General features: G+C 45.5%; 3 protein-coding genes and 1 non-coding gene across 4 annotated transcripts; 1 reads left to right on the top strand and 3 right to left on the bottom strand.

Moving 5' to 3' along the window:
• Positions 1 to 311: 311 nt before the first annotated feature.
• Positions 312 to 383, bottom strand: trnar-ccu (transfer RNA arginine (anticodon CCU)). The gene has a single exon. It is a non-coding gene; the product is annotated as a tRNA-Arg (tRNA).
• Positions 384 to 44,008: 43,625 nt separating this feature from the next.
• On the bottom strand, positions 44,009 to 56,469 carry LOC137361702 (histone H2B-like). The gene is made up of 3 exons (XM_068026404.1): positions 56,447 to 56,469; positions 55,765 to 56,008; positions 44,009 to 44,296 (listed from the first exon to the last, which is right to left on the bottom strand). The coding sequence occupies exons 1-3, from the start codon at positions 56,467 to 56,469 to the stop codon at positions 44,009 to 44,011; spliced, it is 555 nt and encodes a 184-aa protein (XP_067882505.1).
• On the top strand, positions 56,468 to 57,828 carry LOC137361701 (histone H2B 1/2-like). Its single transcript, XM_068026403.1, has 2 exons — positions 56,468 to 56,527; positions 57,469 to 57,828. The coding sequence occupies exons 1-2, from the start codon at positions 56,468 to 56,470 to the stop codon at positions 57,826 to 57,828; spliced, it is 420 nt and encodes a 139-aa protein (XP_067882504.1).
• Positions 57,829 to 58,701: 873 nt separating this feature from the next.
• LOC137361700 (histone H2B-like) lies at positions 58,702 to 62,193 on the bottom strand (the record flags this gene model as incomplete). The annotated part of the gene is made up of 2 exons (XM_068026402.1): positions 62,185 to 62,193; positions 58,702 to 59,019 (listed from the first exon to the last, which is right to left on the bottom strand). Coding segments are annotated over exons 1-2 (327 nt in total), but the record flags the coding sequence as incomplete, so codon positions are not given.
• Positions 62,194 to 71,768: the final 9,575 nt, after the last annotated feature.

Here is a 71,768-nt window from a genome sequence, read left to right as displayed (position 1 = left end):
CAACTGAACTAAGCGGCCTATAGAAAGAGCCAGGTATGGGTTTGAGCCGCATGCTGGGCGGTTTGGGTTTTATTTCTCACACTGGATGACAGAGCGATTGTACAAACAATGGACACATCACATCCCTGAAACATTGTTCTGATATAAAACAGTGTGAAATAAGAACTGAGCATGGAAATGGGACGGAACCAGAAATCAGGACTTTAATCTGTTAAAGTTGATCTTGAAATTCTACTATGCACGAACATTCCAAGAGAATGAACTCTCTTCTGAAATAAAATCCAGGAACTTGAGCTGCTGTAAAACATAACTGAGCCTGACGTGATTTGAACACACAACCTTCTGATCAGGAGTCAGACGCGCTACCGTTGCGCCACAAGCTCACAGGTAAAGCGCGCTCTTCCATTCCTGGCAGATTTACTTCTTGTTTAGACTCAGTGATTGAAATTAATTCAATCCTCATCTGACCTCCGCTCTGCAAAGGCCTGCTCCCCGACCTGAACCCGACGGGACCCGACGTGTCGGGTTCGGGTCGTGTCGGATCGCTCGTCCGGGTCTGGCTTTTGGGCTCGGGTCAGGTCGGGCCAGGTTCGAGTATTACATTTAACTCTGCTGGGAAGTTGAGTTTAATAAGTGTCAAAAGTTGAAAAGCTAACCTAAGCTGGGAGTCCGGGTCATCAAGGAGGGAAACTCTGAGTCTGCTCAGTGAGCAAGGGAGCATCTCGATGATGTCATTGCGCACATGCTGCAGCTTCCTGCAGATTCGGAATAGGGAGGTAGGTAAAGTGAACATTCTGGTGGTCGGGTGAGGCTCGGGTTAGTTTGGGCGTGGGAATAAATGGAGATACTCGGGCGGGGTCGGGCTCGGGTCCAATGTGGTTCTGTTGGGTTCGGGTCGGGTTTTTTTTTCCTGACCTGAGCAGGCCTTTCCCGCTCTGTCAGTTCAGTGCCTTATTTAAACTATTACTTGGAGTTCTGCTATACTGGGTCTCGGCTGTTTAAGTGTTTCCCAGACCCACTACTCTGATTAATCAGACATTTTGCTGCTAACTGCTGCTGCTACAATTGAAATGTAAAAAAGGATTTCCAGTGACCTGCAACCAATGGGCAAATACATTTCAGAAAGTTAAAGCTCATTCACCAATCCACAAATGTGCCTTTCTGCTTATATTTATAAACAACTCCTTCTCTCCACTATGAGAACTATACAATCACGACAGTTATTTGAAAGTTAGTATAAGATGTTCCAGTTCATCAATTTTAAAACTGCAGCAGGTATTTTCCAGAAAACTTCTCTGTTGGAACCTCAGTCCCATTTAGATTGAAAGTGGACAATTAATGTATTCACTTGTTCATTGTGGACAGGTATCTGACTTCGAATAAATCTCATTAACTTTCAATGAGGTGGCAGTATTTCTGTGCTCCCATTTTACACAGTCTGTCCTGTTCATGCACCATGTTTTTATTCTCCTCTCCCATTCTCCACAGGATACAGATTACAAGCATCATCAATCTAGCTGTTGAAAAGCATTGGAAGAATCTGGTCACACAGGTATTGAAACATTCATTTTCTGCCATTTTTCAAGTTGGTTGCTTTAAACACAGTACGATGAGCAATCATCTTGAAAAGAGATTCTCTTCAATATCCAATACAAATTGAATTACAAACCTGACAGACAAACACAGGAGAACAAGTGACTAGTGAACACAAACCTCATGGTGCTCATTTTCATATTTATTGCAGTCATCCGACAAAACAAGTGAAAGAATATTCCAGTGAAATGATTTGGAAAGTAGGTGTGACTTTTGTTGGTGCCTTTCTTTGCTCTGTTGGTGAAACTTTCTTGCACCTGACTCCTGTTCATGTCTCTGTTTCCTCTATTGAATGAGGAAGGAGGTATTTGATCAGAAATCAACTGGATTGTGTACCTTTGAGAGGGGATTTCTGCACCATCAGGGCTGGAAACAGGAGTGAGTGAAAGACAATGTGTTGAGTTTGATTTTGTACAGAGGGAGAGCAAATCTAACAGGACTGTGAGATATTGGCCTGGATTTTACAGCCCCAATAGCGGTGAACTCTGAGACTTTCACTGCTATTGAGATTCTGAACAGCACTGCAACTGCCGGTACATGCACACACTAACACCAGCATCTGGAAGTTGTCGTGGTGAGAAATGTGCTTCGAAGGAGCCTCTGATCATAATCGCACCAGCCCACTCTTTAAAGTGACAGGGACCAGCAGTTCAGCAATTTGGGCTCATTGCTCACAATGTACCCTGATTTTTACCTGGGTTGGATTAAAGCCGGTACGAACAGGCTCAGGGCTGCTCGGGAAGGACTTTTCTGTTGACACAACAGCTCCACTATTCCAGGAAGACACCAGCAGCAGCAGTGGTCAACTTTCAGAAAGGAGTTCGGACATTTTAAATGTTGTATTTTATTTCTTAATTGGATGTAAGTTTTTAGCATGGCCTCAGCAGAGTTCTTAAATTTACATCAGACTTTTTATTAAAAAGATTGAAGTGCTTTTAAAAGATCTCCAAATGCATATGACTTTTTATCAAGATTTACTTGGCTTCTTTGTAAAGACTCTTGAGCAAGATTGAAGTGACTTTTAAAAACTACATCTTATCCTTTAAAATCCTGCTTACATGTAGATGACATTGGAAGATGGCTTCAGAATAACTTAGACTATCTTTCTAACAGGGACTGCAACAGCTTAAGACCTACTTTTCTGCAAAAGCTGGTGAATTACCTTCCGGGAGCGGAGAGGAGCGGAGCAGACCTTTATGGACCGATATGAGGAGAACATTGAGAGCAGAGCCTATAAATCCAATCGGAGGATCGAGGCCCAGTCTCTTATCTTCCAGGAGCGGGGTGGAGCTCTTCCAGTGTGCTGGAGTTTTGAAAAAAAGAAGCCAACTGTGACGTCAGAGGAGAGCTGCAAGTTGATTGGTTGGTGAGGCACTGCTGTTCGTGTTGTTCAATATCTTGAAGAAAAGGGCAAAGTTTTTTAGTTGAAAATAAAACCTCTGGTGATAAGTTGAGTACTACTAATGTGTTTTTTTAATTCAGTGTTGCTTATGAAGGACTTTAGATTGTAGTGGGTAGAAGAAGGCCCCTAGTGTCATTAGTATTTTTTAATTAAGGGAGTAACTAATTAATCTAAGGGTAAGTCATAGCAGGAGAACTCAGCCCCATGATATGCTCCTCCTGCGCTATGTGGGGATTCAGGAACCCTCCCAGTCTCCATGACGACCATGTGTGCAGGAAGTGTATCCAGCTGCAGCTGCTGGCTACTCGCATTATGGAGCTGGAGCTGCGGGTGGATTCACTGTGGAGCGTCCGCGAAGCTGAAGACGTCATGGATAGCATGTTTAGTGAGGTGGTCGCACCGCAGGTAATGGATGCACAGGCAGAAAAGGGATGGGTGACCACCAGATGGAATAGTAGGAGCAGGCAGGTAGTGCAGGAGTACCTTGTGGCCATCCCCCTCTCAAACAGATACACTGCTTTGGTTACTGTTGGGGGGAAGACCTCCCAGGGGAAAAGAGCAACAGCGCGGTCCGTGGCACCACGGAGGGCTCTGCTGCACAGCAGGGGAGGAAAAGGAGTGGAAGAGCTATTGTGATAGGGGATTCTATCATAAGGGGTGCAGATAGGCGTTTCTGTGGCCTCAAACGTGACTCCAGGATGGTATGTTGCCTCCCTAATACTAGGGTCAAGGATGTTTCAGAGCAGCTGCAGGACATTCTGAAAGGGGAGGCTGAGCAGCCAGAGATCGTGGTCCACATTGGTACGAACGACATAGGCTGGAAGAGAGATGAAGCTCTGCAAAGTGAATATAGGCAGTTTGGCAGAAGGTTAAAAAGCAGGACCTCTCGAGTTGTAATCTCAGGATTACTCCCTGTGACATGTGCTAGTGCGGGTAGGAATAGGAGGATTAGGCAAATGAATGCGTTGCTGAAGACTGGCGAAGGCGGGAGGGCTTCAGGTACTTGGATCATTGGGATCTCTTCTGGTGCAGAGGTGACCTGTACAAGAGGGATGGGTTGCATCTGAACTGGAAGGGGACCAATATCCTTGGAGGGAGATTCTATAGTAATACACGGGAGGGTTTAAGCTAGTCTTGCAGCGGGGGTGGGACCCAAAGTATTAGTTTCTCCAATGAGATAGTTGAGGCAAATGGAGAGGTTAAAGCAAGCAAGTCCAGTAGGCAGGCCAGGCAGGAGCAGGGAGCGTGGAAGGTCTGGTAGGCTAAACTGCATTTACTTTAATGCAAATATCCTTCCAGGTAAGGCAGATGAACTCAGAGCATGGATCGGTACATGGGATTGTGATATTGTAGCTATTACGGAAACGTGGTTGAGGGATGGGCAGGACTGGCAGCTCAATGTTCCGGGGTACCAATCCTTCCAGCGTGACAGAGGTGGAGGTTAGAGAGGAGGGGGAGTTGCACGATTGATTAGGGAGGATATCAGTACTGAGAGGGGATATCCCGGGGTGAATGTCCAGTGAGGCCATACTGGTAGAACTGAGAAATAAGAAAGGGGTGATCACTTTGATGGGATTATACTATAGGCCCCCCAATAGTCAGAGGGAAGTGGAGGAGCATATATGTAGGGAAATCACAGATAGGTGTAGGAATTATAGGGTTGTAATAGTAGGTGATTTTAACTTCCCTAATATTGACTGGGACTGCCTTAGTGCTGAGGGATCACATGGGGAAGAATTTGTTAAGTGTGTCCAGGATAGTTTTCTGAAGCTGTATGCGGATGGCCCTACTAGAGAAGGGGCTACACTCGACCTCCTCTTAGGAAATGAGGATGGGCAGGTGGTTGATGTGTCAGTGGGGGAGCACTTTGGGACCCGTGACCATATCTCTATTAGCTTCAAGATAGTTATGAAAAAGGAAAGGACTGGTCCTCAGGTTGAAGTCCTAAATTGGGGGAACGTCAATTTCCATGGCATCAGACAGGAACTCTCAAAAGTTGAATGGGAGAGGCTGTTTACAGGTCAAGGGACGTCTGGCAAGTGGGAGGCTTTTAAAAGTGAGATAGGAAGAGTTCAGGGCCAGCATGTTCCTGTTAGATGGAAGGGCAAGTCTGGCAAGTTGAGGGAACCTTGGCTGACGAGGGATTTTGAGGGTCTGGTCAGGACAAAGAAGGAGGCATACGTCAGGTATAGGCAGCTGGGATCGAGCGAGTCCCTCGAGAAGTATAGGGGATGTAGGAGTACACTTAAGAAGGAAATTAGGAGGGCGAAAAGGGGCCATGAGATTTCCCTGGCAGATAAAGGAGAATCCTAAAAGATTCTATACGTATATTAAGAGTAAAAGGGTAGCTAGGGAGAGAGTAGGTCCCCTTAAGGATCAGTGTGGCAATCTATGTGTGAAGCCACGCGAAATGGGCGATGTCTTAAATGAATATTTCTCGTCTGTATTTACGGTGGAGAAGGTCATGGAAGCTAGTGAGTTCAAGGGAGGGAACAGCGATATCCTGCAGCATATCAACATTACAAAGGAGGAGGTGTTGGAGGTTTTGAAGCGCATTAAGGTGGATAAATCCCCAGGGCCTGATCTGATGTATCCGAGGATGCTATGGGAAGCAAGGGAGGAGATTGCTGGGGCACTGGCAGAGATTTTTGTATCATCGTTAGCCACGGGTGAGGTACCGGAAGACTGGAGGATAGCTAATTTGTTAATTCATAAATTAAATAACAAATCATGTCGCCTCTTTCTCTTCTAAACTCTGGCGGAGACAAGCCTAGCTTGTCCAATCTTTCCTCGTAAGACAGCCCACCCATTCCATGTATTAGTCCAGTAAACTTTCTCTGTGCTACCTCCAATGCATTTACATCCTTCCGCAAATAAGGAGACCAGTACTGTACTCAGTACTGCAGAAGAGGTCTCACCAATGTCCTGTATAGCTGAAGCATAACCTCCCTACTATTGTATTCAATTCCCATGGTGATAAATGATAACATTCTATTAGCTTTCCTAATTACGTGCTGGACCTGCATACTAACCTTTTGCAATTTATGCCCTCGGACACCCAGATCCCTCTGCATCTCAGAGCTCTGCAATCTCTCACCATTTAGATAATATGCTTTTTTATTTTTCCTGCCACAGTGGCCAATTTCCGACTTTCCCACATTATACACCATTTGCCAGGTCTTTGCCCAATCACTTAACCTATCTATATCCCTTTGTAGCCCCCTTATGTCCTTTTCACAACTTACATTCCTACCTATCTTTGTGATCAGCAAATTTAGCAACAATACCTTCAGTCCCTTCATCTCCGTCATTTATATAAATTGTAAAAAGTTGAGGCCCCAGCACAGATCCCTGTGGCACACCACTCGTTACTTCTTGCCAACCAGAAAATGACCCATTTATGCTGACTCTCTGTTTCCTGTCAGCTAGCCAATCTTCTATCCATGCCAATATGTTACCCCCGACACCATGAGCTTTTATTTTCTGCAATAACCTTTGATATGGCACCTTCTCCTTCCGGAAATCGAACTACAATGCATCCATTGGTTCCCCTTTATCCACAGCACATGTAACTCCCTCAAAGAACTCCAATAAATTGGTTAAACATGATTTCCCTTTCAAAAAACCATGTTGACTCTGCCTGATTACCTTAATTTTATCTAAATGCCCTGCTATAACATCCTCTGTAATAGCTCCAAACATTTTCCCTAAGACAAATGTTAAGCTAACTGGCCTGTCGTTTCCTGCTTTCTGTCTCCCTCCCTTTTTGAATAAATGAGTTACATTCACTCTTTTCCAATCTAACGGAACCTTCCCGAATCTAGGGAATTTTGGAATATTAAAACCAGCGCATCAACTATCTCACTAGCCAATTCAGGACCTGGCGACTTGTCAACCCGCAGCTCCAACAATTTGTTTAGTACCACTTCCCTGGTGATTGTAATTTTCCTGAGTTCCTCCCTCCCTTCAATTTCCTGATATACGGCTAATACTGGGATGTTATTTGTATCCTCAATAGTGAAGACCGATGCCAAGTATCTGTTCAATTCATCTGCCATCTCTTAATTATCCATTATTAATTCCCCAGGACCAACAGTCGCTTTGTTAACTCTTTTCTTTTTAAAATATCTATCGAAACTCTTACTAGTTGTCTTGAAATTTCTTGCGAGCTTTCTCTCATACTCTAATTTTACCTTCCTTATCAATCTTTTAGTAATTCTTTGCTGTTTTTTTATATTCTGTCCAATCTTCTGACCTGCCTCCCACCTTTGCACAATTATAGGCTTTTTCTTTAAGTTTGGTAGTTTCTTTAACTGTTTTCGTGAACCATGGATGGTTGAGTCCCACCTTTGGAACTTTTCTTTCTCGTTGAAATGTATCTATTCTGTGTATTCTGAAATATCCCCTGAAATGTCTGCCACTGCATCTCTATTGACTTATCCCTTAACCTAATTTGCCAGTTCACTTTAGCTAGCTCTGCTTTCATGACCTTATAATTGCCCTTATTTAAATTTAAAATACTAGTCTGGGACCCACTCTCCTCTCCCTCAAACGGAATGTAAAATTCAATCATATTATAATTGCTACTACCTAGGGGCACCTGAACTATGAGGTCATTAATTAATCCTATCTCGTTGCACAATGCCAGGTCTAGTATAGCCTGCTCTCTGGTTGGCTCCAGAATGTATTGTTCCAAGAAATTATCCCAAAAACATTCTATGTACTCCTCATCCAGGCTGCCTCTGCCCATCTGAATTTTCCAGTCTATATGTAGATTAAAATCCCCCATAATTATCACAGTACCTTTCTGACAAGCTGCCACTATTTCTTCCTTGATATCCCATCCGACAGTGTGGTTAATGTTAGGTGGCCTGGACACCACTCCCACAAGTGACTTCGTGCATTTTTGATTTCTCATCTCTACACAAACTGCTTCTGCATCCTGATCTCCAGAACTCAGGTCATCCCTCTCTCTTGCGCTAATACCATCATTAATTAACAGAGCTACCCCGCCACCTTTTCCTAGCTACCTGCCCTTCCAAAATGCCATGTCACCTCCAATATTCACATCCCAATCGATGTCGCCCTGCAGCCATGTCTCTGTAATGACTATCAGATCGTACTTATTTATTCTATTTGTGCTCCCAGTTCATCTGTTTTGTTTCGAATGCTCCATGCATTCAGATACAGAACATTTAGTTTTGTCCTTTTATTATTTTCGTCACCTCTAGCCTTATCTGTCGATTTACTCTTAGATTTGTACAATCTGTCCCTTCCTGTCCCAGTCTGTTTATCATTTCCCATATTTATACCTTTCTCTCTTGCCTTGTCTCTCCTCCTTGATTCACCATATCTTCCCAAATTTGATCCCTTGCCCCCACTATTCAGTTTAAAACCGTCTCTACGTCCCTCGTTATGTGGCTTACTGGAACACCGGCACCAGCACGGTTCAGATGTAGACCGTCCCAACGGTACAGCCACCTCTTTCCCCAGTACTGGTGCCAATGCCCCACGAACCAGAACCCACTACTACCACACCAGTCTTTCAGCCGCAAATTACTTTCTCTAATCTTATTTGTCCTCTGCCAATTTGCACTTGGCTCAGGTAATAATCCAGAGATGATTAACTTTGAGGTTCTGCTTCTTAATATGGAGCCTAGTTCCTCATACTGACTTAGCAGAACGTCTATCCTTGTCCTGCCTATGTCGTTGGTACCGACATGGACCACGCTGACTGGATCCTCCCCCTCCCATTGTATGTTTCACTCCAGCCCTGAGCAGATGTCCTGAATCCTGGCACCGGCAGGCAACACAGCCGTCTGGACTCTTGCTTTTGCTGCAGAGAACAGAGTCAATCCACCTTACTATACTGTCCCCTACTACCACTACATTCCTTTTTTCTCCCTCTTTGAGCCGCAAACACTTACTGCAGATGTGTTTGCCCTGGATCACACTGGCATCCAGGAGCTCCCACATGCTGCAGCTGTGACACATCACCTGTCCTGTCATCCTTAACGTGTTTCAATTAACTACTTAAATATTTTATTCAATTATTCATTTTATTGCTTATTTTATTAAACTTACTACTAGTTTGTTTACTATTTTAAGCGTTAGGTCCAAAATGGACTTTAATCACTGACCAGATGCGCATCAAGCAGGTCGGTTCTTCCAAACCAATCAACTACCTGCTTGCCTGTGATGTCACAGCTTACCAGATCCTCAACAAACAGCTCCTTCCACTGCACCGAAGAAAGAACCAAATCCTGTATACTCACCCCAGCGGCTCTCTGTTTCCCTGCTCTCACTCTCCATTGTGAGGTCACTCCTCGATTTTTTTCCCCCTGCTCTGCTCCTGCCGTTCTCCTCTCTCTCTCGCTCTGTCTCCGAGTTTGTGCTTTTGGCGCATTTGTTCATTTGTTGTTCCGATGTGCTCCTCTGTTTCTGATCCAAAATCTGACTCCGGTGGGACTTAAACCCACAATCTTTAAATATCTTCATCGTCATTAATTAGAAGTCCAACACGCTATCCATTCTGCCACATAGCCTCGCGCATTTTTATCAACATCACTAAGGCCTTTGATCTTGTCAGCAGAGACGGCCTCTTCAAACTGCGATGGAACATGGGCTGCCCTCCTGACCTCTTGGGCATCATCTCTTCTTTCCACGAGAACATGCACAGTTCCATCAGTTACAATGGAGCAACATCAGACGCTTTCAAGATAAGCAGGGCTGCACGCTGGCGCCAACTCTCTTTGGAACAGAGGAACATAGGAGTTAGCTATTCAGCCCGTCGAGCCTGCTGTGTCATTCAATTCGATCATGGCTGATCACCGACCTCAAAGCTCCTTTCCCATGCTCTCCCCATATCCCTTGATGTCATGAGTATCAAGATTTCTATCAATTTCTGTCTTGAACATGCTCAATGATTGAACTGCCGCAGCCCTCTGGGGCACAGTATTCCAATGATTCACCACCGTCTGAGTGAAGAAATTCCACCCATCTCAGTTTTAAATGGCCTACTCCTTATTCTGAGATGATGTCCTTTGGTTTTAGACTCACCAACCAGGGCAAACATCCTGTCTACATCCACACTGTCACGCCCTGTAAGAATTTTGTCAGTTTCAATCAGATCACCTCTCATTCTTCGAAACGTTAAGGAATACAGGCCCAGTTTCCTCAGAAGACAATCCCACCATCCCAGGGATTAGTCTGGTGACATGAAAACAAGAAATGCTGGAACCACTCAGCAGGTCTGGCAGCATCTGTGAAAAGAGAAGCAGAGTAAACGTTTCAGGTCAGTGACCCTTCTTCGGAACTGACATACATTAGAAAAGTCACAGGTGATAAGCAAGTGAGGTGGGGGTGGGTCAAGAGATAACAAAGGAGAAGGTGTAGATTCGACAAGGCCACATAGCTGACCAAAAGGTCACGCCGCAAAGGCAAACAATATGTTAATGGTGTGTTGAAAGACAAAGCATTAGTACAGATTAGGTATTAACGGGCTGAATATTGAGCAGCAGAAAGTACAAACCTGAAAAAAAAACACTAGGTAAGCAAACTGAACAAACTGAGATGAAATGAAATAAATGCAAAAAAAAGATTAGTCTGTTGACCCTCTGTTTCACCCCCTCTATTGCAAGTGTATCCTTCATCAGATGAGGGGACTAAACTGTACACAATACTCCAGTGCGGATTCACCAAGGCTCTATACAATTGCAGCAAGACATCTTTACTCCTGTACTCATGACCCCTCGTGTGGGTACAACATACCATTTGCCTTCCTAATTGATTGCTGCACCTGCACAAGAGCTTTTAGTGTCTCAAGAACAAGGACACCCAGGTCCCTTTGGACATCGACACTTCCCAACCTCTCACCATTTAAGAAATACTCTGTCTTTCTGTTTATTCTACCAAAGTGGATAACTTAACACTTATTCACATTATATTCCATGTTCTTGCCCATTCACTTAGCCTCTCCAGGTCCCCTGGAAGCCTCTCTGCATCCTCCTCACAACTCACACTTCACCGAGCTTTGTGTCATCTGCAAACTTGGAAATATTACATTTAATCCCCACATCCAAATCATTTATATAGGTTGTTAACAGCTGTGGCTCCAACACTGATCCTTGCAGTACCCCAATAGTAACAGCCTGCCATCCTGAGAAGGACCCGTTATCCCTGCTCTCTGTTTTCGGTCTGTTAACCAATTCTCAATCCATATCAGTATATTATCCCCAAGCCTATGTGCTCTAATTTTGTTTACTCACCTCCTGTGTGGGACCTTACCAAAGGAAAATACAAATACCACATTTCCACTGGTTCTCCTTTATCTGTTCCATAGGTAACATCCTCAAAAAACTCAAAAGGTTTTTCAAACCTGTTTTCCTTTTCATAAATCTATGTTGACTCTGCCCAATCATATCATCATTTTCGAACTGTCCAGTTATCACATCCTTTATAATTGGCATATTCTTCTCCATGCTGCTATTGTACACTTTCAATGACTCAGATGGGGGTGTGCACCTGCACATCAGAGCTGACGACAAGCCGTTCAACTTGGCAAGACTGTGCGCCAAGACCAAAGTGGGTAAATTCCTAGTCTGTGAGTTGCTGTTTGCTGATGATGCTGTGCTGACATCCCATAATGAAGTTCAGTCACAGCAGCTTGTAGATCGGTTCTCCCTGGCCTGCAAAGAGTTTGGACTGACGATCAGCATCAGGAAGATGAAAGTTATGGGCCAGGACGTAGAGACTCCACTTTCCATCAACATCGATAACCTCACTTTGGAGGTTGTCAACAGCTTCACATACCTTCAATCAACAATCACCAGCAATCTGTTCCTTGATGCTGAAATCAGCACCAGGATTGCCAATGCTGCAGCTGTCATGTCAAAGTTGGGAAGACAAGTGTGAACCGACAGCAAATTGACCGAAAATACAAAGCTCCACGTGTACCAGGCTTGTGTTCTCAGCACCCTCATTTAGAGTAGAGAAGCATCAACAACTTATACAAGCCAAAAGAAACGGCTGAACAGCTTCCACCTCCACTGCCTCAAATGGATACTGGGCATCTTCTGGCAGGACAGAGTGTCGAATGCGGAAGTACACCAGCGTGCAGGGATCCACAGCATGTTTGCCCTCTTGAGTCAGCGGTGACTCTGTTGATTGGGCCAAATGGATGACGGTCACATTGCCAAATACATGCTCGATGGTGAGCTTGCTATCAGCACGAGACCAACAGGTCAGGGAAAAAAATCAAGTCCTTTGGAGCGGTTTGAGTTAATTCAGGAGAGTGGGCATGGATTTATAAATGGGAGTTCATGCTTGACGAATCTAACTGTATTTGTTGATAAACTATCTGAGAATGCTGATGAAGGGAATGCAGTGGATGTTGTTTATATGGATGTTACGAAAGCATTTTATAAAGTACCACATAAAAGGGTTGTCAACAAAATTGAGGTTCATGGATTAGGTGGGTCAGTGTCCATTTGAATAGTAAATTGTTTGAAAGACTGAAAACAGCGAGTCATATTCAATGGTTCTTGGTCAGACCGGAGGATCGTCGACAGTGGTGTTCCCCAAGGGTCAGTGCGAGAACAACTGCTTTTTTTGCGAAAGGTAAGTGACTTGGATCTTGGAATACAGAGTAGAATCTCAAAATATGCCGATGACAAGAAACTTGGAGGAGTGGCAAACAGTGAGGATGATATGAACTGCCTGCAACAGGACAGTGATAGGCTCGCAGAATGGGCAGACAGGTGGCAGATGGAATTTAATAGTGACAAGTGTGAGGTGATACATTTTGGCAGAAGAAACAGGGAGAGGCAATATATACTTAATGGCACAGTTCTAAAGAGTGTACTGGAATAGAGGGACTTGGGGTTCATGTGCATCAATCTTTGAAGGTGGCAAGACATATTGCGAGAGTGGTTCGCAAAGCATATGGGATCTTGGGCTTTATAAATAGAGGCGTTGAGTGCAAAAGCAGGGAAGTTATGCTGAACCATTATAACACTCTGGTTAGGCCCCAATTGGAGTGTTGCTTCCAGTTCTGCTCAGCAGACTTTAGAAAGATTGTGAGGGTCCTTGAGAGGATGCAGAAGCGATATACCAGAATGGATCCAGGGATGGGGGATTTTAGTTACAAGGTTAGGTTGGAAAAGCGAGGATTATTCTGCCTATATCAAAGCAGATTGAGTGGAGAATTGATAGAGGTGCATAACACCTCTGGAGAACAGGCCATCCTGGACTGGGTATTGTGTAATGAGAAAGGATTAGTTAACAATCTTGTTGTGTGGGGTCCCTTGGGGAAGTGCGCCCATAATATGATAAAATTCTTCATTAAGATGGAGAGTGAGAGAGTTGATTCCGAGACTTGTGTCCTGAATCTAAACAAAGGAAACTATGAAGGTATGAGGCGGGATTTGGCTATGATAGATTGGGGAACGTTTCTGAAAGGGTTGACAGTGGATAGGCAATGGCTAGCATTTAAAGAGCGCATGGATGAATTACAACAATCGTTCATTCCTGTCTGTGCAAAAGTAAAACAGGAAGGGTGGCTCAACTGTGGCTTACAAAAGAAATTAAGGAAAGTATTAGATCCAAGGAGGAGACATATAAAATGGTCAGAACAAGCAGCAAACCTGAAGATTGTGAGCAGTTTGGAATTTAGCAGAGGAGGACAAAATGATTGATTAAGAAGGGGGAAATAGAGTATGAGAGTAAGCTAGCAGAGAACATAAAAACTGACTGTAAAAGCTTCTATAGATATGTGTAGAGAAAAAGATTAGTGAAGACAAATGTGGGCCCCTTACAGTCAGAAACAAGGGAATTTATAATGGGAAACAAAGAAATGGTAGACCAATTAAATACACACTTTGGATCTGTCTTCACAAAGGAGGATACAAATTATCTCCCAGAAACGTTGGGGAACATAGGGTCTAGTGAGAAGGAGGATCTGTATGAAATCAGTATTTGTACGGAATGTTTGGGAAATTGATCGGATTGAAGGCCGATAAATCCCCAGGGCCTGATAATCTACATCCCAGGGTACTTAAGGATGTGGCCCTTGAAATAGCAGATGCATTTCTGGTCTTTTTTCAAAATTCTATCGACTCTGGAACAGTTCCAATGGATTGGACGGTAGTTAATGTAACTCCATTATTTAAAAAAAGAGGCAGAAAGAAAACAGCCAATTATATACCGGTTAGCCTGACATCCTCTACATTGCTTTCATTGATCTCACCAAAGCCTTTGACCTCGTCAGCAGACGTGGTCTCTTCAGACTACTAGAAAAGATCGGATGTCCACCAAAGCTACTAAGTATCATCACCTCATTCCATGACAATATGAAAGGCACAATTCAACATGGTGGCTCCTCATCAGAGCCCTTTCCTATCCTGAGTGGTGTGAAACAGGGCTGTGTTCTCGCACCCACACTTTTTGGGATTTTCTTCTCCCTGCTGCTTTCACATGCGTTCAAATCCTCTGAAGAAGGAATTTTCCTCCACACAAGATCAGGGGGCAGGTTGTTCAACCTTGCCCGTCTAAGAGCGAAGTCCAAAGTACGGAAAGTCCTCATCAGAGAACTCCTCTTTGCTGACGATGCTGCTTTAACATCTCACACTGAAGAATGCCTGCAGAGTCTCATCGACAGGTTTGCGTCTGCCTGCAATGAATTTGGCCTAACCATCAGCCTCAAGAAAACGAACATCATGGGGCAGGATGTCAGAAATGCTCCATCCATCAATATTGGCGACCACGCTCTGGAAGTGGTTCAAGAGTTCACCTACCTAGGCTCAACTATCACCAGTAACCTGTCTCTAGATGCAGAAATCAACAAGCGCATGGGTAAGGCTTCCACTGCTATGTTCAGACTGGCCAAGAGAGTGTGGGAAAATGGCGCACTGACACGGAACACAAAAGTCCGAGTGTATCAGGCCTGTGTCCTCAGTACCTTGCTCTACGGCAGCGAGGCCTGGACAACGTATGCCAGCCAAGAGCGACGTCTCAATTCATTCCATCTTCGCTGCCTTCGGAGAATACTTGGCATCAGGTGGCAGGACTATATCTCCAACACAGAAGTCCTTGAAGCGGCCAACATCCCCAGCTTATACACACTACTGAGTCAGCGGCGCTTGAGATGGCTTGGCCATGTGAGCCGCATGGAAGATGGCAGGATCCCCAAAGACACATTGTACAGCGAGCTCGCCACTGGTATCAGACCCACCGGCCGTCCATGTCTCCGTTATAAAGACGTCTGCAAACGCGACATGAAATCGTGTGACATTGATCACAAGTCGTGGGAGTCAGTTGCCAGCATTCGCCAGAGCTGGCGGGCAGCCATAAAGACAGGGCTAAATTGTGGCGAGTCAAAGAGACTTAGTAGTTGGCAGGAAAAAAGACAGAGGCGCAAGGGGAGAGCCAACTGTGCAACAGCCCCAACAAACAAATTTCTCTGCAGCACCTGTGGAAGAGCCTGTCACTCCAGAATTGGCCTTTATAGCCACTCCAGGCGCTGCTTCACAAACCACTGACCACCTCCAGGCGCGTATCCATTGTCTCTCGAGATAAGGAGGCCCAAAAGAAAAAAAAAAGAAAAAGAAGTCGTGGGGAAAATGCTGGAGTCCATTATAAAAGATGTAATAGCAGAGTGCAATAATAACTCGTCTCCACTCCTAGTATTTCTAAATCCCACACATTCACTACAATGTGAACAATTATTTCCTGTTGTGTCTCTCTCAGATTTGTAAACTTCACTGTATTGGAGTGAGGTGACATCTACTGGCGGGAAGCAAGAACTGCAATCAAGCAGCAGAAACTACACAGTCTGTCAGGGTGAAAGAAACATTGCAATGTGAGGATACAGCGAAGTGGTTTGATTGGGTAGATGGAGACATGATTCCACTTGTGGTGGTGTCTGAAGCAAAGGCCAGAAATACAAAATTGTCATTAATAAAAGAAATGAGGAATTCATGAAAAATGTATGAACGTAGTGAATGGTTAGAATGTGGATAGAATAGAAAGTGAGATTGGATGGACAGAAGCAGTCTGAAAGGATGGTTGAAACAAAAGGTAAGTGCCCTGAAACGTTAACTGTGTTTCTCTCAGAACAGATGCTGCCAGAGCTGCTGAGCATTTCCAGCACTTTCTGTTTTTATTTCAGCATTTGCAGGATGTTGCTTTGATCTGAAAAAAATGGATGATTGGCTGGGGGGGTGCCAGTGAAATTCCACAGCAGCTAATAAAACCTAACCTGTCGGTGGCTCGTTGGTCCAGTGGTGTGATTCTCGTTTCGGGTCTATGGTTAATGAGCATGCGAGAGATCCCGGGTTCAAGTCCCGGACAAGCCCGGATCTGCTGGCCTTTTTTAGATAAAGTTTATCTATTGGTTTCAGCCTTGCAGAAGGTGGAATTGACTTCCAATCGGAGCTGGCTTGAGGACCAGACAACTGGATTCAAAGAGCTTGTCGACAAAATTGTAATTAACTAAATGTACAGATAACCAACTGGGAATATAAAGTTGTTGCAGTAATTGAGACCTGTCTCCAAAAACAACAGGACTGGGTTCTGGACTGGAATGGAATGGAATTCTTCAGTGTTTCTGTTGTTTGGCTTGCATTGACTCATCGATTTTCTTGTTTTTCACTTTGTCGATGCCTTTGAATAATTGTGGATTCTTCTTCAGAGTGTCTTCTTTCACCAGGTAGTTCTGACCTCTGATGATGTTGATTGTAATCAGCTTCAATTCGCTGATAGTTTTGGAACTGAGCAGATTTCCTTGGCTTGAGTCTACAACATGGAACTCAGTCTGACATGTGGACACATGGAAGGATTTGAGTGCCACCCCTGGGTTGGAGTTGCATCCATCCAATAAGAGACCGAGTAGAAGTGACAGTTCTGTCAGTCGAACATGAGACTTTTAATGGCAGGGTTGTGAGTTTGAGTGCCATTCTGTTTTTCCCTTTTTTAAGGCTTCATGAGCAGAGAGTACAGGGAGTGTTTGAAATGAGCAAGTCTCGCTTTGATTCAGGACTCTTACCTCTCAGCAGCATCTCACTATGAAAGATTGAATTTGATCTCATTTCATTCTCAGCTCGGGGTCTGTGTGGCTCAGTGGCACTTCTGGCTGTCTCCCGCTTCACAATCCATCAGTACTGAGAAAGCAATGGGGAATATGACTGACATGTTGTGTTCTTTAATTTTTTGGAAAACTTGAATGTATGTATTTTCTTCCAAAACAAGGACACCAAACCACTGTTAATTTAGGGCTGAAATAGCTCAGTTGGGCGAGCATTAGACTGAAGATCTAACAATCCCGGGTTTCAGCAATTTTGCTTCCTTATACGTCCCTTGCCTTGGTTCTGATTTTCCGGTTGTACAACTTACTTTGAAATTATTTACCAAGCACCAGTGGATTGAATTTGAGAAACAACACAGAGTCATTTACAGCATAGAAGGTGGTCGTTTGGCCTATCACGTCCATGCTGGCTCTCCCCGGAGCAATCTAGTCAGTTCCACTCACCAGCTCGATCCCTTTCCTCCTGCAAGTTTCTTTCCTTCAAGTATCCATCTAATTTCCTTTTCAAATCATTGATTGTCTCTGCTTTCATCACACTCGTGGGCCAAGACATTACTACCCACAGCATAAAAAAGTTCCACCTCATCAAGGATGGGAAATACTTATGTCTTCTATATTTGCTTATTCTCTATTTCTATGAGAATAGACTGGCAGTCAACATGAAAGGAAACCCAAAAATCTTCGAGCAGCATGTAAATGATCAGTGGGTCGCAAGAGGCTGAGTAGGGCCTATTAGGGACAAAGAGGATAATGTATGTTTCGAGCTGCAGAGCAATGTTAATCTACTTAATGAGTACTTTGTATCAGTGATCACTAAGGAAGTGGAATTTGACAAAATATCAGTCGAAGTGAAGAGAGTAGAGGCAATGGATAGGGTACAAATTGAGAGAGGGAGGTACTAAAAAGGCTGGCTGTGCTTAGGGTAGATAAATCACCTGGTCTGGAAGGCTTGCATCCCAGGTTGCGAAAGGAAATGCGGATGCGGATAAAGGAAGTGTTTGCTATAATCTTCCAATCTTCCCTGGATACGGGGGAGGTGCCAGGAGTAAACAGTGGCAAATGCGACACCCTCATTCAAGAAAGGGTGTAAGGTCAGTCCGGCTAACTGCAGGCCAGTTAGATTAACAGCAGTGGTGGGTAAGGTTTTAGAAAGAATAATCAGGGTAAAAAATCAACAGTCACTTGGAGAGGTTTGAGTTAATTAAGGAGAGTGAGCATGGATTTATAAATGGGAGTTCATGCTTGACTAATCTAACTGCATTTTTTGATGAACTAACAGAGCAGCTTGATGAAGGGAATGCAGTGGATGTTGTTTGTATGGATTTTAAGGAAGCGTTTGACAAGGTACCACATAAAAGGATGGTTTCCAAAATTGAGGTTCGTGGTATAGGAGGGTCAGTGTCCAATTGGATAGAAAATTGGTTTAAGGACAGAAAACAGCGAGTCTTATGAAATGATTCTTTGTCAGACTGGAGGATCGTCGACAGTGGTGTTCCCCAAGGGTCAGTGCAAGAACCACTGCATTTTTTGCTAAAGCATCTTGGATCTTGGAATACAGAGCAGAATCTCAAAATATGCCGATGACACCAAACGTGGAGGAGCGGCAAACAGTGAGGATGATATGAACTGCGTGCAACAGGACAATGATAGTCTAGCAGAATGGGCAGACAGGTGGCAGATGGAATTTAATAGTGACAAGTGTGAGGTGATGTATTTTGGCATAAGGAATAGGGAGAGGCAATATTTACTTAATGGCACAGTTCTAAAGAGTGTGTTGGAATAGAGGGACTTGGGGTTCATGTGCATCAATCTTTGAAGGTGGCAAGACATATTGCGAGAGTGGTTAGCAAAGCATATGGGATCTTGGGCTTTATAAATAGAGGCATTGATTACAAAGCAGGGAAGTTATGGTGAACCATTATAAAGCTCTGGTTAGGCCCCAGTTGGCGTGCTGCTTCCAGTTTTGCTTACCACACTTCGGAAAGAATGTGAGGATCCTTGAGAGGATGCAGAGGAAATTCACCAGAATGGATCCAGGGATGGAGGATTTTAGTTACAAGGTTAGGTTGGAAAAGTTGGGGTTGTTCTGCCTGTCTCAAAGGAGAGTGAGGGGAGAATTGATAGATGTGGTTTAGGCTATGACAGTTTTATATAAGTTGGCAAGGAAACATTGTTCCCGTTAACTATTGGTACAAGGACTACGGGACACAGACTGAAGGTTTTGGACAGGAGATACAAGGGGAATGTGTGGATGAACTTTTTTACACTGATTGGTGATGATCTGTAACTCGCTGACCACGAGGGCGGTGGTAATGGAGACAATCGATGATTACAAAAGGAATTTGGATGGGCACTTGAAGGAAATAATTTACAGGGCAATGGGGATCGAGCAGACAAGTAATAACTCGTCTCCACTCCTAGTATTTCTAAATCCCACACATTCACAATAATGTGAACAATTCTTTCCTGTTGTTTCTTTCTCAGATTTGTAAACTTCACTGTATTGGAGTGAAGTGACATCTACTGGCAAGAAACAAGAACTGCCGTGATGAGATCAGCCATGATTGTATTGAATGGCAGAGCAGGCTCGAGGGGCTGACTTGCCGACTCCTGCTCCCAGTTGTTATGTTCGTAGAATCATACAGCACAGAAGGAGGCCATTCGGCCCCATTGTGCCTCTGCTGACTCTCTGACAAGAAGATGCAATTAGTCCAACCCCCTACATATTTCCCCATAATCCTGGAGAATTTCACTTTGAAATATTTGTCCAATTCCTTTATGAAAGTTATAATTGAATCTGTTTCCACCACCCTGTCAGACAATTGATTCCAAATCCGAATCAGTTACTGGGTAAAAAGATCTCTCCTCACCTCCCCTTGACATTTTTGGCCAATTATTTTAAATCTGTGTCCTCTGGTTACTGACCCCCAGGTCAGTGGAAACAGTTTCTCCCTCTCTCCCCTATGAAAATCCTTCATGATTCTGAACACCTCTATTAAATCTTCCCTTAACCTTCTCTACTTTGGAGAGAACAATCCCAGCTTCACCAGCCTGTCCAGAGAACTGAAACACCTCATCTCTGGTATCATTCCAGTAAATCTCCTCTGAACTGTGTCAGAAGCTTTGATGTCCTTTCTAAAGCCTGGTGCCCAGAATTGGACGCATTACTTGAGCTGAGATCGAGCCAGTGACGCCCACATCCCACGAACGAATAAAAAACGCTCCCTTACCATTCCCCAATTCTTTAGCATTTATCGACGCTCCTTGCCCAGTCCCCAAATCTTATTCATTTAGAAACGCTCCCTGCCCAGTCTCCAATTCTTATTCAATTATGGACACTCCCTGCCCAGTCCCCAATTCTTATTCATTTAAAGACGCTCCCTGACCAGTCCCCAAATTTTATTCATTTGGAGATGCTCGCTGCCCAGTCCCCAAGTCTTATCCATTTATAGACGCTCCCTGACTGGAACCCAAATTTTATTCATTTAGAGACGCTCCCTGCCCAGTCTCCAATTCTTATCCATTTATCGACGCGGTTTCGGGAAGCCTCACCGGGAAAAGCTTCACCACCGCCATCCGCAGGGATACAGATGGGATTGTTCCATGTTATTGTGGCCCTGAGGCCCTGCTCCAGCTGTGTGAGCCCACAAAGTCTTCTCGCACTTTGTGAATATCCCGCTCCAAATCCGAACCCGCAGCTCCAGCTGCTGACAAAGCTGTCTCTACTGCGCCTGCGCGCCCCGCTCCTGTCACAGATCGGGCGAATTCTAGGCCGCTAAGCATTCTGGGTACCACACCTGTCATTAATGCTATTCTTTCAGCTGATCGGTTTTGTTGCGTACATTTCATGACCCAGAATCGTCGTGAGTGTTTTCTTTTGCACCTGTCAATGCCTGGGAGGAGAGAGTCAGCTTCACTTTGGAGCCATGAGTTTCTGGTGTGAGAAACTGGTGTTTAACTCAGTATATTTCAGTTTTTGGTCTGTGACTGTGGGTATTATTCAGTACCTGTTTGTTACTGCTATTGCTATGTGAGTTTCACCACATATCTTTCCACAACTTGTATGTGAGCATCAGCTTTTGTCTAGATCTATCAGTTTCTGAGAAGTGAGAAAGGGTTTGATTTTATCCCTATCAGTTTCTGTTGCATGCATGTGTCTTTAATCTGCACCTCCTCTGAGTGTGTCTTCGTCTCTGTACTTGTAGGTGAGTATGTGTTTTGCTTTGTATCTCTCAGTCTTTGAAGTGTGAGCCTGGGCTTGTACCTAATTTCCTTTGTACCTTGCAGTTGGGATATGAAAGAAAGATTTTTACACGTTACCTGCCAACTGCTGCTACGTGACTGTTGGTTTCACACTGTATCTGTCAATTTCTTGTCTGGTAATGCGAAGTTTACAGTGCACCTGTCAGTTTCTAGTCTAGGACTGAGTTGGTTTTACTCTGTCCCGAGCATTCGCTGGTATGTTAGTGTGGGGTTTACATTGTACCTGTCAGTTTCTTGTATGTGACTGTTGATTTCACTCTGAAAAGAATCATAGATCATACAATAGTTACAGAACAAAAGGAAGCCATTCAGCTCATTGTGCTTGTGCTGCTTCTCTGCACGAGCAACTCAGCTCATGCCACAGACTCATGTATTCCATGAAAACATGCAATTTTTTTCACTTCAGATAATTATCTTATACCATTTTGAAAGCCATGGTTGAATCAGCCTCCATCACACTCTCAAGCAGTGCATTTCAGATCTTAACCACACGCTGTGCAAAAGAAGTTTTTCCTCATGTTGCCTTTGGTTCTTTTGCCATTCACCTTAAATCGGTGTCCTCTGGTTACAGAGTCGTGAATAATATTCCCCATTGCTTTCTCAGCACTGATCGATCGTGAAGCAGGAGACAGCCAGAAGTCCCATTGAGCCGCACTGACCCCGAGCTGGGAATGAAATGAGATGAAGTTCAATCTTTCACAGCGAGATGCTGCAGAGAGATAAGAGTCCCGAATCAAAGTGAGACTTTCTCATACTTTTGCTGAATTTCATTTCAAACACTCCTTGTACTCTCTGCTAATGAAGCCTTAAAAAAGGGAAATACAAAATGGCACTCAAACTCACCACCCTGAAATTAAAAGTTTAATGTTTGACTGACTGAACTGTCACTTCTCCTCGGTCTCTTATTGGAAGGATGCAACTGTATTCTTCAACGCAGGGGTGGCATTCAAATCCTCCCATGGGTCCACATGTCAGACTGAGTTCCATGTTGTCGACTCAAGACAAGGAAATCTGTTCAGTTCCAAACTATCAGCGAATTGAAGCTCATTACGATCATCATCATCAGAGGTCAGAACTACTTGGTGAAAGAAGACACTCTGAAGAAGGATCCACAATTATTCAAAGGCATCGACAAAGTGAAAAACAAGAAAATCGATGAGTCAATGCAAGCCAAACAACAGAAACACTGAAGAATTCCATTCCATTCCAGTCCAGAACCCAGTCCTGTTGTTTTTGGAGTCAGGTCACAATTACTGCAACAACTTTATATTCCCACTTGGCTATCTGCACATTTAGTTAATCAAGCTCTTTGAATCCAGCTCTCTGGTCCTCAAGCAGGCTCCATATGGAAATCAATTCCGCCTTCTGCAAGGCTGAAACCAATCAATGACCTGAAACTAAAAATACCAAAGAAGAAGGGCTTGTCCAGGATTTGAACCCAGGATCTCTCACACATTAATTAATCAGTCATGTGTTGTGATCTGGAATGCACTGTCTGATCAGGACTTGAAAGCAAATTCAGTAGTAACTTTGAAAAGCAACAGGGAAAAATACTGGAAGGAAAATGTACGGATTACAGGAAAAAGTTGAGCAGCAGGATATGGGTGGCGCAGTGGTTAGCAATGCAGCCTCACAGCTCTAGGGACCCGGGTTCGATTCTGGGTACTGCCTGTGTGGACTTTTGCAAGTTCTCCCTGTGTCTGCGTGGGTTTTTTTCCGGGTGTTCCGGTTTCCTCCCACAAGCCCAAAGACTTGCAGGTTGGCAGGTGAATTGGCCATTATAAATTGTCACTAGTATCGGTAGGTGGCAGGGAAATATAGGGACAGGTGGGGATGTTTGGTCAGAATATGGGATTAGTGTCGGATTAGTGCAAATGGGTGGTTGATGGTCGGCACATACTCGGTGGGTCGAAGGGCCTGTTTCAGTGCTGAATCTCTGATCTAATCTAATTGGATAGCACAACCAAAGAGACAGCACTGACACAATGGACCTCCTTCTTTGGGTTTAATGAACATAATGTTGATACAACTCGCTGAGTTGGAAGGGAAGTGAACCCAGATTCCGGGTATTCTAAACACCAGACCCAAACCAACTGAACCACCCTGTTGTTTAATCTCTGTTTTTCACACCAGCTTCTCCTCGCTCTTTCTGTGTTTCCAGTCTGGTCTGTTCCTCTGACCTTCATTCCTGACATTCCATTGAGAATGGCCAATTGGGATGGAAGACATTGGAACGGATTTTTCTGTCGGCGGCTGACATGGAGGGCAGACTTCGCACATCCACACGGCAAGAAGGCATTTCAAGTATTTATGAGTCCAATTGTCAGCAATTTTATTCACTGGATCCAATTGAACTAATAGCACACGGGAACCACGGGGCTTCAGAGCCTCGCCTGGTTAAAGGAGGTGACTGGGAGGTGGGAGCTGAGTGTTGGCTTCACCTGGAAGCTGTCGGGTGAGGTAGCGTAACTTGGCAGCAAGGGTGGAGGGGGAAAGGGCATCCGGAATCACTGTCAGGAGTTGGGGCCAATGTGCCAGCTCTGCAGGGGGAGCTACACCAGGGTGCCATTGAGGCAGTGCCACCTCAATGAGGGTAAATGTGAGTGGGTAAAGAGTGAGGTAAATGTGGCTGGGTGTTGTTTACTGTGAAGGCCTTGCACTCAGGGAGGGGCAACCTGTCATGGGCCTCATTCACCCTGGATTCGAGGCTCCCATTGAGGAGGAGTAGAGAGGGAGGGAGGGAAGGGCAGGCAAAAGCAGGGACACCACAGCAGCTTGGGGGCCCACAGGAAGGCCAGCCTCGAACAGGAGGCTGGAGAAGGAGGCAGAGGAACACGTCAGCCGAGGTTCAACTACCTGCAGATGTCCGAGTGACAGTGTCTCCACAGACTGCACCTCGCCACGGAGGTTGTCACTGATCTCTCTGCCATGATGCAGCTGTGCCCCATGGGACTTGGTGGGCACCTGATGCCGGTGTCACAGAAGGTCACTGTGCCACTGAACATCTGATGACCAGATCATTGCGGGGATCCACTTGAGATATGTGTGGAATCTCACAGTCTGTGGTGAATCAGTGCATCAAGGAGGTCACCAATGTCCTCTTCAGGAGGGCCGGTGACTATGTGCACATCGATCCAAGCAGTCAGGCTGAGAGGGCTATAGGATTTGGGGCCATCGCTGGATTCCCCCAGGTGTAGGGTCTCATCGAATGCACCCATGTGACCATCATGGCTCCTGGAGACCAGCCAGCAGCCTTCAACAGGAAGGGCTTCCATTTGCTCAGTGTGTAACTGGTCTGTGACCATCACAAATGGATCCTACAGGTGTGTGCACAAATCCCGGGAAGCAGCCACAACGCCTGCATACCAAGGCAGACGCAGGTGACAGAACTTTTCCGTGGCCCCATGCGCTTCCTGAGATGGATCCTTGGAGACAAGGGCAACCCAGTGTGGTCATGAGTACTGACGCCTGTGAGGAATCCACACAAGGATGCAGAGGTGAGGTACAACACCTGCTGCGGGTCCACCCGAGTGACCATCAAGAAGGCCATTGGTCTCCTGAAGATGAGATTGAAGCGCCTGGATTGTTCCAGTGGAGTCCTTCAGTATGTCCCGGCGAGGGTCTCGCATATCGCGGTGGTTTGCTGTGAACTGCACAATCTGGCACTACAGAGGGGTGAGGTGTTGACAAGTGAGGATATCATGGAGTGCGATGTCTCCTCTGATGATGAGGATGTGGAGGAGGATGCTGCTCAGGCAGTGCCAGATGAAGGACCTCAGGCACAGCAGGAAAGCCACCATGAGATACACACACGGGAGACACGAGACACCCTTATACATTCAAGTTTCCTTTCAGCCTTCCCACCTTCTGGAACCAAGGCAATAAAGTCTTAGCTTTAACCAGCCCTGTTGTCACCTACTTCCTTCTGCACTACAGCGCCCAGGTACACATCACACAGTGGCAAGGCCGAAGCTTTGTGAGCTCGGGGCTTGGTCCCTCACTTCCAGCCCCTTGGGAGGAAGGGTTTAAAGGAAGTCCCAAAGGGCATCAACAATAGGAAGGAGACATAATGAGAGAACATCAGTTCTTTATTCTGTGCGACACCAAACACAACCCTATCCATCTGGAATGTACATTCACCCGTGAACCCCTCAGTGAATCTAGGTGCTCTGCTTAAATCACTTCCGGGTGCTCCTACGTGGTGCTCCCCCTGCTCTGTCAGCTGAGGTGGAGACAGGCTGCTGACCTTGCTGCCCCATGGCTTGGGATGACATTGCTGGCCGTCCTCTGGCTGCCTGAGGCCTGGAGAGCCCCGGCACACTGAGGGCCTCCTGCACAGGTACAGGGACCCCCCTCTGTCATCGAGGATGATGGAGGCACTGGCATCACTGGTGTCACTGGCAGAGGGACTTTCGAGCTACTGTCCACACCAGGAGCACCCTGAGAGGAGACCCCAGATGTAGCAGCCAGCTGCTCCTCCCCCTTATAAGACACACTTGTACCTCCCTGCTGACCTGAGAGGGACGTGGACCTGGTGGAGAATTCAGGTGCCTCGTCCCCCCTCTCACCTTGTCACCGCTGGATGGAGCTCATGTACAAAGTGATGGAGTGCAGGTCTGCGAACATCTCTGGCAGCCACTGATTGATCGGCTGAATCTGGCTCTCCATGAGAGTCACCAATCTCTCAATGGAGGAAGCCAGACACACCCCCATCAGAGACAGTGCAGCACCCAAGGCCTGGATGGACTCCTCCACCATCCTTGTTTGGGTACACATAGCCTCTGGCAACTCTGCCAGATGTTACCTGACCTCTCGCTGCAGCTGCGGTATTTCCCGTGTTGCTGGTGACACCAGAGGCATGTCATCAGCCTGGAGCTCAGTGTGGGCCTGGCCTCCCACAGACCACCAACTGTCAGTGGCCTCGGCTGTCACAGCCTCCGTCAGCTGCCCGGGCCTGTCTGTGATGTGCTCATCAGTTTGCGTGAGCGTTTCTGTTCTGGTGGAGGGTGCAGGGGAATGATGTGATGGTGCACCATCTGAGGCTCCCTCCTCCTCCTCAGACGTGTCCGGCTGTCTCCCAGTCTCTCCAGCTCTTTGCTTTTGTCGTTCATCCTGGCATTCATGTGAAAACAGGGACATTGAAGGGTTAGGGTCTGCCCATCGTGACATTCCAACCACCCCTACTGTGCAGCTCCATTGATGCAGTGGTGAACAGATGAGCAGTGTGGCGACTTTGCAGCGACTGTGCCCCAGGAGATGTTCACTCACTCTCTTGGGTAGATGCCCCTGTCTCTCCATCAGCTATGGAGCAGCTGCTTTGCTGTCCTGCCTGTTCCATGGCCTCCTCCTCCATCGGGATGAGGACATGGAGATAAAGCATCCACCGCCAGTCTTGACACGCTCTTTCCAATTGTGGGATGTCTTCTCCTGCAGACACAATGATGAACAAAGTTAGTCTCCCAGCTGGGACAAGCCCAACATCTCTGATGGTGATAGTCCAGCAGTCCATGATGTGGACACACATATGCCTCCTGCATGCGGCCCCACTCGAGGGACTGTGTGAGGTTATATAATGACTGACGTGTGCCTCTCCTGCTGCCCTTCCCAAATACACATGACTGGGTGTTCACTCCCTTTCCACTAAACATTCCCTCTCACTCTGCCACATGCAATGTCCAAAGGGTCCAAAGTGTTTTGAGTTGTCGCCTGAGCAACCTGGATCAGGTCATTGATCCACTTCCTGCACTGGATCCATGTCCTGGGGGTGAACCCATGGCTGCTGACCTCACCTACTATCTCCAGCCAGCTTTGCTTGGTCAGGTGGACAGGTCTCCACCTCCCATCCCTGGGGAAGAGGATCTTCCACCTTTCTCTTGCCACCTGGAGGAGAACCTGCAGGGAGGCATCGCTAAACCGTGGGACCATGGTCACTGCAGGCTCGCATTCAGCTCCTTACCCATCAGGCAACAGAGGCAGCAGAACGGGTCCTGGGACAGCAGAGGCAGCAGAACGGGTTCTGGGACAGCAGAGGGCTCTCAGGAAGACACTCCTTTAAACCAGGCAGCAGTGAATGCAGGGCTGGCAGCCCTTTAAATATGGTGCCAGCACCTGCCGTTGTGTCAGATGTCGGTGCCATCGGCACCTCGTTCCCTGCCTCTGGTCCTTGTTTACATGGGCCCCACGCCTCCCCTTCATTAATTGGTCGGCTGCTCCGTGATCGGGGTCGGTCGGCCACATTTCACTCGTGTGGTGATGCCACCCGCTTCCGGTGCCTCTGCCGAGAGCCGCACCGTTAGTTTAAAATTCAGCCCATTTGGTCAAGAGTGGAAAATCTCCCCTCTGATTCTCTCTACTTAAAATGAAGGAGACATCAAATTAAAACTGATGAAACCAGGGATTGTATCCTAGTTCTTCAATCTAGTGTTCTCCCAACTGAGCTATTCCGGCCTCACTGTGAACTCATCTTCGTTGGAGACAAATATAACTCCAAGCGGGATTTCCCACACGTCCATTCCTCACTTCAGGGGAATGGGACCCGAGCAGATCGCGGAGCTCAGATTATGTTCATGTTCTGCTCTTGATATCTTCATATTATTTTGCGTTTGAGCCACTTTTAATCAGGTTCACGGACAAATTCTTCCATCATCCCTTCTCCCACATCCTCTCTCTCTCATTCATTCTTTATTCCTCACAATCCAGAAAGGGTTAAGAATCAGAGCTCACCTCCAAACCCTCTGCACACAGACCTCTGTCTGTCACCCTGTTTGCTCCAAGATTAAAGAGACCAGTCAATAAATTACACACTTTATAAACACAGAAAGCTGCCTCACAGTGTTGGACACAGAGTTAAATACACTGAAGTCTTTTGAAAAAAGTTCATCTTACGGGTTGTGTTTCTGAGCCCACAGAGCAGGACAGGCCCAGGCTCCAACCCCAGCCCCACCTGGGCTGTGTTAGCTGATGTCACCTGGTGTGATACTGAGCCTCATGGAGCAGGAAAGGGCCTGGTTGTATTCATGGCCTGTGTTCAGTTAACTGAACCCACACAATGTTGTAGGAGCCACACAGAACAGAATGGGCCCAGGCTCCTTCCTCAGCCTGAGGGATGATAGTTCATCTCACACGGTGTTGTACAGAGCCCCACACAGAACAGGAAAATCCCAGGCTCCATCCCCGGCCTGTGGTATTTTACTTCATCACACCTGGTATGGTACGGAGTCCCCAGAGCAGGAAAGATCCAGCTTCCATCTCCGGCCTGTGCTGAATTAGCTGATCTGACCTGGTTGGCACTGAACCACAATCAGGGGAGGATGGGCCGAGGCTCCCTGGCCTGTGGTGTGTTAGTTATTCTCATTTGGTGAGGTACTGAGCACCATACAGAGCAGGAAGGGCCAGTGCTCAGTGAGCTGATCTCACCTTGTGCCGTCCTGAGACCCACACACAGAGCAGGACGGGCCTAGGCCTCATCCCCGGCCTGTGTTCAATTAGCGGATCTCAGCCAAAAGATTTTGATAAGGTTCCACACAAGAGGCTTCTCTATAAGATTAAAGTCCCTGGTATCAGTGGTAATATATTGATCTGGATTGGGAACTGACTGGCACGACGGAGGCAGAAAGTAGTTACAGATGGATCTGGATCTGTTTGGAGACCAGTTACGAGTGGTGTCGCACAGGGATCGGTGTTGGGTCTGTTGCTCTTTATTATTTTTATTAATGATCTGGATGTAGGTGTAGGGGGCACCATCTGTAAATTTACAGATGATTTGAAGATCTGTGCGAGTGTTCAGACTGTAGACGATGCTCGACTGTTTCAGGCTGATCTTAATGTGTTGGGAGATTAGGTTCATGACTGGTAAATGATGTTTAATTTGGGTAAGTGCAGTGTTATTCATGTGGACAGGGCGAATGCTCAACATTCATACACCCTTCAGGGAAAAACATTAAAGCAGGTGGAGAAAGAAAATAATTTTGAGCAGAGATCTGGATGTTCTAGTGCACAGATCTCGAAAGGTACAGCAGCAATGCTGTGAAGTGATAGCAGGAGCAAATAGGGGGTTGGGCTGCATTCAGAGGATAATTGCATATAAGATGGGGCATATTCTTTCATGGGATGTGAGCGACACTGGCAAGGCCAGAATTTGTTACCCATCTCTAATTGTCCTTGACAAGGTGACGGTGAGCTGCCTTCTTGAATTGCTGCACTCCATGTGGTGTAGGTACACCCACAGTGCTATTAGGAAGGGAGATCCAGGATTTTGACCCAACATCAGTGAATGAACAGCGATATTGTTGCAGATCAGATGGTGTGTGACTTGAAGGGGAACTTGCAGATGGTGGTGGTTCCATGCATCTGCAGCCCTTGTCCTTCAAGGTGGTGGAGGTCGTCGATTTGGAAGGTGTTTTCGAAGGAGCCTTGGTGAGTTGCAGCAGTGCATCTGGTAGATGGTACACACTACTGCCACTGTGCGTCAGTGGTGAATGGAGTGAATGTTTAAGGTGGTGAATGGGGTGACAATCAAGGCAGCTGCTTTGTCCTGAACAGTGTCGAGTTTCTAGAGTATTGTGGGAGCTGCACTCATCCTGGCTTGTGCCTTGTAGATGGTGGACAAGTTTTGGAGAGTCAAAAATCACAAAATTATTACAGTGCAGAAGGAGGCTATTCGGCCCATTGTGTCTGCATAGAATCATTGAACATAGAAAGTTTACAGCAGAGGAAGGCCAAAAATCGTGCAACCCAGCGGAATCCCATTGTCCAGCATTTGGACCGTAGCCCTGCAGGTTCAGGTACCTGAGGTGCACATCCAGACTCCTCTTAAATGAGTTGAGGGTTTCTGCCTCAACTACCCTTATAGGCAGTGAGTTTCAGACCCCTCGCACCCTCTGGGTGAAAAAACGTTTCCTCATCTCCCCTCTAATCGTTCAACGAATCACTTTAAATCTATGCCCCTTAGTCATTGACCTCCCTGCTGAGGTAAATAGACCCTTCCCATCCACTCTATCCAGACCCCTCACAATTTTATACATTTCAATCAAATCTCCCCTCAGCCTCCTCTATTCAACCCCAGCCGATCCAATCTTTCCTCATCGCTGCATTTTTCCAGAGCTGGCAACATCCTCGTAAATCTCCTCTGTAACCTCTCTGGTGCAATTACATCCTTTCTGTAATGAGGTTACCAGAACTGCACACAGAACTGAAGTTGTGGCCTAACTAATGATTGATACAGTTCCAGCGTAACCTCCCTGCTCTGATATTCTATACCTCGGCTAATAAAGGAAAGGATTCCATAAGCCTTCTTAACCAACTTATCAAACTGTCCTGCTACTTTCAGGGATCTGTGCACATTCACTTCAAGGTCCCTCACTTCCTCTACACCTCTCAGTATTCCCCCATTAATTGTGTATTCCTTTGCCGTGTTTGACCTCACCAAAGACATCACCAAGTTGAATTCCATTTGCCACTTTTCTGCACACCTGACCAGTCCATTTTTCCAGCTCTCCTAATGAGCATTTCACCTCGTGCCGAGAGCTGAATTATTCATTGCAGAATTCTCACTATCTGTTTCGTGCCAGCTCCTCATCGCCCTCAACTCCCCAATATTTCAAAAATCTATCTACCTCCTCTTTAAATGCTTTCAGTGATTTAGCCTCCACAATTCTCTGGGTAGAGAATTCCAGACATTCACTACCCTCCGAGAGAAGAAATTCCTTTTCATCTCAGTTTTAAATGACTGTCCCCTTATTCTGTAACTATGTCACCTAGTTTGAGATTCCCCCACTAGTGGAAACATCTACCCTGTCAAGCCCCCTCAGAATCTTATACATTTCAATAAGATCACCCTTATTCTTCTAAACTTTAATGTATAAAGGCCTAACTTGTTAGTAATTCTTGATCAGTCAACCCCTTTCTCCCAGGAATCAGCCGAGTGAATCTCTTTTGACTGTATCCAATGCCAATATATCCTTTCTTAAATACAGGGACCAAAACTGTACACAGTACTCCAGGTGTGGCCTCACCAACACCCTGTCCAGCTTTAACAAGACTTCCCTATTTTTAAACTCCAACCCCCTAGCAATAAAGGCCAAAATTCCATTTGCCCTCTTAATTACTTGCTGCACCTGCATGCTAACTTTTTGTGTTTCAATCACAAGAACACCCAGATCCCTCTTTTTTGGAGTCTCTCTCTATTTAAATAATAGTCTGCATTTTGATTCTTCCTACCAAAGTGTATGACCTCACACTTTCCTACATTAAACTCCATCTGCCAAGTTTTTGCCCACTCACTCAACCTATCTATATCCCCTTGCAGATTCCTTATGTCTTCATGACAACATGCCCTACCTATTTTTGTATCATCAGCAAATTTGGATATATTACACTCTACCCCCTCCTCCATGTCATTAATATAGGTCGTAAATAATTGAACCCCAAGCACTGATCCTTGTGGCACTCCACCAGTCACATCTCGACAACGAGAAAATGGCCCATTTATGCCTACTCTTTTTTAAAAAGGAAATGGTAAATCGTGTGTGCATCATCACTTCAGGAAATGATGTCATACAGTATGTGACACAGCGTAGGAGATGGGTTGATCCCCAGTAAGATGTGCCTGTATTACTCTCCTGTAAATTGTATATAGTATTGTCAGTCTTCAATAAAAAATAAGTCAAATTATTTGTTCACGTTGATCAGTGTGTGATTGGTAAGTCTGTGTGAAGAACAGGGGTTGGCAACATGTCTGTACATGGACACCAGTGTCCACGTTAAAACAGTTCGGTCCGTGACTGATAACTTCAGGGATGAGAAATTTCCCATTGGCTTCTTCTTGCAGACCAGTCTGACTTTCAATCAAATCGCAGCCGTCAGTTTCACAACTGACAGTTCCTTGGAGCAGTGACAACGTTTCAGAACCTCGGACAAGTTCGGAGCTTTCCGGCAGTTCTGATTTCTTTTAAAAGTCCTCCAGAAAAATCCGAGCTTGTCCGAGTTTCTGAAGTGCTGTCTCTGCTCAAAGCACCTGTCAGCTGTGAAACTGACGCCTGCGATTTTTAAAAAAAGACTAACCACAAAGCTGAGAGTTCTCGCTCTCTGCAACTGTCAGAGAGAGGGGGAGAGAGAGAGGAGAGTAAGAGGGAGGGAGGAGACCGGGGGTGGGTGTCGGCAGAGAGAGAGGGGCAGAGAGAGAAAACACAACCTGAAAGGTTTACCCCGTATCCTTAGATTATGACCCCTGGTTCAGGACTCACACCCAAATCCCATGAACGAATAAAAATGTCACAACTGTGATTGGCTCTTGTAGCGGACTCTGGTTAACAGACAATATTCGGAGCGCCGGCCCCAGACTGTTTAACACTGACTGAGCTAAGAAAATACAACTCACCCCCGAGAATCCGCAGCACAGACCGAGCGGAGGGGAAAACCTGTCCTGGGAACTCTACATTCACGGAACAGTTTGTCCTGTGAATATGCAAATGTGAATATTGTGGAAGAGAGATTGTATTAAAGGGGAGGGCGGGTTAGTCTAAAGCCACTGTGTTTGTGGGTCCGCTCTCATCGCCGGATTTCAGAGTCATTCTTGTGTAAAATCAAATGATTTTCCAGTCAAAGAACCGCCCTGCTCCCTGTTCAGCCCCAAAGTGGGAATTTGGGATCATTATTTTTTATTTCAAGATTTCAGTTGAAAAGTAGAGAACATGTCAGCGAGAGGTGAGAGAGGGCGGTCATCGCAGCAATGAAACCAGGGGAAATGGAAAATGGAGTCCTCAATCTTAGTGAAAGCTTTTCAACAGCAAACATACTGGAGTGAGAGACAGGAAGGATCTAGTCTGGAAGTGTGGAGTGTCTGAATTTCAATGGAATTGGAGAGTTTGTGAGGAGAGAGAAACACAGAGAGACAGCAGGAGCCGGGAGCTGACAGCAGCTTGTCTCCGCGCCGTCCTCTCTCTGCCTTCAAGTTGCTCTGTGCCGCCATCACCGGCTCCATTTCTGACCCAGTTCACATTGACAGAGAGAATTTGTGCAGAGTCCCGGACATGACCGATCGTGCAGCCGCCCAAACGGCTCCTCCAGCCGCCGCCGCCGCCCAAGTCAAGACCCCCAAGAAGAAGAAGGCGGCTCCCCGGAAGAAGCCAGCCGGTCCCCCGTTGGGCGAACAGATCCTCAAGATTGTGCCGGCTTTCAGCGATCGCAAAGGGATGTCCCTGGCCGCCATAAAGAAGGCTCTGGGTAGCAGCGGTGTCGATGTGGAGAAGCTCAGGACCCAGATCAAGCAAAGTATCAAGAGGAATGTGAACAAAGGCTCCCTGGTGCAGAGCAACGGACAGGGAGCCTCCGGCTCCTTCAAAATCAGCAAGAAGGAAAACCCAGGGAAAAGTGGGAAAGAAGGTGAAGAAACCAGCAGACAAGAAATCTTTAGTGAAAAAACCAGCAGACAAGAAATCTTTAGCGAAGAAACCAGCAGACAAGAAATCTTTAGTGAAGAAACCAGCAGCTAAGAAATCTTTCGTGAAGACACCAGTAGACAAGAAATCTTTAGTGAAGAAACAAGCAGACAAGAAATCCTTCATTAGAAACCAGCAGACAAGAAATCATTGGTGAAGAAACCAGCAGCCAAGAAAGTGACAACAAAGAAAGTAACAGCCAAGAAAACGAGCAGCAAGGCGGCGGCTACGCCAAATAAGGCGGTGAAGAAAGCAGCGCTTCAGAAAAAGTCTCCTGCGAAGAAGGTCAAAAAAGGCAAGAGTGCGGCGGGCGGAAAGCTGCTGAAGAAAGTGCAGACATGGAAGAGCAAGGTCAAGCCGAAAGCAGCGAAGGCTCAGAAAGCAGGGTCTGGAAAGAAGTGAAAGAGCGCGGGAAACTTGTAAACATCTGAACACAAAGGCTCTTCTCAGAGCCACCCACATCTCTCAGGAAAGAGCTGATCGCCTGATCAAATGATCCCTGTCCCGGCCCCGCCTGCAGATTCCACATGGAAATGATTTGGAGTAAATCCAGGATCCCTGGTGACTCGCTGACATCCCCTCCACCCAGCCCTTTCCCCACTCTCTGTAATAAAACAGAAGGATGTCCGGCCCTCACTCTAATTGGAGATGTGTTCGGTGTAGTCTCAGTTCACAAATTCAGGGGGAGAGTCCTGTAAGGTAGCTCGGTTACTCTGACTGAAACCGCCAGTTCCCCGGGGCTGCAGCCACTGACACTGCGGGGAGAGGATCCCCGACTCTATCCCATCGCCGGGGGAACAAACAACTTTGTGTCCGGAGAAGGGGGAGGGCCGGGGAGAAGGTACATCTTAAAGCGCTGCAGTGGACTCAGCTCCTGTGTGTGCACAACTCTCACTGATTCCGTCCTCTGGGAATAGTGCGGTCTAAACAGATCAGGTTAGGAGAGAAACACACAGCCCGAGAATGGCCTCTTTCTTCCTGCATTTACTCTGTTCTGGGAGCAGATTCTCATTGAGAAGCGGCGATCAGATCACCAGAGAGAAAAAAAAACACAATTCAAACTGTCCAAATGAAAAACAGAGAATTAACCCGGACACTTCCATTATTAAATTAATTCATCAGCTCCGAACCAGTTCCCGTTAATGTACCGGGATGGTCTCGGGATTTATCAAATCGAAGGCAGCGGGATTTATTAAATTGTTGATTCTACACCCTGTAGTTCAGTTCTTCACTTAACTGGAGGGGGAGATGTGTGAGCAGAGAAACAGAGCGAAATCCAGAGAGGGAACTGAAAACACACCTGCACAGATGTGAAACAGGTCAATCCACTGTCACAATAACTCCATCTCTGATTCCCTCCTGACAGTAACCAGTCCTTTCACAGAGACTGTGGGTGGCTCTGAAAAGAGCCTTTGGTTTATTAGATGACATTTTGGCCGCTTTACTTTTTCTGGGAGCTCTGAGCGCTGGTTTTCTTGGGCAGCAGCAAGGCCTGGATATTAGGCAGCACTCCGCCCTGAGCGATAGTCACCCCTCCCAGCAGCTTGTTGAGCTCCTCGTCGTTGCGGACGGCCAGCTGCAGGTGTCTGGGAATGATGCGGGTCTTCTTGCTGTCCCGGGCCGCGTTGCCGGCCAGCTCGAGGATTTCAGCGGTCAGATACTCGAGCACAGCAGCCAGATCGACCGGGGCTCCGGCACCCACACGCTCAGCATAGTTGCCCTTTCTCAGGAGCCTGTGAACACGGCCCACCGGGAACTGCAGTCGAGCCCGGGAGGAGCGAGACTTGGCGTTGGCCCAAGCTTTCCTGCTGGTCTTTCCTCTTCCAGACATTTCCACAATCTCACAAATACTTTCACAATGAATGACTAATTTCCTTAGCATTAATGATAGCCAGAAGGCGGTCAGGATGGCTGAGCAGTCTGATGCGCTGCGTTTAAATCGCAGTCTCCATGGGAGGCGTGGGTTCAAATCCCACTTCTGACGCCTTGTGTTTTGACTGCACTGGAGGCGTTTGGGAGCAGCGGTGAAGAGCAAAGAGAAATCAGGAAAGAACATGGACAAGCAAAATAACAATGGACCCAAAGATGTTGCATCAAAATATTAGAGAAAGAGGCAACTAAGCAAACAGCAGGGCACATAAAAGATCAAAAATGTAACCTTTGTGTCGGGTTGGAAGATGTTGCCAATATCCTTAATGAATACTTTACTGTCTTCTCAAATGAGGGGGTGATGCAGATATTGTTATTGAGGAGGAGGAGTGTGAAGTATTGGACGTGATAACTTAAGGAGAGAGGAAGTCTTAATTGAATGAGCATCCTTGAATGTGGATAAATCATCAGGACCAGATGAAATGTACCTCAGGCTGTTGAATGAAGCCAGGGAAGAAATAGTGGAAGGTCTGACCATCGTTCTCCAGAGGATTGGAGGTCTTGTAATGTTGCAATGAAAACAAAATACGACGCAGATCAAGCATGGCTGAGCCTTTAGAGTAGAGAAACAGGGCTGAATTCCCTGAACCAGTGCTACAGCTTTCAGAATAGAAGGAGCCGATACACACCTGATGGGTTCCACTTAAACAAAAGAGCTGGAGGTGTTGACAGTCAGAACAGATAAAATGTGGAGGAGTGTTTGAAGCAGATGCTGTGTGGTTACTGTAGTTGTACTATGGCGTTATTTCAAGGGGGTGATTCTGAATGTAATGGATCAACGTGGACCCATCCAAGGCAAAGGTCACTGAAAGTGGCAACCCAGGTGGATAAGGTATTCAAGAAGGCATCCGGCATGCTTGCCTTCATCGGTCGGGGCATAGAGTATAAAAATTGGCAAGTCATGTTGCAGCTGTACAGAACCTTAGTTAGGCCACACTTAGAATATTGCGTGCAATTCTGGTCGCCACACTACCAGAAGGACGTGGAGGCTTTGAAGAGGGTACAGAGGAGCTTTACCAGGATGTTCCCTGGTCTGGAGGGCATTAGCTATGAGGAGAGGTTGGAAAAACTCGGATTGTTTTCACTGGAACGACGGAGGTGAAGGGGCGACATGATAGAGGTTTACAAAGTTATGAGCGGCATGGACAGAGTGGATAGTCAGAAGCTTTTTCCCAGGGTGGAAGAGTCACAAACGGGACTGTCCCAGCAGACCCATTGGGTCAGCCTGCTCCTGCCCAACTGAACTTATTTCTTCCGATCTAGACTCTATCTTTTCTCCGCTGGTCCAGTCTCTTCCCACCTGCATCCGTGACTCTTCTGACGCCCTACGTCATTTTGACAATTTCCAGTTTCCTGGTCCCAACCGCCTCCTCTTCACTATGGACGTCCAATCGCTCTACACCTCCATCCCCCACCAGGATGGTTTGAGGGCTCTCCGCTTCTTCCTGGAACAGAGGCCCAACCAGTCCCCATCCACCACCACCCTCCTCCGCCTGGCTGAACTTGTTCTCACATTGAACAACTTCTCCTTCAACTCCACGCACTTCCTTCAAGTAAAAGGTGTCGCTATGGGTACCCGCATGGGTCCTAGTTATGCCTGTCTTTTTGTGGGATATGTCGAGCATTCTTTGTTCCAGTCCTACTCAGGCCCCCTCCCCCAACTCTTTTTCCGGTACATTGATGACTGTATCGGTGCCGTTTCCTGCTCCCGCACCGAACTAGAAAACTTTATCAACTTTGCTTCCAATTTCCACCCTTCTCTCACCTTTACATGGTCCATCTCTGACACTTCCCTTCCCTTCTTCGACTTCTCTGTCTCCATCTCTGGGGATAGGTTGTCTACCAATATCCATTATAAGCCCACCGACTCCCACAGCTACCTCGACTACACTTCTTCACACCCTACCTCCTGTAAGGACTCCATTCCATTCTCCCAGTTTCTCCGTCTCTGACGCATCTGCTCTGATGATGCTACCTTCCATGACGGTGCTTCTGATATGACCTCCTTTTTCCTCAACCGAGGATTTCCCCCCACTGTGGTTGACAGGGCCCTCAACCGTGTCCGACCCATTCCCCGCACCTCTACCCTCACCCCTTCCCCTCCCTCCCAGAACCGTGACAGGGTTCCCCTTGTCCTCACTTTTCATCCCACCAGCCTCCATATCCAAAGGATCATCCTCCGCCATTTTCACCACCTCCAGCGTGATGCCACTACCAGTCGCATCTTCCCCTCCCTTCCCCTGTCAGCATTCCGAAGGGATCATTCCCTCCGCGACACCCTGGTCCACTCCTCCATTACCCCCACCACCTCGTTCCCGTCCCAGGGCACCTTCCCTTCCAATCGCAGGAGGTGGAATACCTGCCCATTTACCTCCTCTCTCCTCACTATCCCAGGCCCCAAACACTCCTTTCAGGTGAAGCAGCGATTTACTTGTACTTCTTTCAATGTAGTATACTGTATTCGCTGCTCACAGTGTGGTCTCCTCTACATTGGGGAGACCAAGCGCAGACTGGGTGACCGCTTTGCGGAACATCTCCGCTCAGTCCGCAAGCAGGACCCTGAGCTTCCGGTTGCTTGCCATTTCAACACTCCCCCCTGCTCTCATGCTCACATCTCTGTCCTGGGATTGCTGCAGTGTTCCAGTGAACATCAACGCAAGCTCGAGGAACAGCATCTCATCTACCGATTAGGCACACTACAGCCTGCCGGACTGAACATTGAGTTCAATAATTTCAGAGCATGACAGCCCCCCACTTTACTTTCATTTTTAGTCATTTTTAGTTATTTTTTCATCCTTTTTTTTTTGCATTCCTTTTTACATTTTTTACAATCTTTTTTTTGCATTTATATAATTTCATCTTAGTTTGTTCAGTTTGCTTACCCACTGTTTTTTTCAGGTTGTTTTTCTTCAGGTTTGCACTTGCTGATGTTCAATGTTCAGTATATTCACACCTAATCTGTACTAATGCTTTGTCTTTCAACACACCATTAACATATTGTTTGCCTTTGCTCCGTGACCTTTTGTTCAGCTATGTGGCCTGGTCCAATCTGCACCTTCTCCTTTGTTATCTCTTGCCCAACCCCCACCTCACTTGTTTATAATCTGTGACTTTTCTAATATTTGTCAGTTCCGAAGAATGGTCACTGACCCGAAACGTTAACTCTGCTTCTCTTTCCACAGATGCTGCCAGACCTGCTGAGTGAATCCAGCATTTCTTGTTTTTGTTTCAGATTTCCAGCATCCGCAGTATTTTGCTTTTATTATTATGGAAGAATCAGTTATTAGAGGACATAGGTTTAAGGTGCGAGGGGCAAAGTTTAGAGGGGATGTGCGAGGCAAGTTTTTTACACAGAGGGTGGTGAGTGCCTGGAACTTGCTGCCAGGGGAGGTGGTGGAAGCAGATACGATAGCGACGTTTAAGAGACATCTTGACAAATACATGAATTGGAAGGGAATAGAGGGATATGGGCCACGGAAGTGCAGAAGGTGTTAGTTTAGGAAGGCATCAAGATCGGCGCAGGCTTGGAGGGCCGAATGGCCTGTTCCTGTGCTGTACTGTTCTTTGTTCTTTGTTCTAAGCTTCCCTGTGGTCCAGCCTGGTTGAATGGAACTGAAGCAAACAAATCATCCGGAAGAGGAAAAGATATATAAGGCCATGAAAGCACAGAATTCAGATGGATGCAATACCAGATGGTATGGCAAGAGTGTAAAACAGCAGCAGACTGGTGAATAAAACTTTCCCATTGAATAAGACAAGAGAAGAGAGGGTAATATTGGTGTCAGAGGTGAGTTGTGACACTATTCACATTCCACCTTGATCTGAATAGGACTGTCGAAGGGAGTGATTGAGAAGAATAGAGGAGAATTGAAAAGAAAGGAGAAATAAACAAAAGGTCTTTTGATTTTAGAATGCTTGTTTTTGGAAATTGACAGACTGTAAAGTGTGTGTGTCAGAAGATATAGAGCGAAGTTGGGTGTGACAAGATCACAGGAAAGTTGTGCCCTGAGACAAGGTGCGTGTTGACAGGAAAGCTGCTTTCTTTTGCACAAAATGTAATTTATTCATATAATTTGTGCAATTACATTGCAAAGCAGTTCAATTTTAATATTACATAAGGTACAATACAGATCAGTTTCTTTCAATAAAGAATATGAGGTATCTCACTATCCCTGCTTGCACAGTTTATATTTACAGTATTTACATTACACATCAAACATTCTCTGGTGCACACAACCCGAGGGGTTTTACACAGTTTCCAGCCCCTCGCTGTACTAGGGCCTTAGACTGTCGCCTTTCTGTTGAGACTCCATGGTGGCTTCCCCAAGCTTTAATACCATCCCACAGCACATAGTCTTGAATGATGGAATGTGCCAGTCTGCAACACTCGGTCATGGACAGCTCTTTGCACTGGAATACCTGTCCCACGGCCAGGCTCGTTCTTAACAGATATCATTTCGAATGAACATTTCCTAAATCCGTGCTTTCTCTCTCACAATAAAGAGAACAGGATGTCTGGCAGATTCAGTGTGAGACGATAACACTGCTGGGTAAAGGCCGCTTTCCAACTCCAATCTTAACACAGGAGATTCCCCAAACAGCTGCAGTAAGGTGCTGTAAACTGCTGGAAGCGGATGTGTGTGGAAATGGTGATGTGACTGAGGAGGTTTCTTAGTATAGAATGGAATCTGTTTAGGTGGGAATATTACTGAGTGTTAATTGTAGCGGGACCATATTTAAAAACTCTGGCTTTCTGGAAAGCCTTGACTATGAAGGCCGAGTCTGGAAGGGTTTGCGTGGAGAGCTGGGTTTCGGTTCTACTGTTATTAAAGGGTTTGAAATTGGCAACCCGGAGGAAACTGGAGGTGGAGCTGAAAGATGAGGTGCCGTTCTCTCTCTGTCTGTCACTCTGGGTGTCTCCTTCCCTCTCGCTCTCTGTTTAATCTTCACTCTTGTCTCCTCCCCTCCCTGCTCTCACTCTGCCTTTCTCAGCCAGGTCCGGGCGGCCTGGAAAAAAGAGGAAGCTGACGGAATCAGTCTCTTTTGTTGTGCACTGATTTGAGGCAAGAATTATCATGGTGGCTGTTGTGGGGAAGAGATGGTCGCCCACCTCCTCCTGGAATGTGTCTTTGCAAAGCAGGTGTGGAAAGGGATGCAGTGGTTTTTGTCGAGGTTCATCCCAAGCAGCTCTATAACACAGGAGTCTGTGCTCTCCGGGCTGTTCCCAGGGACGCACACCGAGACAAACATCAACTGCTGCTGGAGGACTATCAATTCGGTGAAAGACGCCCTTTGGTCTGCCCGAATCTTTCTGGTCTTCCAGCGCAAAGATTTGTCCACCACCGAATGTCGCAGACTGGCACATTCCAAGGTCCAGGACTACGTGGTGAGCGACGCACTAAAGCTTGGGGCAGCCGCAGCAAAGGCTCAATGGGGAAATACCACTGTGTAAGGTCCCCCCACCATAGTGAACTGAGGGGCTGGATCCATCGGAAACCCCTCGAACTGTAGCCAGAAATTTTTGTTTGCTGTAAAATGTGCATGGCATGAGAAATGAAATGGAAGGGTTGTGAGGCAACTCACTCCTGTATTGAAGGAAACTGCTCTCCTTTCCACTCTCTGTATTGTTTGACTTGGTGCTTTTTGGAACTGTTTTGTAATGTATTTTTTTTACAGATTTTTATGAATAAAGTATATTTTGGAAATTAATAAAAGAAAGTCTGGCAGAGGTAAAGGACTGGGCAAAGGCGGAGCAAAGCGGCACCGCAAAGTGCTTCCTGATGATATCCAGGGCATCACCAAACCAGCAATCCGCCGCCTGGCTCGCCGTGGCGGGGTTAAGCGGATCTCGGGTTTGATCTGTGAGGAGACTCGCGGGGTGTTGAAGGTTTTCCTGGAGAATGTGATCAGGGATGCGGTCACCTACACTGAACACACCAAGCGCATGACGGTCACTGCCATGGATGTGGTGTACGCTCTGAAACGGCAGGGCCGCACAACTCGACCCTTTCCAGCAAACACATAACAAAGGCTCTTCTAAGAGCCACCCACCGCCTCACAGAGAGAGCAGTGACCTAGAAACAGGAGATGGGATAGGCTGTTCAGAACTTACTGGAATAAATCTGTGCTGTGTTCGGGTAAAAAACTGGAATCCCCGAAATTGACATTTCAGTTGCAGCAAGGATGTGCAGTGGATTTGATTTTCTAAACGGGCTGTGTAAACAGTGCCCGAGACTCGACAGTTAGTTATTTCCCCAGTCGACACATGCCCTCAGTGAAAAGAAACATCACTTTCCAGAATCACTCATTGTTTTCATAGAATTTCAAAATGATTTCGTGGCAATGAGGGAATTCGGGAGTTTTGCAGCAGCCGTTGAATCGGTCACTGGAACCAGACCCACTTGTGATGTTATTTCTCCCGAGACGGTGTTTCCTGCAGTGAAGCTGACAGGGTTTGTGAAACTGATCAGTTTCAGCTCAATCATTCAGGGACCTGGAATTCCCGCAGTTTGAGCCCGCGCTCACTTCTGATTGGTCACCCTCTTCCCATTCGCATTTCTTAACCAATCGCAGAGCCTCGAATTAGGTAAAATGCAGCAAATCATTGGCTTAAATTGTCGAAATTGGCAGAACGTTTGAATTCGAAAAAGGCGCCAATTTCAGTATGGGCAAAAAGCGAATTACTGGAAAATCTGTTTCAAGTTGTTCGTAAAATATTTTCCACCAACCTTTAAAAACCTTTCTTTATTCCGCGATTATCGCCACAAATTCCTGGCGCTATTTTACGCACAGCTTTAACCTGTCATTTTTTCCCCCACTTCTTATCTGTAACCGGCGGTAGAAGACTCCATTCAGCAATCCTTAAGGGACCAATAACTCAAACTCGGTGTTGAAAGGAATAAATTAGACTATTGGTAATTTCCCTTCACACAGGGATCAGGGGGACAGTGAGAAGCCACTGAAATAGTTGCTCATAAACATTTTAAATAGTTCCTATTCTGTTCTGTTCCTGACATGCTGGAATCAGACAGTAATCAGCCCTTTCACAGAGACTGTGGGTGACTCTGAAAAGAGTGTTTGGTTTATTAAATGACATTTTGTCTGCTTTACTTTTTCTGGGAGCTCTGAGCGCTGGTTTTCTTGGGTAGCACCCCGCCCTGAGCGATGGTCTCCCCTCCCAGCAGCTTGTTGAGCTCCTCCTCGTTGCGGACAGCCAGCTGCAGGTGTCTGGGGATGATGCGGGTCTTCTTGTTGTCCCGGGCCGCGTTACCGGCCAGCTCGAGGATTTCAGCGGTCAGATACTCGAGCACAGCAGCCAGATCGACCGGGGCTCCAGCACCCACATGCTCAGCATAGTTGCCCTTTCTCAGGAGCCTGTGAACACGGCCCACCGGCAACTGCAGTCCAGCCCGGGAGGAGCGAGACTTCGCCTTGGCCCGAGCTTTCCCGCCGGTCTTTCCTCCAGACAGTTCCACAATCTCACAAATACTTTCACAAATGGATAATTTCCGCAGGATTTACATTACTTAAAGACTGAGAACTCTCCTCAATGGTCGGTACTTAATTCACCTCATTTGCCTACATTCTTCACCAATCAGGTCACTGACCAACAGAAGAGGGCGGGATTTACCCGCCACGACATCAGAAGCAGAGAATTTGTCAATTTCAAAAAGCCCGCCAATTTCATTGTCGGAAAGGAGCGGATTAAAATAAATGTCATCCTTAGTCAAAGATTTGAAGTCCCATCTCTTGATTTCGTTTTATTCAACTTGTAAAATGTTATTTAAATTGTGACTCATTCTACAATCGCTTTCAAACTGTCCCGGGTGGGGCCTGCATTGGCCTGAAGTGAAATACTCAGTTTAGTTTTGAATCAGAGCCCAGTGACCTTCTCTGAAAAGAGGGAGCCGGATCAAGTCCTCAAACGGCCCTTAACTTGCTCTGTAATAATCCCATACCAGGCTGTTACACTGCGGAGAGTCGCTGTTAATAAAATGATTAATCAGTGAAGGGATTAAGGTCTAATCCTTACCGCTGAAATCAGCTGTTAATGCGGTCATTCAGGGGCTGTGAAAAACCAGAAACAGAGCAGCTTTAAGCAAAAAAAGTGAAGGCGGATGATCAGATTATGGGTTCGTGTTCGGTTAATAACAGGAGATACAAACACAGCAGTGGGATCGTTATTATATTATACATTGTCTTGAAGTGATTTCATAGAGATGTCGGATGCAGCTTTTTCAGAGATTATGGGTGGCTCTTAAAAGAGCCGTTGTGTTTGGGATTTTTTCAGTCCATTGTGTAGTTTTACTTGGAGCTGGTGTACTTGGGCACCGCCTTTGCTGCTTCCAACACAGCGTGCTTGGCCAGCACCCCGGGCAGCAGCAGGCGCACGGCGGTCTGGATCTCCCGGGAGCTGATGGTGCTGCGCTTGTTGTAATGGGCCAGGCGGGAAGCCTCAACCGCGATGCGCTCGAAAATATCGTTCACAAACGAGTTCATGATGCTCATGGCCTTGGAGGAGATGCCGGTGTCGGGATGAACCTGCTTCGTCACTTTGTAGATGTAGATGGAGTAACCCTCCTTCCTCCGCTTCTTGCCGCCCTTTGTTGACGGTTTATTTAAGGTTTTCTTGGCGCCCTTCTTAGGAGCTGCTTTCTTTTTTTTCCAAAATATACTTTATTCATAAAAATCTGTAAAAAAATACATTGCCAAACAGAACCAAAAAATACAAACATTGCAAGGGAGATCAGTTTCCTTCAATACAATCATGAGTTACTTCACAACCCTTCCATTTCACATTTGTCATGCCAATTACATTTTTACATTTACAGCAAATGAAAAATTTCCCGATACAGTTCGAGGGGTGTCCCAGGGGTCCAGCCCCTCAGTTCAGCTTGGTGGGGGTACCTTACCATTTTCAGTTTCAATTTCAGATACAGAAATAAACCAAACCCCTTCCGAGTGCGGATTAAATGACAATCCCACAGCTCTATGCTAATGAGGGATGGGAGAAAGTAAAGATTGTGATGGGTGATTGGCAGTGATGTCAGAATAGTTTTCTATCTGCAACCAATCACAAACTCTCTCACTGCATTCAGGAATTCCATTTCCCAAAGACTCTCTCCAGCCCCAGTTTCTATTGAAAAATCCACCGGGAAATGACGCCTGACTGTGAGGGTCTCTTATTCTCAGCAGCTTCTCACATTCCGGCCTCGAAATTGAGCACTTTGTTGGGCGGAAATATTTATTCAGGCAGTTTCAACAGCTCAGAGCGGACACTGGGTTAGAAACCAGAAATTAGAGTACGGGTCACAAACTAGGAGTTTATGCTGAACCTTTATAAATCTCACTGGTTATTGGCCTCAGCTGGAGCATTGTGTCTAATTCTAGGTTCCACATTTTAGCAGGGATATCAAAGCCTGAGAGAGAGTGCAGAGGAGATTGACTAGAATGGCACGAGAGATGCGTGAAAGAATAGCAAAGATAAGGTCGTTCTTCTTGGTGCAGAGATGTTAATGTAATGTTTAATAGTTGTGTTCTACATTCTAATGGGTTGAAGAGGAACTGTTTCCACTGGCAGAAGGGTCTGTAACCAATGGACACAGAATTGTTAAAAGAACCAGGGGGAGATGAGGTGATATTTTAACACGCGTTCTGATGATCAGAAATGTACTGCTTGAAAAGGGAGGTGAAAACAGATTCAATAATAACTTTCCTGAGGGAATTGGATCATTATTTGATGGGGAAATTACAGGGCAATGTGAAAATGACAGGGAGGTGGGACTGATTGGACAGTTCTTTCAAAGAGCAGCACAATTGTGCAAATTAACTCTTTCTGTGTTGTAAAATTGTGATTATTGCTGTTCAGAAACATCCTGACACATCCTGAAACATCTTGTCACCTTTCAGTTCACCAGTTTTAAACACCTGGAACTGAGCTGAGTATTTTATTGGCTGTGATTACAGCATCAGAGACCAAAAGACAGCGGCCCAGTCCCAAAATCCACAGAAAGACTCAATGTATTGCTCCATGTGAGCGATGCTGTTAGAGATGCTGTTAGAGCAGTGAGCATAGCTGCCTTCCAAACAGCTGGAATAAAAACAGAAAATGCTGGAAATACTCAGCAATCAGGCAGCATCTGTGGAGAGAGAACAGAGTTAATGTTTCAGGTCAATGACCTTACAAGCAGTTTTTCCCGGGTTTGATTCCCAGCCATTACAGTTTGGCGTTCCTTAAATTCCTCAGATGAGAAACTGAAAGATAGGAACTGAGTTGGGTGCTGTCTCAAAGGAATTTTGTTTCCCAAACCAAGAAGTGTATAATTTGAATAAACATATTTCCAACACTGATTTCCTTCAAATTAAAGTTAAATTGAACTCTGATTTTACTCCTTTTTATTGATAATTATTATTTGACCTGAATCATACAGTGGACTCAGAATAGAATTACTCAGATTCATTTTCCCACAGCTATTCCCGTTCCTTATAAAAAAACAATTCCTGGATTCTGGAAGCTGTGGATTGGAGGGTAACAAACATATCCACACTATTCGAGAAAGGAAAGAGAGAGAAAGCATGGAACTAAAGGCCAGTTAGCGTGACATCAGCAATGGGGAATATGCTACAATCTATTATTACAGACATGGTAAAGGGTGATGTGGAATATCAGAATATGGTTGGGCAGAGTCAACATGGATTTATTAAAAGGAAATTGTCAATGACAAACTAATTAGAATATGTTGATGTTGTAACTGTCAGGGTAGATAAGGGGAACCAGTGGATGTAGTCTGTTTGGATTTTCAAAAATCATTCAATAAGTTATCAAAGCAAGAGGTTATTACACCAATGTCGGTCCCATGCGATTTGGGGATAATATATTAGTATAGATTGAGTAGTAGTTAACAGACAAAAAACAGAGAGCAGGAAAAACCGAGTCATTTTCGGCAGGAAAGCTGTAAGTAGTTGGATACTGCAAGGATTGGTGCTCGGGACTCAGTTATCTCCATTCTGTATCAATGACTTAGATGAGGTGACTGAATGTAATGTTATCCATGTTTGCTGATGATATAAAGTGAGGTGGCAAAGTAAACTGTGAGGAAGATGCAAAGAGGGAAAAAAGGTATTTAGACAGACTAAGTATGTGGGCAAGAATGTGAGAGATGGATTATAATGGGGAGAAGTGTAAAGTTACACACTTTGGCAGGAAAACAGCAATACAGAACACTTTTGAAATTAGTGAGAGACTGGGAAATGTTTATATTCAGAGGGACCGGAGTGTCCTTGTCCAGGAATCACTGATTGTTAACGTGCAGGTACTCAACCAATGATATGTTAGTCTTTATTGCAAAGAGATTAGAGTATGAGTATTTATTGCAATTATACAGGCCTTGGTGAGATCACGCTTGGACAGCTGTGCAGTTTTGGTCCCCTTATCTAAGGAAGGATATACTTGCCTTAGAGGGAGTACAGAGACGTGCCACTAGGCTGCTTCCTTGCATGAGGGGATTGTCCTATGAGAAGAGATTGAATAGACTAGGCCTCTATTCCCCAGAATTCAGAAGAGTGAGAGGTAATCTCACTGGCAGATAAAATGCTCAGTGGCTTGACATGGTAAATGCTGGGAGGATGTTTCCTCTAGCTGGGCAATCTAGAATGAAGGGTTACAGTCTCAGTATAAAGGGCTTGGTCATAATTGACTGAGAAGAGGAGATTTTTTTTTCAGTCAAAGGGTTCTGAATCTTCTGAATTCTCTATCCCAGAGAGCTCTGGATGCTCAATTATTGTGTATATTCAAGAGAGAGCGATAGGTTTTTGGATACTAAGGGAATCAAGGGGGCTGTGCCAGTGTGGTAAAGTGGAGTTGAGGTAGGAGGTCAGTTGTTATCTTATTGAATGGTGGAACTATTTCAATGGGCAGAGTGGCCACTCCTGCTCTTATTTCTTATGTAAACTTTCATTCCCTCCCAGGGATTGTTTTCTTCTTCAAAAAGAGAAATACTGCAGCCGCTATAAATCTGAATAACAGAAGATGCCAGAAACACTTAGCAGTTCCAGCAGTACCTGCGGAGAGAAGTAGGGAGGAGCAATGTTTCAGGTCTACAGAAGGGTCACAGAACTGGACCACTAACCCGAGCTTCTCTTCTCCACAGTGATTTCTGGACTGGTTGAGTGTTTTCAGTATTTTAGCTTTTTTTCTTTCTGTATGTTATCTCTTTCCCTTTTGACTGTTTGCTGTGAAACTTTCAGCATTGTGCTCAGTTCTGTGTGTAGTTATGTTTTCTTTATTTGAAGTAAAGCAAATAGTATCCTGAAAAATCAGACAGAAATACTGCTCAATGTAGTGTAATATATAACAGGGCACATTTACAAATATCAGATCAATGTAGTAAACATTTTTATTAAGAATTGATTACTTTTATTTTCAGCATAAAAATGTGAAGCAATATGAGTTTATTACAAAATGTATTACCTCACATTACCTGTTTATTAACCCTGACAGGCTGTGCCAATTTCTGCTTCTATTTTGCAGTTCTCACTTTCAGCTAGCAAATGTCAGCAATCTGTGATACAGTGCAGTTTACAGATCAGACAGTCAGTCACAGCATGCAATAATTGTTCAGATTATGGAGGACAGGTGGGATTTAGAAATACTGGGAATGGAGATGAGTTGTTATTGCACTGAGTTTGCCCAAAGATTAGAGACACCATTGTGGCAAATCAGTCTGTTGTCCTGTACATGAGAATGAGAATCATTCTGTATTTGTGGCTATCTGTCAGTCTCTATTACTGAGTGGGAGTGTGGGATTCATGCTGCATTGGTCAGTCTCTGGTACAAAGTGTGATATTCACTCTGAATGTATCAGGCTCTGGAACTGTTTGTGTGTGTGGAATTCATTCTGTATCTGTCAATCTCTGGTAATATATGTGAATGTGGCATATATGTTATAGCTCTGTGTCACTGTATGTGTGTGTGGGTTTCATTTGATATCTGTCAGCCTCTGTTTCTGTACATGACTGTCAGATTCATACTGTGCCAAAATGTCCCTGTTGCTGTATGTGACTGTGTGATTCATTCTGTATCTGTCATTCCCTGGTACTTTGTGTCAGTATAGACTCATTCTGTATCCCAGTCACATGCACTATATTTGAGAGTGCGATTAATTCTGTACCTTTAAGTCACTGGTATAATATGTAAGTGTTGGATTTCTGTTGGATCTCTCAGTTATTGTTTCTGCTGTGAATTTGGGATGAACATAACATCTGTCAGCCTCTGGTACTGCCTGTGAGTGTGTGTTTTGTTCAATATCTGTCAGTCTCAGGTACTGTCCGCGTGTGTACTTTTTGTTCAATATTTTCAGTTTCTGGTACTGCCTGTGAGTGTAGGTTATGTTCAATGTCTGTCAGTCTCTGGCACTGTCTGTGAGTGTAGGTTATGTTCAGTATCTGTCAGTCTCTGGTACTTCCTGTGAGTATAGGTTATGTTCAGTATTTGTCAGTCTCTGGTACTGCCTGTGAGTGTGGGTTTTGTTCAGTATCTGCCAGTCTCTGGTACTTCCTGTGAGTGTGGGTTTTGTTCAGTATCTGTCAGTCTCTGGTACTGCCTGTGAGTGTGGGTTTTGTTCAGTATCTGTCAGTCTCTGGTACTGCCTGTGTGTGGGATGCATTCAGTAGCCATTAATCACTGGGTTAGTTTGTCATTCTGGATTCACTCTACACAGAATTACAAAGTATTTACAGCACAGAGACAGGCTTTTCTGCCCAAGTCCTGGTAGTTCCAATGAGGTTACTCCACCCCTACTTCATCTAATCCTATCAGCAAATCTCTCAAATTGTTTCTGCCTCATTTAATCATTTAGCTTGACGTTAAATGTAACAATGTTCAGCAGCTCAAGTGATGTCAAAGCAGGGTAAAGAAGTTTCCCCTGAGTTATTTATTTAATTTATTACTGACTATTTCATATCGACATCTTTGGACTCCGCCACAAGTGGGAAACATCTCTACCTCTACCCTAACGAAACCCTTCATATTATGCAATGCTTCTATTAGGTGACCACTCAGAGAAAAGAGCCCAGGCTTGTTCAATAGTATGAACTCCTGTGGAACATATAGTTCGGTTTGCATTTATGGAATAAATACTGTATCTCTGTCTGAAACTGTATGTGATTTTAGATTGGCATATAATGAGTAGCTCAGGCTGCAATAAATAACTGAGACAATATCTGTCACTCTTACACTATAGTTTTGCGGCGTGCTATGTTATCTGTCATTCAGTCTGTTCTGATAGAATATATAATGTTACCTTTAAGTCTGAGGCAATGGGGGGTCAGGTACAGGGTCCGGGGGTGCCCAATGGGGGCGGTTGGAGCTTTGAGGGTGGCCCTCCATGGGGAACAGGGTGCCTAATCAGGAGGAACCCCCCGCATCCCGCAAGAAAGACGCCTGGTTTTATCAGGCAGGGTTCTTGGTGCCTTTGCCACACTGCCTCCCCGCCCCCAACCCAACCAAGGATAAAATACCTGCAGCAGAGAGAGGAGGCCCATAAGTGGCTGTTAATTGGCCAATTAAGGGCCTTGATTGACCTGGGGCAGACAGGCTGTTTCTTCCCACCCCCGTTCCGTGTAATATTGCAGTGGGTGTGGGAGGGGGTCAGAAAATTTCCATCAGATTGGAAGTTGGCAAATGTTACACTGCTTTTCAGGAAAGGAGGGAGAGAGAAAACTGTGAACTACAGGTCAGTTAGCCGAATATCAGTCCTTGGGAAAATGCAGTAAGTCTGAACAATGCACTGAGAAAAGCATTCAAACAAGTCAACATGATTTTCCTGAAGGGAAATCTTGTTTGACAAATTTATGAGAGTTTTTTGAGGATGTAACTAGCAGGGTAAAGGGAAACTAGTCGTATTCCTGGATTTCCAAAAGGCATTCAATAAGGTGCTACATAAAAGGTTAATCGAGAAGATAAGGGACTCATGGAATTGTGGGTAATATATTAGCATGGATCGAGGATTGGTTAATGGACAGGAAGCATAGAGTGGGTATAAACAGATTGGCAGGCAGTGAATAATGGAGTGTCGCAAGGATAAGTGCTGGAGTCTCAGCTATTTACAATCTAAATCAATGACTTAGATGAAGAGACAGAGAGTAATGTATCTAAGTTTGCTGATGATACAAAGGTAGATGGAAAGGGAAGCTGTGGAAGGACATAGAGAGGCTGCAAAGAGATATAGACAAGTTCAGTGAGTGGGCAAGAAGATGGTAGATGGAGTATAATGTAGGGAAGTGTGAAGTTCTTCACTTTGGTCATAAGAATAGAAATGTAGAATATTTGATAAAAGGTGTGAAACTTGTAACTGTTGGTGTTCAAAGAGACTTGGGTGTACTTGTGCAAGGAATACAGAAAGTTGCATGCAGGTACAAGAAGCAATTAGGAAGTCAAATGGCGTGTTGGCCTTTATTGCGAGGGGATTAGAATACAGCAATAAAGAAGTGAGTTACAATTGTACAGGATTTCGGTGAGACCACATCTGGAATACAGTGTGACGTTTTGGTCTGCACACTTAAGAAAGGATATATGTGCATTGGAGGCGGTGCAGCAAATGTTCACAAAATTAGTCCCTGGGATGAGGGGATTGTCCTATGATGAGAGGCTGAGTAAATTGGGCCTATACTCTGGAGTTTAGAAGAATGAGAGGTGATCTCATTGAAACATACAAAATTCCGAAGGGGCAGGATAGGGGAGACACTGAGATTGTTTCTGCTGGTCAGAGAATCTAAAACATGGGGACGCAGTGCCACGATAAGGGGCTGATCATTTAGGACTGAGATGAGGAGAAATTACTTCAATCAAAGGGTTGTGAATCTTTGGAATTTTCTACTCCAGAGGATTGTGGATGCTCCATCATTGAATACATGTAAAGCTGCGATAGACAGATTGTTGATCTCTCAGAGAATCAGGGGATAAGGTGAGCAGGCGGGAAAGTGGAACTGAAGCCTAAGATTATCTATGATGGTACTGAATGGCGGAGCAGGCTCCACGGGCCATATGATCTACTCCCGCTCCTATTTTGTGTGTTTTTGTGTTCTGACTACTTCTGCTGTCGGTGATTGTGGAATTGATGTCTCCGCTCTCTGTGTCTGATACTGTACTTACTGTGTGTGAGGAGCTGGCTGCACTTCCCCTTGTGTCGAGGAATCACTACATTTATTCAGCTTCCTCAAGTATTGCCTGTAGAAAGAAAAAGTATTTATTATAATTCAGGAAGAGATGTGGTGGAAGTTACAAGAGAGATCAAAACAATTTTTCAATGAATAATCATTGTGAACAATCACAAAGGAAACCCAGCAATACAAACAGAATCAGTGCAAGATTCCACTGCAGTCCTGCAGCCCCCAGCGACTGCATACCAGGGGCTTTGGCCATTTTACAACAATTTAATAACATCCAGAAACAATCCACTGGGCCATGAATGGGACTGACCGACGGAGCAGGGACTTTTACACAGGTCAGATTTCCTGTTCCCGCTCCCATGGTCTAACCGTTCAAATGAAACCAAACAGCCGCTGTTCAAAATGTGTCCTTCACACGTCTCACCTGGTGCTTATAATAGATTCCCTTTGTGTAACTCCCCACATCCTGACTGTCCGTTTCTGTTTCCACACTTCACTGTCCAATAACAACAAACTGTGGGAACAGGCTATATCCCTCTCATTCCGCTGGCCCGGACACGATGGGCCGAATGGACTCATTCTGTGCCGGAAGTTTTCCACGTTTCTGGCTGAAGTGCTGCAGAAATCTGGGCCTGTGCTCCCCTCCCCCAGCACTGCCTGTGAGCGGAAGGAAGATGGTTTAAAACAGCCGCGAATGGAGAGATCCCGGTCCCGGAGCAAGGCAGCAAACAGCAGCCTCCTTCCAGCAGCACAGCGCTTTGGGAGCATGTCCGCAGATAGACTCAGAGATCAGCATCGAGTCCGGGGCAAGTTCAGGGGCAGACGGAGGCTGTTTGTAAGAGGCGGAGTGGATCTGGAACTGGTCTCGGAACATGGAGTGAGTGGAGAGGCCATTCTCGGGTTGTGTGTGGACAAGGGGATGGAGACAGAATGGGAAGAAACTTATTGTAGTGGAGTGAAACGGTGACAATATTTGTGTTGCGGTGGTTCTTTTGCGGGTATCCATAATGATTATTATTTGAGAGATTAAATTCATTAAAACTCTATATCTTTGATCTCTCCTGTATTTTAGTTACAAACATACTTTTGTTCAAACAGGCAAATGATTGAATGAACCAGAATAAATGGGCTATTTCCTCCACGAAAGTTACAAGGAAGAGTGCCACCAGCTCCTTCTCACACACAATACGTACATTATCACTCACAGAGCGCAGAGACACAGACAGGTCATCAGTTCCACAGTCTCAGACAGCAGAAATAGTTCCAGAGACTCATTTTCAATCCATGAATCAAATAGAGCAGGAAAGACAGACGTTGTTTCCATGTCACCCCAACTCATTACCAGTGACAGGTAGATACATACAACCCAGTCCAAATTTTCACCCACAATCAAATTATCAGTGTGTCAATCCCACAATAGTGCAACCTCAGCTACAAATTAAATACACACAGAGAACTGACACGTGGTTCCTGTTTCAAAGTTACAGAATTAACCTCAATCATGTACTCTGAGATTTAAGTTAAATACCAGCCCAATATTTACACAGGTTATGAGTTTATTATCAGTATTAATTCCCATCATGTTTCCAGACACATACATTAGACTCAAGTCCATAATCAGATTGAGAGATTCTGAAATATCGTATAACCTGAGATCCAAACTCAGATTCCAGTTTAAAACTCATCCGGATTGTGAAACTAAAAGATACATTATAAATTTGATCAGTATATTCTGAGCTATAAGTTACATACCAGTCCTGAAACCTCGTACAGTGGCAGATGGAAGATACTGTACAATTCCAGACTGAGCTCATTTTACATGCAAATCCAAGATACTCACTCAGACTGAATGGCACTGATCAAATTGATCAGTACAGCCTGAGTTACACTTGCACACCAATCCTGTATCAGATTGTAGGATACATTATCTTTCACTGTTGTGTTCACAGTGACAGATATTTAATACTAAGCAAAACCTCAAATATATTGTCTGCTTAAAACCTACCACATCAGTGGCCTGTTGCTGTGCTGACTTTTTATGGAGAATAAATCCAGACTTACCATCAGTCCCAGGGACGGAAGATTATATAATGAATCCCACACTCACACAGAGTACCAGATACTGACAGATAGAGAGTGATGCTGAAACACATGCTCAGTGCCAGATGCTGAAAGATATAGGTTCATTACTGCACTCACTCACAGTACTTCAGCCTGAGTCATCTAAAGCAACCTAACACACAAAAAATAGCAGTGAGAGAGTATGAAAGAGTCCAAAACTCACATAGAGTACCAGACACTGACAGATACAAACTGAAAACTACACACACATGGATATAGGATTGGCTAACTCACAGGAAACAGAGAGTGGGGACAAATGGGGCATTTTCAGATTGGAAAACTGTAACTAATGGAATGTCACAGGGATCAGTGCTGGTGCCTCAACTATTTATGGTCTATATTAATAATTGCATGAAGGGACTGAGTGTACTGTTGCCAAATTTATGGATGGTACAAAGATAGGTAGGAAAGAAAGTTGTGAGGAGGACATAAAGTGTCTGCAAAGAGATATAGATAGGTTAAGTCAGTGGGCAAAAGTTTGGCAGATGGAGTATAATATGGGAAAATGTGAGATTGTCTACTTTGGCAGGAAGAATAGAAAAACAGAATATTACTTACATAGAGACAGACTGCAGAATGCTGCTGTACTGAGGGATCTGGGTGCCAGGTACATGAATTACAGAAAAGTTAGCATGAAGGTATAGCAAGTAATTAGGATGCAAATGGAATGTTTGAATTTTTAGCAAGGGGAATGGAGTATAAAAGTAGGGAAGTTTTGCTGTAACTGTGCAGGGCATTAGTGGCATCCCAACAGAAGTTCTCCATACAGTTTTGGTCTCCTTACTTAAGGAGGGATATACTTGCATTGGAATCAGTTCAAAGAATGTTCACTAGGCTGATTCCTGGGATGAAGAGTTGACTTGTGAGAAAAGGTTGAGCAGATTGGGCCTCTACCCGCTGGAGTTTAGAAGATTGAGAGGTGATCTTATTGAAACCTATAAGATTCTCAGTGGGCTGGACAGGGAGATGCTGAGAGGATGTTTCTCCTTGTGGGGGAATGTAGAATTCGGGGCCACAGTTTCAAGATAAGTGGTCTCCCATTCAAGAAAGAGATGAGGAGGAATTTCTTCTGTCAGAGGGTTGCTCATCTTTGGAATTCTGTTCTCCAGAGGACTGTGGAGGCTGGGTCATTGAATATATTCAAGGCTGTGATAGACAGATTTTTGATGTACAAGGGAGTCATTGGTCAATGGGCACAGGCAGGAAAGTGGAATTAAGGCCTCAATCAGAACAGGCATGATCTTATTGAATGGCAGAGCAGGATTTATGGGCCACATGGCCTTCTGGAAGCGATGCTGAGTGTCATTGTCGATATCTGCCCTTGGTGACAGGAGGTTCCCAAGGTATGAGCAGTGATCCACATTGTCCAGTGATTCGCCGTGGATCTTAATAGTCGGGGCAGTGTCGGGGTGCAGCCTGGCAGAGGACCTTAGCTTACCAGATGTTTTGCTTCAAGCCAATTCTTTCATGCGCCTCCATGAATGCATCGATGAGGGTTTGAAGCTTGGCCTCTGAGTGTGCGCATATGCAAGCATTGTCAGCATACTGCAGCTCGATGACAGATGTTGGAGTGGCCTTGCTTCAGGACTGCAGGCAATGTAGTTTCAATAGTTTCCCACTCGTCCGGGAGAGTAGATCTGCTTACACGAACTAAAGAACAGCTGATGGACTGAAAGAGTGCAGGAAGTACAGCAACTTGCTGACAGCCACGACATGTGTGGATTCTTCAGCACCGTCAAGACCATTTATGGCCCAAATTACCAAGGACCTACCCGACTGAGAGTAAAGATTGGAGTGACACTGATCAAGGTCAGAGAGGCAGTCAGCACTCGTTGGAAGTAGCACTTTGAAGATCTTCTCAATCGCAACTCAGTCCTTGATGCAAGTGCCACATTCCACAGCTTGTTACCCACCATGACATCAGCAGAATCCCAGCCCAACAGAAATTGAAAAGGCAATCTAACAGGTAAAAAAAAAATGAAGTCCACCGGCATCGATGGAATTCCCTCTGAAAATCTAAAATACGACAGAGAAGAACACTTAACACAAATACATGGTCTCATTTCCCTCAGCTGGAAGGACGAGAGCACGCCAGGGATCTCTGAGATGCTGTCATTGTGATCATCACCAAAAATGGTTACAAGACCGACTGTGGTAATGACAGAGGGGTATCCCAGCTGTTCACTACAGGGAAGGCCATCACAAGAGTCCTTCTCAACTGTCTCCTCCCCGTGCCTGAAGATCTCCTACTGGAATCACAATGTGGATTCTGTCCAACAAGAGACACAGTGGACATGATCTTCACAGCAAGACAACGCCAAGAACATGTAGGGAGCAGCAGCAACCTTTCTACCTGGTCTTTTCTGACCTGACAAAGGCCTTCGACTCGACCAACCAGGAGGGATTATGGAACGTCTTCCTCAAATTTGGCTGCCGGAAAAATTCGTCACCAACCTCCAACGACTGCATGATGACATGCAAGCTGTAATCCTTCCCAAAGGACCTACCACTGGCCCAATCCCAATGCAAACTGGGGTCAGCTAAGTCTGTGTCATCGCACCAACGCTCTTTTCCATCTTCCTCGCCGCAACACTCCGCCTCAACTCCTCACACTCAAACACAGCAACAGAGACTGACAGATACAGAATGGATGTCAGACTCAAACACAGTACCAGAGTCTGACAGATACAGTGGCGCAGTGGTTAGCACTGCAGCCTCACAGCTCCAGGGACCCGGGTTCGATTCTGAGTAATGCCTGTGCGGAGTTTGCAAGTTCTCCCTGTGACCGGTGGGCTTTCGCCGGGTGCTCTGGTTTCCTCCCACCGCCAAAGACTTGCAGGTTGATAGGTAAATTGGTCATTGTAAATTGCCCCGAGTGCAGATTGGGATTACTGCAGGGTCAATATAAATGGGTGATTGTTGGTCGGCACAGACTCGGTGGGCCGAAGGGCCTGTTTCAGTGCAATATCTCGAAATAATTAAATACAGAATAAATCCATACAGCACCAGAGACTGAGAACTGCTGAATGACAGAACACACTCAAACACAGGAGCAGAGAATAAAAGAAATTGAATTAATTGCACACTCACATGCAATAGCAACGACACAGAATTATCAATAAGCGTCCTCTCAACAACATGCAGAACATTTCAAGAGAGCTTGACACAGGGAGCGGCACTTTCAAAGTAAACTGCAGCTGGAGAGAGTCTTTGTGAAACATGCTTCCTGATTGCAGCACGAATGTTTGTGATTGGCTGCAAAGTTTGAATTTGATTGGATGGTGAAGGACACCAATTATAGTATTACAATAGAAAACCATTGTGACATCACTCCCAATCACCCAATCACAATCTTTACTTTTCCCCATCCCTCATTCGCATCGAGCTGTGTGATTGTCTATTTAATCCGCACTCGGAAGGGGTTTGGTTCATTTCTGTGTCTGAAATTGGATCTTAAGATGGTTGAGGAGAAGTAGAAAGCAGCTGCTCAGAAGGGCGCCAAGAAAACCTTAAATAAAGCGTCAGCAAAAGGCGGCAAAAGGCGGAGAAAGTCGAGGAAGGAGAGTTACTCCATCTACATCTACAAAGTGATGAAGCAGGTTCACCTCAACACCGGCATCTCCTCCAAGGCCATGTGCATCATGAACTCGTTTGTGAACGATATTTTCGGGCGCATCGCGGGTGAGGCTTCCCGCCTGGCCCATTACAACAAGCGCAGCACCATCAGCTCCCGGGAGATCCAGACCGCTGTGCGCCTGCTGCTGCCCGGGGAGCTGGCCAAGCACGCTGTGCCGGAAGGGACAAAGGCGGTGACCAAGTACACCAGCTCCAAGTAAAACTGCACAATGGACTGAAAAACATCCCAAACACAACGGCTCTTTTAAGAGCCACCCACAATCTCTCTGAAAAAGCTACAACATCATCTCTCTGGTTTTGATTTGTTTTGTTTTTTTATACGAAGTGTCTGGAATTTTCTAATTGCCTTTCTGATCTCTTTTAACCCCATGGATTCTGGGTGATTCAGTTTCACTGTCTGTGAGATCTTTGTGTCTCTACTTAATAATGCCGCGTAAATTAATTACTGATCACTGAGCCCATGTGCGCTTTGATCTCGGACTATTCTCCGTCATTTTTGAAAGAGTCTGAAAGCGGCGGCAGAAAGTCTCATTCACAGCATTGTGGAAGCGGACACATTTCAGGTCAATCTTTGTCAAGATACCGCATCACTGATTCTAGAATGAACCTATTTGTGGGAGACAAAACCGGAGAGAAGATTTTTACTGTCAGGAGTTGAAATGAGAGACTGAGGTTTCCTACAACAGCGGGGTTTCTGGTAAATGTACTTATTATTGAGGCCGAGCTTGAACAAGGGAAACAAGTGACTGAGAACTGATCTGTCAGCTCATTGACGAAATAGTACAATAGCGAAAATGAACACGCACATGGGGTCAGTGGTCAGTAATTAATTTACACGGCATTATTAAGTAGAGACACAAAGATCTCAAGTGAACGCGAATCACCCAGAATCCATGGGGTTAAAACAGATATCACAAAGGCAATTAGAAAGTTCCGGACCCTTTGTATAAAAAAAACAAATTGATACCGTCCGGATGATGTTGTACCTTTTTCAGAGAGGTTGTGGGTGGCTCTTAAAAGAGCCGTTGTGTTTGGGATGTTTTTCAGTCCATTGTGCAGTTTTAATTGGAGCTGGTGTACTTGGACACCGCCTTTGTCCCTTCTGACACGGCGTGCTTGGCCAGCTCCCCGGGCAGCAGCAGGCGCACGGCGGTCTGGATCTCCCGGGAGCTGATGGTGCTGCGCTTGTTGTAATGGGCCAGCCGGGAAGCCTCACCCGCGATGCGCTCGAAAATATCGTTCACAAACGAGTTCATGATGCTCATGGCCTTGGAGGGGTCAACCTGCTTCATCACTTTGCAGATGTAGATGGAGTAACTCACCTTCCTCGACTTTCTCCGCTTCTTGCCGCCCTTTGCTGACGGTTTACTCACAGTTTTCTTGGCGCCCTTCTTAGCGGCTGCTTTCTTCTTCTCCTCAACCATCTTCAGATCCAATTGCAGACACAGAAATAAACCAAACCCCTTCCGAGTGCGGATTAAATAGACAATCCCACAGCTCTATGCTAATGAGGGATGGGGGAAAGTTAAGATTGTGATTGGGTGATTGGGAGTGATTTCAAAACGGTTTTATATTGTAATTCTCTAATTGGTGTCTTCCGCCATCCAATCAGAATAAATATTTGCAACCAATCACAAACACCCTTCCTGCAATCAGGAAGGATATTTCACAAAGATTCTCCAGTCCCCGTTTATAGTATAACAGTCGTTCCCTGTGTAAAGCTCCCTGGAAATGTCCTGGCTGTTGTTGGGAGGACACTTATTGACTGATTCTGTGTCGTTGTGTCTCTGCTATTGCATGTGAGTGTGCAATTAATTCCGTTTATTTTACTCTCTGCTACTGTGTTTGAGTGTTTTATGTAATCTGGTAGCTCTCAGTCTCTGGTTCCGTGTCAGTGCGCCATTTTCCCACACTCGCTTGGCCAGTCTGGACATACCAGTGGAAGCCTTTCCCATGTGCTTGTTGACTTCTGCATCGGGAGACAGGTTACTGGTGATAGTTGAGCCTGGATAGGTAAACTCTTGAACCACTTCCAGAGCGTGTTCACCCATATTGATGGATGGAGTATTTATAATGTCCTGTCCCATGATGTTCGTTTTCTTCAGGCTGATGGTTAGGCCAAATTCGTTGCAGGCAGCCGCAATGCTGTCAGTGAGTCTCTGCAGACACTCTTCAGTGTGGGATGTTAATGCAGCATCGTCAGCAAAGAGGAGTTCCCTGATGCGGACTTTCTGTACTTTGCTCTTCGCTCTTAGACGGGCAAGGTTGAACAAACTGCCATCTGATCTTGTGTGGAGGAAAATTCCTTCTTCTGATGACTTGAACGCATGTGAGAGCAGCAGGGAGAAGAAGATCTCAAACAGTGCAGGTGCGAGAACACTGCTATGTCCAGACTGGCCAAGTGAGTGTGGGGAAATGGCACACTGACACGGAACACAAAAGTCCAAGTATATCAAACCTGAGTCCTCAGTACTTTGCTCTACGGCAGCGAGGCCTGGACAACGTATGTCAGCCAAGAGCGACGTCTCAATACATTCCATCTTTGCTGCCTCTGGAGAATCCTTGGCATCAGGTGGCAGGACCGTATCTCCAACACAGAAGTCCTTGAGGCGGTCAACATCCCCAGCATATACACCCTACGGAGCCAGCGGCGCTTGAGATGGCTTGGCCAAGTGAGCCGCATGGAAGATGGCAGGATCCCGAAGGACACATTGTACAGCGAGCTCGTCACTGGTATCAGAACCACCGACCATCCATGTCTCTGCTTTAAAGTCGTTTGCAAACACGACATGAAGTCCTGTGACATTGATCACAAGTCGTGGGAGTCAGTTGCCAGTGATCGCCAGAGCTGGCGGACAGCCATAAATGCGGAGCTAAAGTGTGGTGAGTCGAAGAGACTTAGCATTTGGCAAGGAAAAAGACAGAAGCTCAAGGGGAGAGACAACTGTGTAACAGCCCTGACAACCAATTTTATCTGCAGCACCTGTGGAAGAGTCTGTCGCTCTAGAATTTGCCTTTATAGCCATTCCAGACGCTGCTTCACAAACCACTGACAAGCTCCATGAGCTTACCCATTGTCGCTCGAGACAAGGAGGCCAAAGAAGAAGAAGAAGAAAAGAAGTCTCCGGTGGTGTGTGGATTCATTCTGTATCTATCAAACTCTAGGACTGTGAGTGTGACATCCATTCTGTATCTGTCAGACTCTGGTACTGTGAGTGTGACATCCATTCTGTATCTGTCAGACTCTAGGACTGTGAGTGTGACATCCATTCTGTATCTGTCAGACTCTAGGACTGTGAGTGTGACATCCATTCTGTATCTATCAGACTCTAGGACTGTGAGTGTGACATCCATTCTGTATCTGTCAGACTCTGGTACTGTGAGTGTGACATCCATTCTGTATCTGTCAGACTCTGGTACTGTGAGTGTGACATCCATTCTGTATCTGTCAGTCTCTGGCACTGTGAGTGTGACATCCATTCTGTATCTGTCAGTCTCTGGTACTGTGAGTATCAGGAGATGAGGTGGAGTGTTGCGGCAAGGATGATGGAAAAGAGCATTGGTGCGATGACACAGACTTGCTCGACCCCAGTTGGCATTGGGATTGGGTCAGTGGTAGGTCCGTTGGAAGGATTACAGCTTGCATGTCATCATGCAGTCGTCAGAGGATGATGATGAATTTCTCTGGGCAGCCAAATTTGAGGACGTTCCATAATCCCTCCTGGTTGGTAGAGTCGAAGGCCTTTGTCAGGTCAGAGAAAACCAGGTATAAAGGTTGTTGCTGCTCCCTCCATTTTCTTGGAGTTGTCTTGCTGTGAAGATCATGTCCATTGTGCTTCTTGATGGACAGAATCCACATTGTGATTCCACTCTTCAACCACGGGGAGGAGGCAGTTGAGAGGGACTCTTGTGATGGCCTTCCCTGTGGCGGACAGCAGGGATACCCCTCTGTAGTTACCACAGTCAGTCTTGTCACCTTCTTTAAAGATGATCACTATTACAGTGTCTCGGAGATCCCCTGTCATGCTCTCCTCCTTCCAAATGAGGGAAATGAGACCATGCATTTGTGTCAAGAGTGCTTCTCTGCCAGATTTTAGAATTTTGATGGGAATTCCATCTATGCCAGCGGCCTTATTGTTTTTTTAGCTGTCAGATGGCCTTTTCAATCTCTGTCAGCCTGGGATTGTGCTGACAGCACGGTGGGTAGCATGCTGTGGAATGCGGTCAAGGGCACTCGCATCAAGGACTGAGTCTCAATTGAGGAGATCTTCAAAGTGCTCCTTGCAACGATTGCAGACTGCCTATCTGTCCTTGATCAATGTCACTCCAATCTTTTGCTCTCAGTGGGGTAGGTCCTTGGGTACGTGGGCCGTGAATGGTCTTGACTGTGCTGAGGAATCCACACATGTCGTGGCTGTCAGCTAATGTTTGTAGTTCCAGTGTTCTTTCAGCCCATCAGCTGTTCTTTCGGTCGCATGTGTAGATCTACTCTTCAGGACGAGTGAGAAACTATTTAACCTATGTTGCCTTCAGTCCAGATGTAAGGCCACTCCAACCTCTGTCATCAAGATGCAGTATGCTAACGACGCCTGCGTATGTGCACACTCAGAGGCCAAGCGTCAAACCCTGATCAATGCATTCACGGAGGTGTATGAAATAATTGGCCTTAAGCAAAACATCCAGAAGACAAAGGTCCTCTACCAGCCTGCTCCCCGACACTGCCCCTCGACTATCAAAATCCACGGTGAACCACTGGGCAATGTGGATCACTGCTCATACCTTGGGAACCTCCTGTCACCAAGGGCAGATATCGACGATGACACGCAGCATCACGTCTAGCGTGTCAGCGTAGCCTTCAGTCATCTGAGGAAAAGAATGTTTGATGACAAAGAACTCAAATTAGCCACCAAGCTCATGGTTGACATGGCTGCAGTGTTACCTGCCCTCCTGTATGTGTCAGAAATATGGACACTGTACAGCAGACATCTCAAAGCCCTGGAGAGATATCACCGGTGGTGATTCAGCAAGATCCTGCAAATTCAGTTGCAGGACAGGCGCTGCAATATCAGTGTCCTCGCTCAGGCCAACATCCCCAGTATCGAGACACTGGTCATGGCTAGTCAGTTATGTTGGATGGGCCACATCATCCCCATGACTGACGCCAGAGTCCCAAAACAAGCTTTCTACTCTGAACTCCTTCAGGGCAAGAAGCTACCAGGAGGGCAGAGGAAACATTACAAGAATTTCCTTCAAGACATCCTGAAAAAATGTGACATCTGCACTGATTCATGGGCATCTCTTGCCTGAGACCACCCAAAATGGAGAAGAAGCATCCGCGAAGGTGCCAGCCAGTTTGAAATTCGTCGACATGCCCAGGAAGCAACCAAATGCAAACAGTGGAAGGAGTATTTGGAAATTGGAGAATCCCATTCACCCACTTCACCAAGCACCATCTGCCCCACCTGTGGCCGAGTGTGTGGATCAAGAATTGGACTATTCAGTTGCCTAAGGAACCACAACCCTGGAGTGGAAGAAAGTCATCCTCATTCCAGAGGGAGTTCCGAAGAAGAAGTTTAGTGTGACATCCATTCTGCATCTGTCAGTCTCTGGTTTTGAATATGAGTGTGGGATTCATTCAGTATCTGTCGGTCCCTTGTACTGTGTTTGAGTGCAGTTTTCAGGCTGTATATATTAGTATCTTGTGTGTGAGTTTTGTATTCATCTGCATCTTTCAACCTCTAACACATTATTTGAGTTTTGTAGTCATTCTGAACTGACCCTTGGTAATGTATGTGTGTTTGAGGGTGATTGTTTACCTGTTAATCTGTTGTACTGTACATGAGTGTGAGATTCATTCTGTATAACTCTATCTCTGTTCTTGTTGTGTGTGTGTGATTCATTCTGTATGCTCCATCTCTGATATCGCATATATGTGTGGTATCAATTCCATTTCTGTCATTTCTGGTACTGTATATGAGTGTTTACTTCATTCTGTAACTGTCAGTCTCTGGCACTGTATGCACGTTCTGGATCCATTTTGTAACTATCAGTCTCTCGCAGAGTGTGAATGTGGAATTAATTTTGTATCTGTCCATCTCTAGTGTCATGTGTAAATTTGGAGTTCATTCTGAATTGGTCATTGGTTCTGGATCTGCCATTCTCTAGTACAGTTTGTGAATGTGGGATTCGTTCTGTACCTGTCACTCACTGGTACTTTGTGAAAGTGTGTGATACATTCTGTATCTCTCGGCCTCTGGTAGTGTGTGTGATTGTGGGATGAATTAATTAGCAGTCAGTGGTGCTCGATGTGAATGTGGAAATCATTCTGTAACTCAGTCTGATATTGTTCTGTGAGGGTGGGAATCACATGTATCTTTCAATCCCTGGTGCTGTGTGTGAGCATGGGATTCATTCTGTACCTGTCAGTCAAACTGTATGTATCTGTGGGATTTATTCTGTACCTTTCAGTCGCTGGTATTTTGTACAAAAGTGGGATTAATTCTAGATCCACTGCCACACACTGGTTGAGTGTGTGTGTGTGCAAGAAGATAAAAAGATACGAAATAGGAGCAGGAGATGGCCATTTGGCCCATCGAGCCTGCTTCGCCATTCAATAAGATCGGGGCTGTTCTGATTATGGCCTTAGCTCCACTTTCCTGCCTGCGCCCATGACCATTGACTGCCTTTTCGATCAAAAATCTGTCTATCACAGCCTTGAATATATTCAATGACCCAGCCTCCACAGTCCTCTGGAGAACAGAATTCCAAAGATGAACAACCCTCTGAGCGAAGAAATTCCTCCTCATCTCCTTCTTGAATGGAAGGCCACTTATCTTGAAACTGTGGCCCCGAATTCTACATTCCCCCACAAGGAGAAACATCCTCTCAGCATCTCCCTGTCCAGCCCACTGAGAATCTTATAGGTTTCAATAAGATCACCTCTCAATCATCTAAACTCCAGTGAGTATAGGCCCAACCTGCTCAACTTTTTCTCATAAGTCAATCCAACTTCCTAAGTATCAGCCGAGTGAACCTTCTCTGAACTGATTCCAATGCACGTATAGCCCTCCTTAAGTAAGGAGACCACAACTGTGTGGAGTACTTTAGTTGGAATGTCACTAATGCCCTGTACAGTTACAGCAAATCTTCCCTACTTTTAAACTCCATTCCCCACGCTAAAAATGCCAGCATTCCAGTTGCCTTCCTAATTACTTGCTATAGCTGCATGCTAACTATTTTGTAATTCATGTATCTGGACACACAGATCCCTTGGTACAGCAGCATTCGGCAGTCTGTCTCTATGTAAGTAATATTCTGTTTTTCTATTCTTCCTGCCAAAGCAGTCAATCTTACATTTTCCCATATTATACTCCATCTGCCAAACCTTTGCCCACTGATTTAACCTATCTATATCTCTTTGCAGACACTTTGAGTACTTCTCACAAATTGCTTTCCTACCTATCGTTGTACCATCCATAAATTTGGATTTACACTCGGTCCCTTCATGCAAGTTATTAATAAAGACCATAAAGATTGAGGCACCAGCACTGATCCCTGTGGCACTCCATTAGTTACACTTTGCCAATTTCAAAATTCCCCAATTATCCCTACTCTGTTTCTTGTGAGTTAGCCAATACTATATCCATGTGCGTGCAGTTTTTAGATTGTGTCTATCAGTGTCTGTTATTCTGAGTTTTGGACTCTTCCTCAATCGACTTACCAGGGGTAAGCAATGGGGTGCAGGTCTCTGGCACAGAGTCTGTCCCTGTTGCTCAGAAGGGAAAGGGGAAGAGGAGCAGAGCATTAGTCATTGGGGACTCCATAGTTAGGGGAACAGATCGGAGGTTCTGTGGGAACGAGAGAGACTCACGGTTGGTGTGTTGCCTCCCAGGTGCCAGGGTACGTGATGTCTCCGAGCGTGTTTTTGGGATCCTTAAGGGGGAGGGGGAGCAACCCCAAGACGTGGTCCACATAGGCACCAACGACATAGGTAGGAAGAGAGATGGGGATTTAAGACAGAAATTCAGGGAGCCAGGGTGGAAGCTTAGAGCGAGAACAACCAGAGTTGTTATCTCTGGGTTGTTGCCTGTGCCACGTGCTAGCGAAGAGAGGAATAGGGAGAGAGAGGAGTTGAACACGTGGCTGCAGGGATGGTGTAGGAGGGAGTGTGTTGGTTTCCTGGATAATTGGGGCTCTTTCTGGGGTAGGTGGGACCTCTACAAACAGGATGGTCTTCACCTGAACCAGAGGGGTACCAATATCCTGGGGGGGAGATTTGTTAGTGCTCTTCGGGGGGGTTTAAACGAAATCAGCAGGGGAATGGGAACCTAAATTGTAGTTCCAGTGGACAGGCTGTTGAGAGTAGTGAGGTAGGGGATAAGGTTACAGGGACGCAAGAGGGCACTGGCAAGCAAGAACTTGGTTTAAAGTGTGTCTACTTCAACGCCAGGAGCATCCGGAATAAGGTGGGTGAGCTTGCAGCATGGGTTGGTACCTGGGATCCAGATGTTGTGGCCATTTCACAGACATGGGTAGAACAGGGGCAGGAATTGATGTTGCAAGTTCCGGGATTTAGATGCTTCAGGAAGAACAGAGAAGAGGGTAAAAGAGGGGGGGAGGGGGGGGGAGGGTGTGGCATTGTTAATCAAGGAAAGTATTACAGCGGCAGAAAGGACGTTTGAGGACTCGTCTACTGAGGTAGTATGGGCCTAGGTTAGAAACAGGAGAGGAGAGGTCACCCTGTTGGGAGTTTTCTATAGACCTCCGAATAGTTCCAGAGATGTAGAGGAAAGGATAGCAAAGATGATTCTCGACAGGAGCGAGAGTAACAGGGTAGTGGTTATGGGGGACTTTAACTTTCCAAATATTGACTGGAAATACTATAGTTCGAGTACTTTAGATGGGTCAGTTTTTGTCCAGTGTGTGCAGGAGGGTTTTCTGACACAGTATGTGGACAGGCCAACCAGGGGCGATGCCACATTGGATTTGGTACTGGGTAATGAACCCGGCCAGGTGTTCGATTTAGATGTAGGTGAGCACTTTGGCGATAGTGATCACAATTCGGTTAGGTTTACCTTAGCGATGGGCAGGGACAGGTATATACCGCAGGGCAAGAATTATAGCAAGGGGAAAGGAAATTATGACGCGATTAGGCAAGATTTAGGATGTGTAGGATGGGGAAGGAAACTGCAGGGGATGGGCACAAACGAAATGTGGAGCTTATTCAAGGAGCAGCGAATGCGTGTCCTTGATAAGTATGTACCTGTCAGGCAGGGAGGAAGTTGTCGAGCGAGGGAGCCGTGGTTTACTCAAGAAGTTGAAGCACTTGTCAAGAGGAAGAGGGCGGCTTATGTTCGGATGAGACGTGAAGGCTCAGTTAGGGCGCTTGAGAGTAACAAGCTAGCCAGGAAGGATGTAAAGGGAGGGCTAAGCAGAGCAAGGAGAGGACACGAGAAGTCATTGGCGGATAGGATCAAAGAAAACCCTCGGCTTTCTATAGGTATATCAGGAATAAACGAATGATAAGAGTTAGAACAGGGCCAATCAAGGATAGTAGTGGGAAGTTTTGTGCGGAATCAGAGGAGATAGGGGAAGCGTTAAATGAATATTTTTCGTTAGTATTTACAGTAGAAAAAGAAAATGTTGCCGAGGAGATTACTGAGATACAGCCTACTGGGCTAGATGGGATTGAGATTCACAAGGGGGAGGTGTTAGCAATTTTGGAAAGAGTGAAAATAGATAAGTCCCCTGGGCCAGATGGGATTTATCCTAGGATTCTCTGGGAAGCCAGGGAGGAGATTGCAGAGCCGTTGTTGTTGATCTTTATGTCGTCATTGTCGACAGGAGTAGTGCCGGAGGACTGGAGGATAGCAAATGTTGTCCCCTTGTTCAAGAAGGGGAGTAGAGACAGCCTGGTAATTATAGACCTGTCAGCCTTACTTCGGTTGTGGGTAAAATGTTGGAAAAGGTTATAAGAGACAGGATTTATAATCATCTTGAAAAGAATAAGTTCATTTGCGATAGCACGGTTTTGTGAAAGGTAGGTCGTGCCTCACAAACCTTATTGAGTTTTTCGAGAAGGTGACCAAACAGGTGGATGAGGGTAAAGCCGTGGATGTGGTGTATATGGATTTCAGTAAGGCGTTTGATAAGGTTCCCCACGGTAGGCTATTGCAGAAAATACGGAAGTATGGGGTTGAAGGTGATTTAGAGCTTTGGATCAGAAATTGGCTAGCTGAAAGAAGACAGAGGGTGGTGGTTGATGGCAAATGTTCATCCTGGAATTTAGTTACTAGTGGTGTACCGCAAGGTTTTGTTTTGGGGCCACTGCTGTTTGTCATTTTTATAAACGACCTGGATGAGGGTGTAGAAGGGTGGGTTAGTAAATTTGCGGATGACACGAAGGTCGGTGGAGTTGTGGATAATGTCGAAGGGTGTGGTAGGGTACAGAGGGACATAGATAGGCTGCAGAGCTGGGCTGAGAGATGGCAAATGGAGTTTAATGCGGAGAAGTGTGAGGTGATTCACTTTGGAAGGAGTAACAGCAATGCAGAGTACTGGGCTAATGGGAAGATTCTTGGTAGTGTAGATGAGCAGAGAGATCTTGGTATCCAGGTACATAAATCCCTGAAAGTTGCTACCCAGGTTAATAGGGCTGTTAAGAAGGCATATGGTGTGTTAGCTTTTATTAGTAGGGGGATCGAGTTTCGGAGCCACGAGGTCATGATGCAGCTGTACAAAACTCTGGTGAGGCCGCACCTTGAGTATTGCGTGCAGTTCTGGTCACCGCATTATAGGAAGGATGTGGAAGCTTTGGAAAGGGTGCAGAGGAGATTTACTTGGATGTTGCCTGGGATGGATGGAAGGACTTACGAGGAAAGGCTGAGGGACTTGGGGTTGTTTTCGTTAGAGAGAAGGAGGAGGAGAGGTGACTTAGTAGAGACATACAAGATAATCAGAGGGTTAGATAGGGTGGATAGTGAGAGTCTTTTTCCTCGGATGAGGATGGCAAACACGAGGGGACATAGCTTTAAGTTGAGGGGTGAAAGATATAGGACAGATGTCAGAGGTAGTTTCTTTACGCAGAGAGTAGTAGGGGCGTGGAACGCCCTGCCTGCAACAGTAGTAGACTCGCCAACTTTAAGGGCATTTAAGTGGTCATTGGATAGACATATGGATGTAAATGGAATAGTGTAGGTCAGATGATCGGCGCAACATCGAGGGCCGAAGGGCCTGTACTGCGCTGTAATATTCTAATTCTAAAAAAAAATCTCTCAGTGCTACTATTTGTGTGTTAGGTTGCTTTAGATGACTCAGGCTGAGGTACTGTCAGTGAGTGCAGTAATCAACCTATACCTTTCAGCATCTGGCACTGAGCATGTGTTTCAAAATCACTCTCTAACTGTCAGTGTCTGGTACTCTGTGTGATTGTGGGATTCATTATATAACCTTCCGTCCCTGGGACTGTGCAAGTCTGGATTTATTCTACATAAAAATTCAGCACAGCAACAGGCCACTGATGTGGCAGGTTTTAAGCAGACAGGTAGATACATAAATCCTGTTTGACGTTTTGCCTAGTATTAAATAGTATCTGTCACTGTGAACACAATAGTGAAATATAATGTATCCTACAATCTGATACAGGATTGGTGTGCAAGTGTAACTCAGGCTGTACACATCAATTTGATCAGTGCCATTCTGTCTAACTCTGAGTGAGAATCTTGGACTTGCATGTGAAATGAGCTCAGTCTGGAATTGTACAGTATCTTCCATCTGACACTATATGAGGTTTTAGGACTGGTATGTAATTTATAGCTCAGACTATACTAATCAAATTTATATTGTATCTTTTAGTTTCACAATCCGGATGAGTTTTAAAGTGGAATCTGAGTTTGTACCTCTGCAATCTGATTATGCACTTGAGATTTGTATCTAATGTATATGTCTGGACACATTATGTGAATTAATACTGATAATAAAGTCAAAACCCGTGTAAATATTAGGCTGGCATTTAACTTGAATCTCGGAGCACTTCATTGAGATTATTTCTGTAACTTTGAAACAGCAACCATGTGTCAGTTCTATGTGTATTTAATTTGTAGCTGAGGTTGCTCTATTGTGGGATTGACACACTGATAATTTGATAGTGGGTGAGAATTTGGACTGGGATTTATGTATCTACCTGTCAGTGGTACTGAGTTGGGGGTGACATGAAAACAACGTGCGTCTCTCCTGCTCCATTTGATTGATGGATTGAAAATGTGTCTCTGGATCTGTTTCTGCTGTCTGAGACTGTGGAACTGATGACCTGTCTGTGTCTCTGCACTCTGTGAGTGATAATGTACGGACTGTGTGTGAGAAGGAGCTGGTGACACTCTTCCATGTAACTTGGTGGAGGAAATATCATATTTATTTTGGTTCATTCAATTATTTGCCTGTTTGAACAAAAGAATGTTTATAATTCAAATACTGGTGAGGTAGAAGATACAGGATTTTAATGAATTTAATCTCTCATAATAATTATCAACGCCCACAAAGGAAGCCCAGCCATACAAATATTATCGTTGTTTGACTGCACTGCAGTAACAGTTTCTTCCCATTCTGTCTCCCTCCCCTTATCCACACACAACCCGAGAATGGCCTCTCCCTTCCCCCACTCACTCCATGTTCCGGGACCAGTTCCTGCTCCACTCCGCCTCAAACAAACAGCCCCCGCCTGGCCCTGAACTTGCCACGGACTCGATGCTGATCTCTCAGTCCATCTGCGGACACGCTCCCAAAGCGATGTGCTGCTGCAAGGAGGCTGCTGTTTGCTCCCTTCCACTGGGACCGGGATCTCTCCATTCGCAGCTGTTTTAAACCATCTTCTTCCACTCACAGGCAGTGCTGGGGGAGGGGAGCGCAGGTGCAGATTTCTGCAACAATTCCGCAAGCAGAAACGTGGAAAAATTCCGGCACAGAATGAGGCCATTCGGCCCATCATGTCCGTGCCAGCGCAAAGCGAGCGATCCAGCCTGATCCCACAGTTTCTTGTTATTTGACAGTGAAGTGTGGAAACAGAAACGGACAGTCAGGATGTGGAAATTTACACAAAGAGAGTCTATTATCGGCACCAGGTGAGAAGTGTGAAGGACATTTTAAACAGCATCTGTTTGGTTTCATTTGAACGGTTAGACCATGGGAGCGGGAACTGGAAATCTGACCTGTGCAAAAGTCCCTGTTCCGTCGGTCAGTCCCATTCCTGGTCCAGTGGATTGTTTCTGGATGTTATTTAATTGTTGTAAAATGGCCAAAGCCCCTGGTATGCAGTAGCTGGGGGCTGCAGGACTGCAGTGGAATCAGACACTGACTCTATTTGTGTTGCTGGGTTTCCTTTGTGATTGTTCACAATGATTATTAATTGAAAAATTGTTTTGTTCACTTTTGTATCTTCTACCACATCTCTTCCTGAATTATAATAAATACATTTCCTTTCTACAGGCAAATACTTGATGGAAGCAGAATAAATGTCGTGATTCCTCGACACAAGAGGAAGTGCAGCCAGCTCCTCACACACAGTAAGTACAGTATCACTCACAGAGAGCAGAGGCATCAGTTCCACAATCACCGCCAGCAGAAGTAGTCAGACCGGCACTGATCCCACGTTCCAGAGACCAACAGTCAATCCAACAGTCACACAGAGCAGGAAAGATTGAGCTTGTTTCCATTTCACCCCAACTCAGTCCCACTGACAGGTAGATACATCAATCCCAGTCCAAAATCACACCCACTATCAGATTGCAAGACACGGTGTCACTCTCACAAGAGAGCATCCTGAACTACAAATTCAATGTCAGATGGAACAGACAAACAGTACCTGATTGTAAAATACAGAATTAATCTCAATAATGTACCCAGACTGCAGACTGAGCTACATGTTACACACCATTCCACAAATCTCACAAATAGTCAGAGTGGAAGACACAGTATTAATTCCATTCCTGCAAACTCAATGAACCTGACCATTACATACCAGGACATAAAACATATTGTAAGATGAAAGGACACAGACCTGAAATGTTAATTCTGTTTCTCTCTCCACATATGCTGCCTGAACTGTTGAGTATTTTGAGCATTTTTGTTTTTTTAAATTTCATATTTC

This window comes from Heterodontus francisci, unplaced genomic scaffold (genome assembly GCF_036365525.1).
Source record: "Heterodontus francisci isolate sHetFra1 unplaced genomic scaffold, sHetFra1.hap1 HAP1_SCAFFOLD_91, whole genome shotgun sequence".
NCBI lineage: Eukaryota > Metazoa > Chordata > Chondrichthyes > Heterodontiformes > Heterodontidae > Heterodontus > Heterodontus francisci.
The sequence above is the reverse complement of the archived record's forward strand: the minus strand, read 5'-3'. Positions and strand labels throughout refer to the sequence as shown.

Coding starts and splice junctions, on each gene's coding strand:
- LOC137361701 (XM_068026403.1), top strand. CDS start 56,468: ATGCAAGCTGTAATCCTTCCCAAAGGACCTACCACTGGCCCAATCCCA. Junction 56,528..57,468: donor CAATCCCAATGCAAACTGGG/GTCAGCTAAGTC, acceptor GAGGAGAAGTAG/AAAGCAGCTGCTCAGAAGGG.
- LOC137361702 (XM_068026404.1), bottom strand. CDS start 56,469: ATGTCATCATGCAGTCGTTGGAG. Junction 56,009..56,446: donor TCATCATGCAGTCGTTGGAG/GTTGGTGACGAA, acceptor GTCGTATTTTAG/ATTTTCAGAGGGAATTCCAT. Junction 44,297..55,764: donor CAATCTTTACTCTCAGTCGG/GTAGGTCCTTGG, acceptor AAGGGCGGCAAG/AAGCGGAGGAAGGAGGGTTA.